Below are 72,089 nucleotides of genomic sequence, written 5' to 3' on the forward strand. Positions count from 1 at the left end.
GAAATTCTCTTGTGGGTGCAACAGCAGTTGATGTTCCCCGATGGGTATGCAGCGAATCTAAAGAGGGGAGCGAATCTTGATAAACTGAAGATATTTGGTCTCAAGAGTCATGATTGGCACATATGGATTGAGCGGGTAATGCCGGTGATGTTGCGTGGCTTCATCCCTGAGGATGAATGGCTAGTACTGGCAGAACTCAGCTATTTCTTCCGTGTTCTTTGTGCGAAAGAACTATCGCCTGGCGTGCTAGAAGAAATGGAAGAGTTGGCGCCGGAGTTGATCTGCAAGTTAGAGAAGATCTTTCCACCAGGCTTCTTTAATCCAATGCAGCATTTGATTTTGCATCTCCCGACCGAGGCAAGATTGGGGGGGCCCGTGCAAAATCGTTGGTGCTACCCAACTGAGAGGATGCAGAAGACGCTTCAAGAAAAATGTAAAAATAAACGTAGAATTGAAGCATCGATGGCTGAGGCATTCATCACAGAGGAGGTGGCAAACTTCGTAACAGCGCACTACGAAGCCAAAAATCGTCATTTGCATAATCCGAAGCCTCAGTACAATGCTGACGAGCCTAAAAAGGGTGGATCCAACCTCAGCCTATTCAAAGGGAATCTCGCACCAGCTAGTGTTTCACATCCAGTATCTTTGGATAACGAAGAATGGCGGACCATTTCGTTGTATATCTTCAACAACCTGATAGAAGTGCGGCCGTACATCGAGTAAGTTCTCGGTACATTGTTTCGCAACTTCTATTTCCTTTGAACTACTCTTATTCCTGGATATGTCATACAGTCGATACGTCGCCATATTCTCGTATGGAGCGGAGATCCAAAAGGATTCCGTCGAAGAGTATGAGCTTCTCGCAAAGCAAGGAGGTGGCTATCCCGGTTTCATCTCTTGGTTCAAACAAACGGTAATTTCTATTAGACAATTTCATTTCATTCGCTAATTTGTGCATAATGCAACAATCCTTTCATATTAAACTTGTAGGCTAATTCAGAGTCTATGGACGCCGAATTGAGACAAGTCGCTAATGGTTTTGACTATAAGGTCCGTTCATTTGACAAGTACGACATCAACGGGTATCGCTTTCGTACCTATGGCAAAGAGCTATCTATGGCCGACCGAAAGTCTATAAATTGTTGTGTATCTGCTATCGGCGAAGGAGGTACCGAGTATTATGGGAGAGTTGAAGCAATTTATGAACTTCTGTTCTATGGTGAAAACCCACCGAATGTCGTAGTCTTCAAATGTTATTGGTTTCAGCCGAAGGAGACTAGAAGGATATAGGGCTAGTTGAAATCAACCAAAGCACTCATTTAGATGTTCCTGATGTCTATATTATGGCTCAACAGGCGACCCAAGTATTCTATCTACCGTGGGCCTGCCAAACTAATCCAAATCTGAAAGGTTGGGATGTCGTTTATGAAGTGCCGCCACGTGCTAGACTTTCTCCCCCAAAGGAAGAGGATTATGAACCTCACATTAACCCAGACACATATGAAGGAGAATTCTTCCAAGAGACACGTCTTTCCAAAAAGGGTGGACTCATGACTGCTAGGGTGGACTCGTCTAAGGAGGAGGCTGCATGGACTCGGTCCACGAGCCTCCGGTCCACGAGTCTTCGGCCCACGAGCCTCGGGGCGACGGGCCTTCGGCCCACGAGACTAGGGCCCACGAGACCCCGGAGGAGCACACGTCTGGATGGGGTACCTGGCCGGGTCAGCCTGATGATGGCGGGGAGCCGACTGATGAGGAGGGGGAGGAGGGGGGCAACGTCTACCAGCGTGGTGCTACACGGCTCCCGTCCGTGCCGGTGACCCGCGAGCAGAGGTGGTTGATTTTCCCTGATGGGGAGAGGTACGTAAGTGCATTTAATATTTTTGTACCTTCTGCATTCACGTTTCTTCAAATAACTAATGCGTTGGCCTTGTCATGCTGTAGGGGTTGGGACCACCATCATAGTGTCCGCCGGCCCAACTCCGTCCTTGGAGTTCTTTGCCGGCAAAACTTCCCGGGGTTTGTCACATTGCCTGGTGAGGGTCGGCTTCCAGAGCTTGGATTGAGCTGGGAGCACTACGTGGCTGCCCCGGCCCCGCCGGATGAGATTATCGACGGTGTCGTGTGCGACACGAGGGCAGACATGGTGATCAGAAAGTTCTGGGTAATTTCTCCTTTACACATTTAAAAATCTTCAACTAGCTAGTTATTAATTGTACTAATCAATATTGTATCATTTGATTGCAGACATTCTACAGGTGTGAGGAGGGATACGAGGAGGACGCGGCACATGTCATCGAGAACGTCTGCAAGCGCCTACTCCAGAACTTACGGCACGAGGCTCGGGTGCAGGCTGTTCGAGACTACCACGCCTTGCGTGGTATCAAGAAGACCAAGCCGGCGTGCCGCGATAAGTTCCTGAGTAAGGAGCAGTACATGAAGGTAATTCTTAAGGCCTTCTCTACTTAACTTCCTTCATTTAGTAATTCTTAGCCGTAGCGCTCAAGTTTCTCTTTGCTAACTTAGGCGCCTCCGAGATGGTGTGCGGATCGGATGGATTGTTGGGAGGTGTTGGTCGATGAGTGGTGCTCAAAACAATGGCTAGCCCTCCACAACGAGGCCAAGGACAAACGTTCCCAAATGGAAGGTGTGCCACACCATAAAGGTAGCTCCAACTTATATCAGTTCGGGCGCAACTGGGTATGTGGTTTGCTTCATGATTCATGCAATTCATTCATCATGCTAGCTTGAGCCCTTTAATTACTAATTTTCATTGTTTCTCTCTTTCAGGCACGCTACAATAAAGCGGATAAGGTGCCAGAGGTGTACGACCTGTATGCCATGGCCCACACTGCCTCTTTCAAGAAAGCCAAGGCTTTCTCTCAGTCTGACCTCGATGATGCAAACAACTTCACCAACATCTCCTCCCACAACAAGCTCGTGAGATATGGAGATGAGGGGAAGGCGAGGAAAGGGGAGGACTTTAACCCGAGCCAGCGCCCCATTGATCCAGAGCTGGTGATGATATCTGGTGGCGGGAGGTCCCATGGCTCCATAGCCATTGGAGATGGACTTATCCGTTGTCCTAGCACTCTCCCGGAGATCAAGGCGCACCAGTCGAGCTCCTCTCCTGAGATAAGGCCTCGTGAACGGCCAGTGCAACTCGCCATCAAGGTTAGTGATACGTACTCAGTTATCTTTCTCCATTAATTACATTGTGTGCGCTTCCATCAATGATTACAAATGGTCATGTGAGTGGTGTTGCAGGCTGCTATACAGAGTGAGAGAGATAGAACGGAGAAACTTCTGGCGGAGGCGGCGGAGAGGCAGCGGGAGTTGGAGGAGAGGACGACAAAGATGATGGAGGAGGAGAGGGCACGGAATGACATGCAGGCAAGGGCCATGTACGAGCTCCTTGTGGTAAGTTTCTTTTGCAGATTAGCCAAAACATTCATGTAGTGTTTGTCTCATTACTAACTAGTATGACTGAGTCGTCAAAACCAAATGTGCAGTCTGTGTGCGAGAAGACAGGTCAGACCGCTCCGCCGATGCCAGTGATTGCTCCTGGGACCACCGTGAGTTTTATTTGAATGGACATTACTTGCTAGTCTTAACATTTGAGTGTCATCATGCTAACAAGACATTGGAAATGATCTTTGGTGCAGTGTAACTCCAGACAAGCATCGCACGATCCTTCTCCATCTACCTACACGAGCCACCCCGCTCCTACACCTCCTGGATCTTGGTAAGTTTATCTAGTGTTTTGCTTAACACATGCATAAAGACCTAGACTTAGCTTTATTTCCTCCAATGCTTACCATAATGACCTAGACTTAGCTTCTTGTCCTCCAAAATGACTTAATAAGCTTACTGACCTCCAAAACCATCCATTTTACCTAAGTTAGCTCTAAAACGATCTGTACTTAGCTTAGTTAGCTCATAGACGATCCATTTTACCTAAGTTAGCTCTAAAATGACCCATTTTACCTAGGTTAGCTTATAAATGATCCAGTTCATCCAAGTTAGCTCAAAAATGACCCATTTTACCTAGATTAGCTCCTAAATGATCCATTTTACCTACGTTAGCTTTAAAATGACCCATTTCACCTAGGTTAACTCCAAAATGACCCATCTTACCTAGGTTATCTCATAAACGATCCATTTCAACTAATTTAGCTCATAAACGATCCATTTCACCAAGTTAGCTAAAAAACGATCCATTTCACCTAAATTAGCTCTTAAATGATCCATTTCACCTAAGTTAGCTCAAAAAGATCCATTTCAACTAAATTAGCTCATGAATGATCCATTTCACCTAAGTTAGCTCAAAAACGATCCATTTCAACTAAGTTAGCTCATAAATGATCCATTTCACCTAAGTTAGCTAAAAACGATCCATTTCACCTTAGTTACCTCAAAAACGATCCATTTGACCTTAGTTAGCTCATAAACGACCCATTTCAACTAAGTTAGCTCATAAATGATCCATTTCACCTTAGCTAGCTCATAAACGACCCATTTCAACTTAGTTAGCTCATATATGATCCATTTCACGTAAGTTAGCTCATAAATGACATACTCTTCTTGTTCTAGTCTTCTTCTTGTTCTACTCTTCTTGTTCTACTCTTCTAGTTCTAGTCTTCTTCTTGTTCTACTCTTCTTCCTGTTCTACTCTTCTTGTTCTAACTTTCTTATTTTTCATTTTGCAGATTTCATTCACTTGACGAAAGCTTGCATAGATGGAGTGCTCCTTATCCCTTTCTCTGTTTCTTTTGTATCGTTGAACTATGCATGTATCGTTGGATGAAACTATTGTAATATATATGGTTGGATGCCTCTATGTTGAACTTGTTATGTATGATGGAACTATGCATGTAATATATATGGTTGGATGATGAAGTTATGTCTTGGATATCTTATATGTTTGCTCTGTAATGGCCTTTTGAAATATATCTATATATGTCATATATATTTGTGATGAAAATTGTTGGATTTAATAAAAAATATATAAAAGAGCCAACATGGCAGGCTCTTTGCCGTCTGCCACCGACGGCAACGGGCTCTTTGCCGTTTGCCACGGACGGCAAAGAAGACACGTGGCATCCAGCTGTGCTTCCTGGGAGCTGACCCATTTGGTCAGTTTGCCTACAGTGGCAGACGGCAAAGACTTTGCCATCAGTGGCGGACGGCAAAGAACCTGCCATGTAGTGACGTGTAGATGACATCATACGACGGACGGCAAAGACACTAGAAATTTTGCCATCAGCGGCGGACGGCAAAGGCCTGCCGTTAGCCACTTAACGGACTGACAGCGCAATTATTGCCGTCCGCTCTCTTTGCCGTCCGCCGCAGATGGCAAAGGTCCTTTGCCGTCAGCCGCCAGGAAGCAGATGGCAAAGTAGCTGTTTACCGTAGCCTACTTTGCCGGAGCCTTTTGCCGTCCGCGGCTGACGGCAAAGGCCTTTGCCGTCCGCCGTTCATGCCTTTGCCGTCCGCCGTGGCAGACGGCAAAATAGCTGATTCCTGTAGTGACATGTATAGTGCGCCATTAGTGTCCATATTGGCTATAGCTGTTTTTGTAGTAGTGAATAGAGTGGTGGTTGTGGAGAAGACAAAAAGGGGAAGATAGTCTCACATCAACTAGGCATATCAATGGGCTATGGAGATTCTCATAAATAGATATCAATGTGAGTGAGTAGGGATTGCCATGCAACGGATGCACTAGAGCTATAAGTATATGAAAGCTCAAAAAGAAACTAAGTGGGTGTGCACCCAACTTGCTTGCTCATGAAGACCTAGGGCAATTTGAGGAAGCCCATCATTGGAATATACAAGCCAAGTTCTATAATGAAAAATTCCCACTAGTATATGAAAGTGACAGCATGAGAGACTCTCTACTATGAAGATCATGGTGCTACTTTGAAGCACAAGTGTGGTAAAAGGATAGTAACATTGTCCCTTCTATCTTTTTCTCTCATTTTTTCTTTTTCTCTTTTTTTTCTTTGGGCCTTTTCTCCCTTTTTATGGCCTCTTTTCTTTCTCTTTTTTTATTTTTGTCTGGAGTCTCATCCCGACTTGTGGGGGAATCATAGTCTCCATCATCCTTTCCTCACTTGGGACAATGCTCTAATAATGATGATCATCACACTTTTATTTTTCTTACAACTCAACAATTACAACTCGATACTTAGAACAAGATATGACTCTATATGAATGCCTCCGGCGGTGTACCGGGATATGCAATGATTCATGAGTGACAAGTATGAAAGAATTATGAACGGTTCATTTGCCACAAATACTATGTCAACTACATGATCATGCTAAGCAATATGACAATGATGGAGTGTGTCATGAACGGAACAGTGGAAAGTTGCATGGCAATATATCTCGGAATGGCTATGGAAATGCCATAATAGGTAGGTATGGTGGCTGTTTTGAGGAAGGTATATGGTGGGTGTATGATACCGGCGAAAGGTGTGCGGTATTAAAGAGGCTAGCAAAGGTGGAAGGGTGAGAGTTCGTATAATCCATGGACTCAACATTAGTCATAAAGAACTCATATACTTATTGCAAAAATCTACAAGTTATCGAAGCAAAGTATTACGCGCATGCTCCTAGGGGGATAGATTGGTAGGAAAAGACCATCGCTCGTCCCCGATCTCCACTCATAAGGAAGACAATCTATAAATAAATCATGCTCCGACTTCATCACATAACAGTTCACCATACGTGCATGCTACGAGAATCACAAGCTTCAACACAAGTATTTCTCAAATTCACAACTACTCAACTAGCATGACTTTAATATCACCATCTCCATATCTCAAAACAATTATCAAGTATCAAACTTATCATAGTATTCAACACACTCATAAGAAAGTTTTATTATTAATCTTGCATACCAAGCATATTAGGATTTTAAGCAAATTACCATGCTATTAAGACTCTCAAAATAATCTAAGTGAAGCATGAGAGATCAATAGTTTCTATAAAACAAATCCACCACCGTGCTCTAAAAGATATAAGTGAAACACTAGAGCAAAATTATATAACTCAAAAGATATAAGCGAAGCACATTGAGTATTCTAACAAATTCCAAATCATGTATGCCTCTCTCAAAAGATGTGTACAGTAAGGATGATTGTGGTAAACTAACAAGCAAAGACTCAAATCATACAAGACGCTCCAAGTAAAACACATATCATGTGGTAAATAAAAATATAGCTCCAAGTAAAGTTACCGATAGAAGTAGACGAAAGAGGGGATGCCTTCTGGGGAATCCCCAAGCTTTGGCTTTTAGGTGTCCTTAGATTATCTTGGGATGCCATGGGAATCCCCAAGCTTAGGCTCTTGCCACTCCTTGTTCCATAATCCATCAAATCTTTACCCAAAACTTGAAAACTTCACAACACAAAACTTAAAGTAGAAAATCTCGTGAGCTCCGTTAGCGAAAGAAAACAAAAGACCACTTCAAGGTACTGTAATGAACTCATTATTTATTTATATGGATGTTATACCTACTTTATTCCAACTTCTCTATGGTTTATAAACTAATTTACTAGCCATAGATTCATCAAAATAAGCAAACAACACACGAAAAATGGAATCTGTCAAAAACAGAACTGTCTGTAGTAATCTGTAGCTAGAGCAAGATCTGGAACCCCAAAAATTCTAAAATAAATTGGTGGACGTGCGAAATTTATCTATTAATCATATGCAAAAAGAATTAACTAAATAGCACTTTCCAAATAAAAATGACAGCAGTTCTCATGAGCGGTAAAGTTTCTGTTTTTTACAGCAAGTTCAACAAGACTTTCCCCAAGTCTTCTCAACGGTTCTACTTGGAACAAACACTAATTAAACACAAAAACACAACCAAAACAGAGGCTAAATAATTTATTTATTACTAAGCCGGAGCAAAAATCAAGGAATAAAAATAAAATTGGGTTGCCTCCCAACAAGCGCTATCGTTTAACGCCCTTAGCTAGGCATAACAAGCAAGAATAGATCTAGGTATTGCCATAATAATAAGATAGATTGTTAAAACTCATTTCGTATTCTCTACGTTCAGCAGCAAGTTTTCTTTGAGGCAAGCAAAAGTAATCAAAAGGGCTAAATTTGTTGGGACAAAATTCTCCAAGATGAACCTTGGGAGGTATAGGTTCCTCCTTTGGTCCTTCATATTGCACAACCAATTCATCATTATAAGCATTCTTTTGACAGAACTGTGTGATCCTATATTCAAGAGAATATCCCAATTCATTATCTCGAATAGCGAAATCATCATTAAGTTCAGAAATTCTATCAACTAAAACATTGGCAGGAACCCTTTTTCTAAGATTTTCATTGAAAGCAACATAGTCTAAAGATTGAAAACGCATTATTTCTTCTTGATCAAAGAGTATAGTCTCTATGGGAGGACAGCAAGCATCCACCCTATAATGCGCAAAGATTTCTTTGGCCTCTTCTATTATGAATCGAAACTCATGAGCCAAAAAGATAGTAACGACACGCTTAACAGAAGAATGTTCAATATTAGAAAATTCTAAGAAAATCCTTTGTATAGAAGGATGCATGTGCATGAATTGTCTCTCAAGTTCAACTACAAGCATGGCAATAGCGTCTGCAAGACTACTAGTTCTATGAAGAATAGAACTACCCATAGAAGGTAAAGCACCGGCACAAGTAAAGAATCTTGAATAACTCCTTTTCTAATAATATTACCACTACCAACACGGAATCTTTTTATATGTGAGATAGTGGGTTCTTTAGTAGGAGCATCAAAATTATTATCGACAATAGTATCCCCAACTTCAGACATAGAGGCAGAGGGTAAAGGACTAGCCATAACGACAAGCAAGCAAACTAACACACAAGCAAACAAAAAACAAGCGGACAAAATAGGCAAATAGAGAAAGAGAGGGAGGATAGAGAGAGAGAGAGGTCGAATAAAATGGCAAGGGTGAATTGGGGGGAGAGGAAAACGAGAGGGAAATGGCAAATAATGTAATGCGGGAGATAAGGGTATGTGATGGGTACTTGGTACGTTGACTTTTGCATAGACCTTCCTGACAACAGCGCCAGAAATCCTTCTTGCTACCTCTTTTAGCACTGCGTTGGTTTTCCCCGAAGAGGAAGGGATGATGCAGCAAAGTAGCGTAAGTATTTCCCTCAGTTTTTGAGAACCAAGGTATCAATCCAGTAGGAGGCTATGCACGAGTCCCTCGTACCTGCACAAAACAAATAAATCCTTGCAACCAACGCAAATAGGGGTTGTCAATCCCTATAGGGCCACTTACGAGAGTGTGATCTAATAGATATGATAAATAATATTTTCGGTATTTTATGATAAAGATGCAAAGTAAAATAAAGGCAAAGTAAATAGCAAAGTAAATAACTAAGTAGCAGGAGATTGATATGATAAAGATAGACCCGGGGGCCATAGGTTTCACTAGTGGCTTCTCTCGAGAGCATAAGTATTCTACGATGGGTGAATAAATTACTGTTGAGCAATTGACAGAATTGAGCATAGTTATGAGAATATCTAGGTATGATCATGTATATAGGCATCACATCCGAGACAAGTAGACCGACTCCTACCTGCATCTACTACTATTACTCCACTCATCGACCGCTATGCAGCATGCATTTAGAGTATTAAGTTAAAAACAGAGTAACGCCTTAAGCAAGATGACATGATGTAGAGGGATAGACTCATGCAATATGAAGAAAACCCCATCTTGTTATCCTCGATGGCAACAATAAAATACGTGCCTTGCTGCCCTTACTGTCACCGGGAAAGGACACCGCAAGATTGAACCCAAAGCTAAGCACTTCTCCCATTGCAAGAAAGATCAATCTAGTAGGCCAAACCAAACTGATAATTCGAAGAGACTTGCAAAGATAACCAATCATACATAAAAGAATTCAGAGAAGATTCAAATATTATTCATAGATAGACTTGATCATAAACCCACAATTCATCGGTCTCAACAAACAAACCGAGTATACGATAACTTTCCCGCCTGCTTGTCGATGAATTGCGTCATGGATTACTAGCACTACTGGAAGAGATTGACGAGGAGGGGGAGGGTATCTATCTGTAGCACGGACTCCCAAGAACTTTCTACATGCTTGTTGTGGCCGGCTATTGCGACCTTTGAACGCAGAGCCATCGCGTGCATCGAGAAGCGACACAGGCAATGCTCTCTCGGCCGGCGCGCCGCTTCAATGTCGGCTCCAGTGAGAGGTCGTGTCTCGCTCTAGCTGAGCATGAATGTAGCACTGACCATTTCGGGCGGGAAGCACGCACGGGTGATGAAGAGGGTTCAGGTTGGTTAGGAGCGGGCGTGGCAGCAGTCCGGACGCCTGCAAACAAGAGATGAAGTACGTTAATATTGCTGTGTATACAATTAACAACATAAATAATGTGCCAGTTGGACAAATATGATTGGAGATGGAGATGGAATTTTACGTAAACAAGGATATGCATGTCTATGTCTATGTGTGTGTGCGCAACGACTCTCGCGACCTGGAAGCGGGGATGTGTTTTTGATCGAGTTTCCTTTATTGGTACGTTAAAAAAATTGTCCACCAGTTTTCGTTTCTTTTTTCCAGGAACGCGCGTATTCTATTTAAAACCACTGCTATGGAGAGATTTTTTACTCCATTGTATATATATATAGCCTGTTGTTTGATAGGGTTTCTCATTGTAGGATCTAGAAGTAGATGTGTCTAGAGGGGGGGATTAGACACTTCATGCTAAAATTGCAATTTTTAAGCTTTTTGGTTTAATTGGAGTTTAGGCACAATTTCAACACACACAATACATATCAAGCAAGCATGCAAAGAGTATATGAGCAGCGGAATGTAAAGCATGCAACTTGCAAGAATGTAAAGGGAAGGGTTTGGAGAGATCAAACACAATTTGAGACACGGATGTTTTTCCCGTGGTTCGGATAGGTGGTGCTATCCTACATCCACGTTGATGGAGACTTCAACCCACAAAGGGTAACGGTTGCGCGAGTCCACACAGGGCTCCACCCACAAAGGGTAACGGTTGCGAGAGTCCACACAGGGCTCCACCCACGAAGGGTCCACGAAGAAGCAACCACCCACAAAGGGTCCACGAAGAAGCAACCTTGTCTATCCCACCATGGCCATCGCCCACACAGGACTTGCCTCACTAGCGGTAGATCTTCACGAAGTAGGCGATCTCCTTGCCCTTACAAACTCCTTGGTTCAACTCCACAATCTTGTCGGAGGCTCCCAAGTGACACCTAGCCAATCTAGGAGACACCACTCTCCAAGAAGTAACAAATGGTGTGTAGGTAATGAACTCCTTGCTCTTGTGCTTCAAATGATAGTCTCCCCAACACTCAACTCTCTCTCATAGGATTTGGATTTTGTGGAAAGAAGATTTGAGTGGAAAGCCACTTGGGAAGGCTAGAGATCAAGATTCATATGGTAGGAATGGAATATCTTGGTCTCAACACATGAGTAGGTGGTTCCCTCTCAGAACATATGAGTTGGAATGGTGTATGCGTTCTGATCGCTCTCTCTTCGTATGAAGAGGAGGTGGAGGGGTATATATAGACTCCACACAAAATCCAACCATTACACAGTTTTCCAATCTCGGTGGGACCGAATCAACAAACTCGGTCGGACCGAAAATGTAAACCTAGTGACCGTTAGAGATTTTCGGTGGGACTGACATGCAACTCGGTAGGACCGATATGGTTAGGGTTTGAGCATAACGTAATCTCGGTGAGACCGATTACACAAACTCGGTGAGACCGAATTTGGTAATTAGCTAACCAGAGAGTTGGTCAGGCAAACTCGGTGGGACCGATTTGCTCTTTCGGTGAGACCGAAAAGTTACAAAGGGGAAACACTGAATTTACATTGCAATCTCGGTGGGACCAATTCGCTCTTTCGGTGAGACCGAAAAGTTACGAAAGGGAAACAGAGAGTTTGCAATCCCATCTCGGTGAGACCGAGATCCCTATCGGTAGAACCGAATTGCTAGGGTTTGGCAGTGGCTAATGACAAGTGAAACTCGGTGGCGCCGGATAGGAAGAATCGGTAGGACCAAGTTTGGCTTAGGGTTTAGGTCATATGTGGAAGTGGGAAAGTAGCTGAGGGTTTTGGAGCATATCACTAAGCACATGAAGCAAGAGGCTCATTAAGCAACACCTCATCCCTACTTGATAGTATTGGCTTTTCCTAAAGACTCAATGTGATCTTGGATCACTAAAATGTAAAATGATGAGTCTTGAGCTTGAAGCTTTAGCCAATCCTTTGTCCTTAGCATCTTGAAGGAGTTCCCACAACCTTTAGTCCATGCCACTCCATTGTTGAACTTATCTGAAACATGCTAGATCGAAATGTTAGTCCAACAAGAGATATGTTGTCATCAATTATCAAAACCACCTAGGGAGCAGTTGTGCTTTCAATCTCCCCCTTTTTGGTAATTGATGGCAACATACATCAAAGCTTTAGATAAAGATATAAAGAACAACAAGTAAAGCTTTGGAAGGACATGTAACAAGCATAGGCTCCCCCTACATGTATGCACTCATGTAAATATGAAATATAGAGACATGTGAGAGCATAACCATGACAGAGTAGGCAATGTGTTACATGCATCTTGGCCATATGCGTTAGAGCAAAAGATTATCAAGGAAAATACCTTCATGCTCATGAGTCCTTGCAAACAGTATGTACATAAGCAAGAACTCCTCATACTCATGATTTTGATGCATATACTTACCTTGTGGTCTTGAGTTGGCTTAGGATGGAATGAACCTGCACAAACAAGGTTAGATAACACAGGTACGTCCACTAGCCAGAGCAAACAAAAGAAACCACAAGAATACCAAGACTGGGATGACATGTAGAGAGTGAGTACAAGGTACCACATTGAATTCAACATGTCCCCAAGAATAAAGATATGCAATGAATTTGACTGATTTCTTTCCCTTAGGTGTCTTGCTCCCCCTGAATCTTACATGGAATATTGGGAGAAGATAGGAAACAGAAAATCAGAGCTGAAAGATATGAATAGAACTTAATTCGAATGAGTTCATATGAACATGTCTTTCCCCCAAAAAGACATGTGGCATCTCTCCTCTTGAACATCAAGCATCTGGGATCCTTGAGTATTCTCTCCCCCTTGGAGATTTCTTTCCCCCCCTTAATATATGGGATCCTTGAGTATTCTCTCCCCCTTAGTACTTTCTCTCCTTTATAGGTGATAAGCTTTTGATGTGATCTCTCTTTCCCTAATGATAAGCTTTGATGTGATCTCTCTCTCCCCCTTTGACATCAATTTCCAAGAAGGTTTTTCCTGGAATCCGTCGAATAGGTTTGGTCCTTGAGATTCAGTACAAAGCAGGGAATAAAACTGTGATGCTTGTAGAGGACAAGATTCATTGAGTGGAGCTGGATCAGAAGAAATATAGAATATGTGGCAAACTGTTTTTCCTGTTGCGAAATCGGTGGCACCGAGTGGCATATTTTGGTAGTACCGAAGGGATTCGGTTGGACCGAAAATGGCAATTCGGTGAAACCGAGTTCATCACAGAGAAAAGCACTTGTCACCTCAGCTCACTAGTCAAGTAAGATCTCACAAAGATTTGCGATGAATTAGCTGAAAGATATGCAAGGAATTTTGATGCAGAAATATGCAGAACAAAAATCAAAATGAAAAGAGTGAAAGTTTCTAGATGAAGTTTTTTTTTGTTTGAAAAAGAAGGAAACAAATATGCAAGGGACAAATGCAATAACTTAGAAAAGAACACAAGAGAACTTCATCTAGAATTGGGCGGTGACATAGTCACCTATGTTAGAGTATATTGACTTAGGAGTCAAGTGAGGACACTTGATCGTAGGTCATACTCATCATTTTAAGCTCAAAATGGGGTTACCATTTTTCGTTTAAGCATCTTGATGTATTCTCACCTTGTTAAGTTGCTTTGACTCATGTCTTGGAGTAAAGCTTCTCTAAGATGGAATAACATACCTTGGGTGGTGGTGTGGTTCTTGCTCATGTAGTTGAACTTGTGTGGGTGCTCAAAGTTGATGTAGCTCGTCAAGAGTTGGGAGCACCACTTGGAGTTTGAGTTCATCTACCTAAATGGGTTAGTTCTTTCAAGGAAGAGCACTTGTGTATCCAAAAATGACAATCATGAAGCTTAACATAGAATTTGTCAAAGGATATGTTTGAATGGTTTTGTGCTTCCTTGTCTTCAACCACTATTGTGTAGAGTCTTGGTCTTGTAGAGATTTCTCAAGATGTGAGTGAGTCGCAATCTCATGGAATTAGATTCAACCAAGCACCTACATGGGTTAGGCAACATGCAAGGTGCAAATATATCCAAGACATAAGATAGTTATCATAAGAGATATATCATGGATTAGTCATAAGCTCATGTCTTGCATGTATCCAATGGAGTTTCTAATCCAAGTTCGAAGCATCAATGATGTTCAATTCTCCTCTCAACCTGCAAAACACTTTCTCATCAAGTGGTTTAGTGAATATATCCGCTAATTGCTTGTCGGTGCGAACATGCTTAAGATTGATGTCACCCTTAGCAACATGATCTCGAATGAAATGATGACGAACTTCAATATGCTTAGTTCGAGAATGTTATACAGGATTATGACCAATTTTGATAGCACTTTCATTGTCACAAAGCAGTGGAACATGTTTCACATAAATCCCATAATCTTTAAGAGTTTGGGTCATCCAAAGTAACTGAGCACAACATGAACCAGCGGCAATGTATTCCGCTTCGGCGGTGGATAAGGATACCGAGTTTTGTTTCTTGGAAGACCAAGACACAAGAGATCTACCAAGAAATTGACAAGTACCCGAAGTGGACTTTCTATCAACCTTGTCTCCGGCATAATCCGAGTCAGAATAGCCAACAAGATCAAAAGAAGACCTCTTAGGATACCAAATGCCAAAATTTGGTGTATGGATTAAATATCTCACTATCCTTTTCACAGCCTTAAGATGACAATCTTTAGGAGCAGCTTGATATCGTGCACACATGCACACACTTAGCATAATATCGGGACGTGAAGCACATAGGTATAACAATGAACCAATCATAGAGCGATAAACCTTTCGATCAACCGGTTCGCCATCTTTGGTTAAATCATTATGTCCACTAGTAGGCATGGGTGTAGACATACCTTTGCATTCTTGCATATTGAACTTCTTGAATAAGTCCTTGGTGTACTTTGTTTGAGAGACAAATGTACCTTCCTTAGTTTGCTTGATTTGCAACCCGAGAAAGAATTTGAGTTCACTCATCATAGACATCTCAAACTTCTCTGACATTAGCTTTCCAAACTTTTCACTAAAGAGAGGGTTAGTTGAACCAAATATGATATCATCAACATAAATTTGGCATACAAATAGTTCTCCATTAACCCTTTTAGTAAAAAGAGTATAATCAATTTTACCAATTTCAAAACCACTTGTAGTAAGGAACTTGGTCAAGCATTTATACCATGCTCTAGGAGCTTGTTTATGACCATAAAGAGCTTTGTGAAGTTTGTAAACATGATTTGGTTTCTTAGGATTGATAAAGCCGGGAGGTTGTTTGACATAAACTTCCTCCTCTATTTCACCATTTAGAAAAGCACTTTTAATGTCCATTTGGTACAAGGTGATATTATGGTGATTAGCATAGGCAAGTAAGATGTGAATGGACTCAAGTCTAGCAACGGGAGCATACGTCTCACCATAGTCCATACCTTCGACTTGTGTGTACCCTTGGGCGACGAGACGTGCTTTGTTGCGAACCACTTGTCCATCTTCATCTTGCTTGTTGCGGAACACCCATTTGGTACCAATGATGTTGTGGTTGTTGTCGGGCTTCTCGACCAATGTACAAACTTGGTTTCTCTCAAAATTATGTAGCTCTTCATGCATAGCGTTTATCCAATCCGGATCTTCCAATGCTTCTTCAACCTTCATAGGTTCAATGCTAGAGATGAATGAATAGTTTTCACAAAAGTTAGCTAAACGAGTTTTTGAGCGAGTGATTCTCCCGCTTTGTATATCATTGAGGATTTGCTCGACGGGATGATCTTTGGCAATTCTTGCTCGAACTCGTGAGAGCTTTTGCTTGGGTCTTCGTTGAACATCTTCTTCATCTTGTTCTTCTTCTTGGCCTTCTTCATTGTTGACGTCGTCGTTCTCTTGTCGTGGTGGAGAAGGAGGTTGTTGATGTTCATCTTGACGTACTTCCTCGTTTTCTTCATCTTGGTGTGTCCCACTTGTGGATGCTTCCGTGTCGATTCTTGGTTCACCTTGTCGTGAAGTAGAAGCTTCCACTTGGACGGATGAAGTACTCTCCTTCACCTCCGTTGGACGAATTTTGCCAATGGACAAGTCTTGAATTGCTTCTGAAGGGTCTTTATCTCCTACATCAATTGGCAATTGCTCTACTTGCGAGCCATTAGATTCATCAAACTTCACATCTACCGTCTCTTCAACCTTTCGGGTGAAATTGTTGTAGACACGGTAAGTGTGAGAGTTTGAGCCATAACCAAGTAGAAAACCTTCATGAGATTTAGGAGCAAACTTTGAACGACGATGCTTATCAAGAATGTAGCACTTTGAGCCGAATACTCGAAAGTATCCAACTTGGGGTTTGTTACCGGTGAGAAGCTCGTATGCCGTCTTGCGGAGTAGCTTGTGAAGATATAAGCGATTTGTTGCGTGACAAGCTGTCTCAACCGCTTCTGCCCAAAAGTGCTTTGGCGTCTTGTATTCATCAAGCATCGTTATTGCCATTTCGATGAGCGTCCGGTTCTTCCTCTCAACAACTCCATTTTGTTGAGGTGTGTACGTAGCCGAGAACTCGTGTGAAATCCCTTCTTCGTCAAGAAAGGTGTCCACATTTGCGTTCTTGAACTCCGTTCCGTTGTCACTCCGAACCTTCTTGATCTTCACATCAAACTGATTTTGGGCCTTCCTAGTGAAGTTTCTAAAGATCTTCTGGACCTGCGACTTGTCATTAAGAAAGAACACCCACGTAAATCTTGAAAAATCATCAACTATAACTAGACCAAAGGAATTTCCACCGAGACTCTTGTAGGCATTGGGACCAAAAAGATCCATGTGAAGTAGCTCGAGTGGCCTCCTTGTGGTCATGATGTTCTTCACGGGATGTCTTCCTCCAACCTGTTTACCTGCTTTACAAGCACTGCAAAGTCTATCCTTATCAAATATGACATCGTTGACTCCAAGGATATGATTTCCTTTAATAAGCTTGTCAAGGTTTCTCATGCCAACGTGACCTAGTCGTCTATGCCACAACCAACCTTTTGAGGATTTAGCAACAAAGCAAGTTTTAGGTTGTGCCTTTTTAGAGAAATCGACAATGTAAAGATCACCTCTACGCATACCGGTAAAGACCATTTTATGATTGTCTCGACGAAATACTTGGCAATCTACCTCAGTAAATAGGACATTCAAACCGAAATCAGCAAGTCTAGATACTGAAAGTAAGTTGTAGCCAAGAGATTCAACGAGCATGACATTTTGAATGGAACTATCATGTGAGATGGCCACCTTACCAAGGCCAACCACTTTACCCTTTGAATTATCACCAAAGGTGACATATTTTCGAGGGCCGTCATTTTCAGCAAGCTCACGAAACATCTCTTCATCTCCGGTCATATGATCAGTACATCCACTATCAAGAACCCATTCCTTTCCTCCTGACGCATATCCCCGAAGATTTGTCGTAAGACCAAAATGTCTCATTGCATCATCAAGATCGAAGTCACTATCATCATCATCATAGTATCCATTTTCATCATGATCTTGTGACTCATCATTTCCTAGAGAGGGTAATTCATTAGATAAATGGTCATCAAAGTGGTCACTTTTATGAATTCTTATAGCTTCGAATATAATATCATTAATGATTCCAACATCTCCTTTAGCATGCTTAAGATTGGTAAGTACAAATAGACATTTACCAAAACTAGGATCACTAGAATTCATCTTACTCAAGGCAATAGATTTATGGAAAATTTCATCCAAAGTTTTCAAGGAATGATCGGGAAATCGTTCCTCAAGATTTTTCCATATAGTATAGGCACAATTAAGAGTAGGCAAACTAGCAATCAAATTTTTGGGCAATCCTCTAATGATGAGCTCAATAGTTCTAAGATTGCGAATCATGTCAATATCTTCATCTAGGGTAGGATGCAAAGGATCAATATGAAGAGCACAAGGACTAGCAATATACTTGTTCAAATGATATTGATTGAAGATTACAAGCATTTCATTTTTCCACTCATGAAAATACTCTCCATCAAGAATAGGCACTCTATGTCTAAGACTCCCTAAAGTAGACACATCCATCTTCCTCCAATGGTGATTAAACCAAGGCAATGGAGACCAAGGCTCTGATACCACTTGTAGGATCTAGAAGTAGATGTGTCTAGAGGGGGGGATTAGATACTTCATGCTAAAGTTGCAATTTTTAAGCTTTTTGGTTTAAGTGGAGTTTAGGCACAATTTCAACACACACAATACATATCAAGCAAGCATGCAAAGAGTATATGAGCAGCGGAATGTAAAGCATGCAACTTGCAAGAATGTAAAGGGAAGGGTTTGGAGAGAACAACACAATTTGAGACACGGATGTTTTTCCCGTGGTTCGGATAGGTGGTGCTATCCTACATCCATGTTGATGGAGACTTCAACCCACAAAGGGTAACGGTTGCGTGAGTCCACACAGGGCTCCACCCACAAAGGGTAACGGTTGCGAGAGTCCACACAGGGCTCCACCCACGAAGGGTCCACGAAGAAGCAACCACCCACAAAGGGTCCACAAAGAAGCAACCTTGTCTATCCCACCATGGCCATCGCCCACACAGGACTTGCCTCACTAGCGGTAGATCTTCACGAAGTAGGCGATCTCCTTGCCCTTACAAACTCCTTGGTTCAACTCCACAATCTTGTCGGAGGCTCCCAAGTGACACCTAGCCAATCTAGGAGACACCACTCTCCAAGAAGTAACAAATGGTGTGTAGGTAATGAACTCCTTGCTCTTGTGCTTCAAATGATAGTCTCCCCAACACTCAACTCTCTCTCATAGGATTTGGATTTTGTGGAAAGAAGATTTGAGTGGAAAGCCACTTGGGAAGGCTAGAGATCAAGATTCATATGGTAGGAATGGAATATCTTGGTCTCAACACATGAGTAGGTGGTTCTCTCTCAGAACATATGAGTTGGAATGGTGTATGCATTCTGATCGCTCTCTCTTCGAATGAAGAGGAGGTGGAGGGGTATATATAGCCTCCACACAAAATCCAACCGTTACACAGTTTTCCAATCTTGGTGGGACCGAATCAACAAACTCGGTCGGACCGAAAATGTAAACCTAGTGACCGTTAGAGATTTTCGATGGGACTGACATGCAAATCGGTAGGACCGATATGGTTAGGGTTTGAGCATAACGTAATCTCGGTGAGACCGATTACACAAACTCGGTGAGACCGAATTTGGTAATTAGCTAACCAGAGAGTTGGTCAGGCAAACTCGGTGGGACCGATTTGCTCTTTCGGTGAGACCGAAAAGTTACAAAGGGGAAACACTGAATTTACATTGCAATCTCGGTGGGACCGATTCGCTCTTTCGGTGAGACCGAAAAGTTACAAAAGGGAAACAGAGAGTTTGCAATCCCATCTCGGTGAGACCGAGATCCCTATCGGTAGAACCGAATTGCTAGGGTTTGGCAGTGGCTAATGACAAGTGAAACTCGGTGGCGCCGGATAGGAAGAATCGGTAGGACCGAGTTTGGCTTAGGGTTTAGGTCATATGTGGAAGTGGGAAAGTAGCTGAGGGTTTTGGAGCATATCACTAAGCACATGAAGCAAGAGGCTCATTAAGCAACACCTCATCCCTCCTTGATAGTATTGGCTTTTCCTAAAGACTCAATGTGATCTTGATCACTAAAATGTAAAATGATGAGTCTTGAGCTTGAAGCTTTAGCCAATCCTTTGTCCTTAGCATCTTGAAGGAGTTCCCACAACCTTTAGTCCATGCCACTCCATTGTTGAACTTATCTGAAACATGCTAGATCGAAATGTTAGTCCAACAAGAGATATGTTGTCATCAATTATCAAAACCACCTAGGGAGCACTTGTGCTTTCACTCATGTCTCGCTCTCTCACCCTCTCCATATCTAAACAAGATGGCATTTTCCACTCTATCTATCTCCTCACCAGTGGTCACAGATCCGGCTGAATCCCGTCCGCGGCGGGAGGTGAGGAGGTGCAGCGTTGATGTTGTCGCCATCGGCGATGGAGGAAGTTGATGCGCACCGTCCTCTCAGAGCCGGCGCTGGCACGGACGAAGGTCCTCTACGCCCTTGTTCGCTGCTGTCTTGTGGGCAGATACCGCCCACCTAACCGACATCTCACCCACCTGAGGTATAACTTCTTTTGGATTTCATGCTTCATTGTACTGGTCCAGCTCCCCAGGTCGCTGCATGCGGGTTTTCTTATATGCCACTACTCCGTAGCTCCCCATGTACAATAGCTAGGGTTCGTCGGCTGGTCCAACATCACCTATTTTTTACTATTATAGAGGAAATGCCACTCAAAAATTTGTCCTGGTTTATGCCTCAGTGGAGGTATACATGTTGTTTTGACAAAAAGTACATGGTGGTTGTGAGGTCATTGTCCATATGCTCCTATTGTTGCTGCTAATATAATACTATCACTGGTTAAATGAAGAAATGTTTTTTTTCTCGGGTATCTTGGTTTAGTTCCTGCTACCTCTTGAACACTGCGTTGGTTTTCCCTTGAAGAGGAAAGGGTGATGCAGCAAAGTAGCGTAAGTATTTCCCTCAGTTTTTGAGAACCAAGGTATCAATCTAGTAGGAGGCCACGCACGAGTCCCTCGCACCTACACAAACAAATAAACTCCTCGCAACCAACGCGATAAAGGGGTTGTCAATCCCTTCACGATCACCTACGAGAGTGAGATTTGATAGATATGATAAGATAATATTTTTGGTATTTTTATGATAAAGAGAAATAAAGATGCAAGTAAAATAAATGGCAAAGGAAATAACTAAGTATTGGAAGATTAATATGATGGAAAATAGACTCGGGGCCATAGGTTTCACTAGTGGCTTCTCTCAAGAGCATAAGTATTACGGTGGGTGAACAAATTACTGTTGAGCAATTCACAGAATTGAGCATAGTTATGAGAATATCTAGGTATGATCATGTATATAGGCATCACGTCCAAGACAAGTAGACCGACTCCTGCCTGCATCTACTACTATTACTCCACACATCGACCACTATCCAGCATGCATCTAGAGTATTAAGTTCAAGAGAACAGAGTAACGCTTTAAGCAAGATGACATGATGCAGAGGGATAAACTCATGCAATATGATATAAACCCCATCTTGTTATCCTCGATGGCAACAATACAATGCGTTCCTTTCTGCCCTTACTGTCACTGGGAAAGGACACCGCAAGATTGAACCCAAAGCTAAGCACTTCTCCCATTGCAAGAAAGATCAATCTAGTAGGCCAAACCAAACTGATAATTCGAAGAGACTTGCAAAGATAACCAATCATACATAAAAGAATTCAGAGAAGATTCAAATATTTTTCATAGATAAACTTTTCATAAAACCACAATTCATCGATCTCAACAAACACACCGCAAAAGATTACATGGAATAGATCTCCACAAGAGAGGGGGGGGAACTTTGTATTGAGATCCAAAAAGAGAGAAGAAGCCATCTAGCTAATAACTATGGACCCGTAGGTCTGAAGTAAACTACTCACACTTCATCGGAGGGGCTATGGTGTTGATGTAGAAGCCCTCCATGATCGATACCCCCTCCGGTGGAGCTCCGGAAAAGGCCCCAAGATGGGATCGCGTGGATACAGAAAGTTACAATGGTGGAATTAGGGTTTCGGCTCCGTATCTGGTAGTTTGGGGGTACGTAGGTATATATAGGAGGAAGGAGTACGTCGGTGGAGCAACATGGGCCCCACGAGGGTGGAGGGTGCGCCTGGGGGGTAGGCGCGCCCCCTACCTCGTGCCTTCCTGGTTGATGTCTTGACGTAGGGTCCAAGTCCTCTGGTGTCACAACCCTAGAATAATTGTTTGTAATTAGTGGCATTGCATCCATGCATCATGTCTAAAATTTATTTGAATTTGAAGTGGGGACTTTCGAAACCCTAGCACAGATGAATCCAATTAGGTTCAAATAAAAAATCATTTTCAATGAACCCAAAATTCCTTTGGAAAAGTTCATCATTTTTGAATTGGTCTAGAACCTCTGCCAAAAATGGTGCACATTTTCCTAGGTCACTTTGGATTTTTGAATGAATTCTTAAAGTATTTGAATTTGGGCATTTAATTGCTATAAATAATTAAAATGCCCAAATAATTTTGAAAGTGGTTGAGGGCTATTGGAAATATTTTCTAAAGTGCCCACAATTATTTTCAGGGGTTTTGAAAATGCCTTAGCAGTTTATTTAAGTCAAAACAATTACAGAAAAATAGAAAACATGAACTAAATTAGGAAACAGAGAGAGAGAAGTTACCTGGCCACCTATCTAGCGCCCAACTGGCCCAGCTTCTCTCGGCCCAGCCCACCAGCCCAACCGCCAGGAGCTTCTTCAAGCTCCTGCCAGTAGGAGCTGCTGCGTGCCCGCATCACAGCCGACCGCGGCCACGTCTCCCTGCCACCTCCTGCTTCCTTCCCCGTCCTCGACCGGGCTCCTAGAGACGCCCGAGCCCCCTGGTCCTTCCCCTCTCTCGCAGCTCACTCTCCCCTCCTCTGCTCTCTCACTCGCACGCACCCGAGCGGCCCCGTCGCCGCCGACATGCACCACCGCGGCCACAACCTTCCCCGTGCCTCTCCGACATGACCCCAAGCTCCGCCACAACGTTGTCGTCCTCTCCATCGAGTCATGCGGCGCCAGAAGCTCTGCTGCATCTCTAACGCCATCGTTTCTGACCTCGGGTGCTGGTGATGCCCACCGTCGATTCGCCGGACCCCGTGCCTACCTTGCCTTGCCAGCAGCACCAGCAGACCCGCGGTGAGCCGATGCTTCTTTTCCCCCTTTTTGTGCTGTTCCCCACGCCCTCTAGCCGTCGCCCCACGAGCATCGAACTCCGGCCATCGCCATGGCCGGCGAGCCTCACGCTCCCGAGCTTTTCCGCTCGTCTCCGTAGCACCCGCGTGCTCTCCAGGTCCCTATGAAGCCATAGAAGCCCTTGTTTGGCCTCCCCGTGCACCGCAGCGACGCCTGCCTCGTGCCCGTGGCTTCGGCAGCCGCCCGGCTCAACGCCGTTGTCGGTGTCAAAATCAGCGGATCTCGGGTAGGGGGTCCCAAACTGTGCATCTAGGCGGATGGTAACAGGAGACAAGGACACGATGTTTTTACCCAGGTTCGGGCCCTCTCGATGGAGGTAAAACCCTACTCCTGCTTTATTAATATTGATGATATGGGCAGTACAAGAGTAGATCTACCACGAGATCAAGGAGGCTAAACCCTAGAAGCTAGCCTATGGTATGATTGTCGTCCCTACGGACTAAAACCCTCCGGTTTATATAGACACCGGAGAGGGCTAGGGTTACACAGAGTCGGTTACAACGGTAGGAGATCTACATATCCGTATCGCCAAGCTTGCCTTCCACGCCAAGGAAAGTCCCTTCCGGACACGGGACGAAGTCTTCAATCTTGTATCTTCATAGTCTAGGAGTCTAGCCGAAGGTATAGTCCGGCTATCCGGACACCCCCTAATCCAAGACTCCCTCAGTAGCCCCTGAACCAGGCTTCAATGATGACGAGTCCGGCGCGCAGATTGTCTTCGGCATTGCAAGGCGGGTTCCTCCTGTAAGTACTTCATAGAAGATTTTGAACACAAAGGTAGTGTCCGGCTCTGCAAAATAAGTTTCCACATATTGCCATAGAGAGAATAATATTTACACAAATCTAATTTGATGACGTATTCCGTAGCGTGACATCACACCACAGCCAAGTCTTTATTCGAATTGTTTTACTGTCCCACCTCAGCGCGTTTAGCGAGGCGGTTTCCTTGACACGTCTTATCAAAGCAGAGATTGTGTCCCCTTATTCCGGGATTCTCATCAATACGGGCGTGGATAACCCAACCGCGCCATTGATTATGGTGCTTGGGAGATAAGCGAGTTTTACCACGCTGGTGGGGACGCATAGTCGCATCCGCCCATATAAGGGGATAAGGATCCACCTTTTCATCCACGCCTTCTTCCTCCTTTGCCTATCCATTTCCGCGCACTCGAGCTCCAGCGCCCAAGTCCGCACACTCCACCTCAACCTTCTCCAGCCATGTACAGAGCGGGAGGCAAGTGGATGGTCTCCTCCGTCACGGAGGGACACATCAAAAAAACTGAGGAAGGCCAGATACTTGTCTAACAACATTGTGCACTGGCTTCCCGAAGAGGGGCAGCTCATCCCCACCCCTAGGCCCCATGAGAGGGTGGTGTTCCTCCCCCATTTCCTCCGCGGACTGGGCTACCCTCTCTACCCATTCGTCCGGGGGCTCATGTTCTACTATGGCCTGGATTTCCACGATTTGGCCCCGAACTTTGTCCTCAACATCTCGATGTTTATCGTCGTGTGCGAGGCTTTCCTCTGTATCCGCCCCCATTTTGACCTATGGCTCAAGACTTTCAATGTCAAGCCGAAGGTGGTGCGTGGCACCTAGGCGGAGTGCGGAGGCGCCATGGTGGGCAAGATGCCCAACGTCCTATGGCTCGAGGGCTCCTTCATGGAGTCCCTAAAGGGGTGGCAATCGGGGTGGTTTTACATCACCGAGCCGCGTGACCCTGAATGGGTCGCAGCCCCCGAGGTCCGATCCAGACCCCCTACGCGGCTCACCTCCTGGAAAGAGACGGGCCTATCATGGGGTAAAAAAGGAGAGCTGACCGGGCTCCAAACATGCGTCCCAACACTGGTGGACAAGAAGCTCAAACTTGTCAATGTAGTCCAGGTTATGCTCATCCGTCGGATCCTCCCGTGTTAACAACGGGCTTTCAACCTGTGGGAGTTCGACCCGGCGCAGCACCGAACTCTGAGCAAGCTCTTCGACACGACGTATGAAGATGCCTGGAAGGTGCTTTTCAAGGGCGCCGAGGCCCCCGCATCCGCTACCGAGGATCGCGGATTCAGCTCGCAGCGTCACGCTAGTGCGGTAAGCTGTTTTTACCTTTTATAGGGTATTAGTTTTTCATAGTTTGACTCCATGCGGGATCTAAGCTCCCTTACCTTTGACAGGATTGGCAGGAGACATCCGGACAGATCAACTGTCCGGCTCCTTTGCCTGAAGGCCCAACGGACGCTCGCTTGGCGAAGCTGCTGGTTCCCGCACCCTATGTGGTGCCAGAGAAGAAGGCCAAGAAGAAGGCCACGGGGACTCGAAAGAGTGCCTGGCGCCTGGAGGTGTCGGATTCATCATCCGACGACTCCAAGACGCACTCCTCCCGTGAAGACGAGGAGGAGGAAGAAGAGACCTCTCCCCCTCCAGCGGGGGGAGGGAAGAAAAGGAAGGCCGCCCCAACTAGGGAGGCCAAAGGGTCCAAGAAGGGGAAGACCCCTCCTCCAGACTACTCCACCAACGCCGACGACGGCGAAGAGGAGTGGCCGCACAGGGCCAAGCCCCTGGCGAGATCGTAAGTATCCGGATACCAGAGTGATTCATAGTATTCCCCCATTGCACAGCTTTTCCTTACGTCGAACATGTTTATGCAGTCCACCCAAAGACCGGCTCGACGTGTCGTCGAGCGGTTCCCTGGATTCGTCGGATGTGAATTCGCTTCCGACGGCTACCTCCCCCCATCCTACGGACGATGCCGAGGTGGCATCCCAACAGGTTCCAAGCCAGGAGGAGGTGGTTCTGGAGGCGCCGCAAGGCGACCTCCCGGACTCCAGGCGTAAAGGGGATAGAACCCCCAAGGGCTCCAAGTCCGTCCTTGAGCCGGACACCGCGCCGGAACCTTCAACGGTTCCGGACTCCGGTAGGCAGCCTCCTTCCAAGAGGAGCAAGCCTACCGAGCCGGTGACCTCCGTCCAACCCGAGGCACCGGACAATCTGCTGGAGGTGCTTAACGGCGCCTCCATCGACGAGGAGCACCGCACTATTATGAGTGCGGTGATCCAGAAGGTTTAGTCCGCCAAGAGCGGACTGACTAAAGCCTGTGCCAGCCTTCTAACAGGCTTTGAGGTAAGTAAAGAATATGTAAAAATATTACCGCATAGACAGTAGCCCCTGATGCTCTATTCGGCGTTCGGAAAGAAAAGCCGAATAGAGGATCTAATAACATTCGCAGGAGTCTAACATAATCAAGTCAATATGCGTATGCAGGCTTCACTGCTGGCCTCCATCGCACTAACTGCGGAGGTGGATACGCTGAAGCAAAACCTCGCGCGGTCCGAGAATGAGCTCGGCCATGCCAAGAGGCAACTCGAGGAGAAGGAAGGTAAGTAATACCTTGCGCAAGTATATAGAGAATATGTGGTTGCAAAAAATGACAGGATCAACGTGCTATTATAGGGGCCACGACCGAGGTGGCAACCCTTAAGAAAGCGCTGTCCGAGGCCAAAAACAGAGCGGCCGCGGAGCGCACAGAGAGAGGGAAGCAGGAGGCGCGGGTGGAGGAGGTGGGGAAAGAGCTCCAGGCTCGCGTGAAAAAACACGAGGGTTTGGAGCTTGACTCAAAGACGCAAGCGTCCGAGCTTGCGGCAGCCCTCGAAAGCGCGAAGTTTGCCAAGGCCGAAGCCCAGAAAGCCCTCTAAGAAATTGAAGCGATGAAGAAGATAGCGGCGGGTAAGGCATTCATTATGCAAAGCAAGCACGTGAAAGTGAATTAATTGTTACTTACCCGAGTCCGGAGCTCTCCAGGAGCATTCACAGATTTGCCCCGTAGTGCGTCTGATGCCGCCGCCTACTACCGATCCGAGGAGGGGAGCTCGACGGAGAAGGTGTTCTGGTCTCAGTATGCTGAGGCTGGACACCTGGTGCCTTTGATCGACCAGCTGAAGCAAATGGTCGAGCTCCACAAGGTGGCCGAACAGGCCATAAAGGGCCTCATAGTTCGGCTTTGGCATGGAGAGGCTCTGCCTGGTAGCTACTTCGGGCTGGTGAGGCGGCTGGTGGATGCCTGCCATGGCTTGAAGTAATCAAGCGCTCCGTCTGCATCGAAGGTGCCCGTAGGGCGCTTGCCCGTGCTAAAGTGCACTGGGGCAAGATGGATGCGGAGAAGCTGGTGAAGGACGGGCCACCGCCGGGCAAGGAGCATCGCCTCCCGGAAGCTTATTATGAGGGCTTCTTGAACGGTGCCCGCCTTATAGTGGATGAATGCTCCAAAGATGTATTTTTTGAGTAAACTCGCATTTGTGATCTATACGCTGAAAACTTGTTCATATGCGCTAAGCAACACTTTTGAATTTAAAATATTACCTTATGTGCGGTTGTTTATAAAATTTGAGAGATGGCGAGTCGTCGGCTGCTGCCCCCATGCCACGAGTGCTGGGGTGTTCGGGATAAACATGAGCGCTCTTTTTCCCATTCTTGGGTCCTTCGAGGGAGGCGCTCAACACAACGAACAAGGCAATCAGACTATAATGCTTGAACACTCTCACTTAGCCATAGAATTCTATAATTTTAAATTTCGGCGAAGCCCCTAGTGTTTGGAAGACCGAGTTCAGGGCGCTATCCACGCCTAGGCCGGACAAAGCCGACTCCTCGCTCTAAGCGGCATAAGTCTTTAGGGACTCGAAAACCTCTCGAACAGCGACCAGCTCTCGCCTCATCATGACGGTCAGTTTTAGCTTTCTCTATTGAGGTGCTTAGCCCAGCTCAACTGGGGCACAATCGCAGTAGTTCTCCTACTGCTACCTTAGCCAATATAATGGAGCGTAAGGTACCAAAACATAGGATCCGGGCAAACCCTATTATTGACCCAAGACATGATTCAGAGACGATGCATATAATGCTATAAGTTCGGGGTGCCGCACTTGTAAAAGTGTTCGGACTTCTCACACCGTATTGTGGGGTACTTAAGCCCCTGGCGTATTGGCCGTACCAAAGTGTACGGGTGCAACATGTCATTAATGAACATATATTCGTAAAAAAGAGTAATGCAATAATAGACGGAAGCTATGCATTGTTTATTTAAAAAAGTTGCGATCAAAGCAGAACGATACAAATAGTGCAATAAGCAAAAGATGGGACTATTTAACATGTCCTTTCTAGGGGCGGGCTGTGGAATGGTATGTGAAACAGGTATACTGCTTGTTATAGAGACCACCTTAGAGTTCCATAGTGCGGCGTAGCTTTCTGCTCCCCTGGTTGTTGTATCGTTTGTGCGGCAATTGTACTGCCGGATAGGCCTTCCGAAGAGTGGAGTCCTGAAAGTAAGAGAAAATGAAGAAGTCGGCAGCCCCTAGTGCGGTTTAAGCCGCGTTTCGGGCGTGCCGTGATGGTGCCCCTCCCCCTGTGCCCATGGTATTTCCAGAGCATAGTTATGTACGCGCAACACTGGTTTCGCAAGTTCGCGAGGGCTGGGGTTGGGGCCGCATTGCTACACTTGCTCGGAACATGCCAGGCGGTCTTGTTGTAGGTTACTCCGGGCGCGCTTGACGGTGTCCAGATGTTTAATGGCCGGACTGGAGAATTGCCTTGAGAGGTTGTTTTGTACTTCCGCTGCGGTAGCCACCGTATGCTCCTCCATTCGGAGAGAGGTTCGGTGTTTCCATTGACCGTGATGACTCCTCGAGGGCCTGGCATTTTGAGCTTGAGGTATGCGTAGTGCGGCACCGCATTGAACTTGGCAAATGCGGTTCGCCCGAGCAGTGCGTGATAGCCACTGCGGAACGGGACTATGTCGAAGATTAACTCCTCGCTTCGGAAATTATTCGGAGATCCGAAGACCACTTCAAGTGTAACTGAGCCTGTACAGTTGGCCTCTACACCTGGTATAACGCCTTTAAATGTCGTTTTAGTGGGTTTAATCCTCGAGGGATCGATGCCCATTTTCTGCACTGTATCCTGGTAAAGCAGGTTCAGGCTGCTGCCGCCGTCCATAAGGACTCTAGTGAGGTGAAATCCGTCAATAATTGGGTCTGGAACCAATGCGGTGAATCCGCCATGACGAATGCTAGTGGGGTGGTCCTATCGATCAAAAGTGATCGGGCAGGAAGACCATGGGTTGAACTTTGGGGCGACTGGCTCCATCGCGTATACGTCCCTTAGCGCACGCTTCCGCTCCCTCTTAGGGACGTGGGTTGCATATATCATGTTCACCGTACGCACTTGTGGGGGAAAACCTTTCAGTCCACTGCTGTTCAGCGGCCGGGGCTCCTCCTCGTCATCGCTATGCAGCCCCTTGTCTCTGCTTTCAGCATATAACTTGCCTGCCTGCTTGAACACCCAACAATCCCTGTTGGAGTGATTGGCTGGTTTTTCAGGGGTACCATGTATCTGGCATGAGCGGTCGAGTATTCGGTCCAAACTGGACGGGCCCGGAGTATTTCTTTTGAATGGCTTTTTCCGCTGACCAGGTTTAGAGCCTCTGAATCCGGCATTAACTGCCGTATCCTCGGCATTGTCGCCATTAATGCGGTGCTTTTGCTTGTTGTGACGCGACCTGCCACTGCTGTCCTTGGTATCCGAATTACCAGGGCTCTTGGTCATGTTATTGCGACGAGCTAGCCAGCTGTCTTCTCCCGCGCAAAAGCGGGTCATAAGCGTCATGAGGGCTGCCATATATTTCGGCTTTTCCTGTCCTAGGTGTCGTGCAAGCCACTCGTCGCGGATGTTATGCTTGAAGGCTGCTAGGGCCTCTGCGTCCGGACAGTCGACGATTTGATTTTTCTTGGTTAGGAACCGTGTCCAGAATTGTCTGGCCAATTCCTCTGGCTGCTGAATTATGTGGCTAAGGTCATCCGCGTCTGGTGGTCGCACATAAGTGCCCTGGAAATTGTCGAGAAATGCGGTTTCCAGGTCCTCCCAACAACCAATTGATTCTGCTGGCAAGCTGTTAAGCCAATCCCGAGCTGGTCCTTTAAGCTTGAGTGGGAGGTATTTGATGGCGTGTAGGTCATCACCGCGGGCCATGTGGATATGAAGGAGATAGTCCTCGATCCATACCGCAGGATCTGTTGTGCCATTGTATGATTCGATGTTCACGGGTTTGAAACCCTCGGGGATTTGATGATCCATTACTTCATCTGTGAAGCATAGTGGGTGTGCAGCGCCTCTGTATTGGGCTATATCATGACGCAGCTCAAACGAGCTTTGTCTACTGTGTTCGGCCCGGCCGGATTGACTGTATCCGAAGTGACGATTACCGTCTCGTGCCGTGGGGCGCCCACGCGATCCATATATCGATCTTGTTTGCGTTGCCTTGTCCTCCAATATATCTCGCAGGTCTGGCGCATTTTCCTGTGCCTTGGTATTTTTTGAGCGGCGCCGGGGTGCGGCTTGAGTGGAGGGCCGAGAGGCCTCTCTGTCGTGGCCATGGGGTGGCCGGTCGGCCGCATCATGCGCTGGTGATGTAGGTTTAGGTGCTTCCTCCTCTAATCGGGGTAGCAACCTACGCTTTGGGTAGCTCTTGGAGGGGCGTTCGATTTCATACTCTTCGGCCGCAAGGACTTCAGTCCATCTGTCGGCTAGCAAATCTTGATCAGTTCTAAGCTGTTGTTGTTTTTTCTTGAGGCTGCTCGCTGTGGCCATAAGCCTGCGTTTGAAACGCTCTTGTTCGACGGGATCCTCCGGCATGACAAATTCGTCGTCGTCGAGGCTTGCCTCGTCTTCGGAGGGAGGCATATAATTATCATCCTCGACCTCTCTGTCTGCCGCTCTCTCAAGAGGGCTGGCTTCTCCATCCTCCTGTGCTGAATCTTGCTGGAGGTGGTTGTCTTCGGCACTGTCCGGGGTGTTATTATCTCCCGTGCAGGAATCGCCATTTTTGCTTTGGCGGGATTTAGAGCGGTGCCGCTCACGCTGGCGCTTAGGCTGCTTCTTGGAGGGGTCATCCTCCGCTGTTCCATCGCCATTGCCTTCTTTTGGGGTGTCCACCATGTATATATCATACGACGAGGTGGCTTTCCAGTGCCCTATTGGTGCTGGTTCTTGATCGTCTCCTGCATCGGCGTACATACCGTCGATGTCTTCGGAGTCAAAGTCGAGCATGTCGGTTAAATCATCGACAGTGGCTACGAAGTGGGTGGTGGGTGGGCTTTGAATTTCTTCATCATCCGCATCCCAACCTTGCTGACCATAGTCCGGCCAGGGCTCTCCTAATAAAGAGAGAGACTTTAGTGATTTCAGAATATCGCCGAAGGGAGAGTGCTGAAAGATCTCCGCGGCGGTGAACTCCATGATCGGCGCCCAATCGGGTTCGATTGGTAGGGGATCGGAGTCTGGAGAGGAGTCCGGCTCCTTGGAGTCACGGGCTTCGCAGAGAATAGGGCTGGTGTTCGGCACGATCGCCGTAGAGATTGCAGCCCCTGAGGTGGTGTCCTACCACCCATCCTCGATTGGCACAGTTGGCTCCAAATTAAGGGTCGGAGCTGATGCGGGTGCGGCCTCCAGGGCACTGTTCGGCGGCAGAGCTAGATCATGCCGATCATGACAGTGTGGCAAGCTCGGTTACGGCTCGAATCCGTCGAAGATCAAGTCTCCGCGGAGGTCGACAGTGTAGCTCAAACTTCCAAATCTGACCTGATGGCCAGGGGCGTAGCTTTCGATCTGCTCCAGATGGCCAAGCGAATTGGCCCGCAGTCCAAAGCCGCCAAATACGAAGATCTGTCCGAGGAGAAAAATCTCACCCTGGATCGCATCGTCGAAGATGATCGGAGGAGCCATCGGGCCTAAAAGTGACGACACAGAGGAACTCTCAATGAAAGCACCAATGTCGGTGTCAAAACCGGCGGATCTCGGGTAGGGGGTCCCGAACTGTGCGTCTAGGCGGATGGTAATAGGAGACAAGGGACACGATGTTTTTACCCAGGTTCGGGCCCTCTCGATGGAGGTAAAACCCTACTCCTGCTTGATTAATATTGATGATATGGGCAGTACAAGAGTAGATCTACCACGAGATCAAGGAGGCTAAACCCTAGAAGCTAGCCGATGGTATGATTGTCGTCCCTACAGACTAAAACCCTCTGGTTTATATAGACACCAGAGAGGGCTAGGGTTACACAGAGTCGGTTATAATGGTAGGAGATCTACATATCAGTATCGCCAAGCTTGCCTTCCACGCCAAGGAAAGTGCCTTCCGGACACAGGACGAAGTCTTCAATCTTGTATCTTCATAGTCAAGGAGTCCGGCCGAAGGTATAGTCCGGCTATCCGGACACCCCCTAATCCAGGACTCCCTCAGCCGTCGCCAACTCCGGCGACCCTGCGCCCCCCTGCTGCCTTCGTTGGATGCGCGAGAGGAAGGGCTGCAGACTGGTTCCCTTCGTGCATCGAACCGCTGCCGGAGCAGCGTCTCCGGTGAGCTTCCACCATGGTTTTGGTCGCTGCTGGCCAACTCCGGCGGGCTGACATGGCGCTGGATTAGTTAGGCTAACCGCCAAATTAGCAGTAAATAATTAACCTCCTAGGTCACTGACAGCGGCCCCCCTTGCTAATTTTTCGGTTAGGAATTAAGTAACATCAATTAGTCCTCAGTTACACTGACATGTGGACCCCACACGTCAGGTTTGACCTGGACCCAGCCTGTTGACCTGCTGAGGTCAACATGACGTAGTGCTGATGCAGTAAATACTTTCTGGATTTTAAATGATTTATTTATTTCAGAAAATAGCCAAAACTTCTAAAAATCATAGAAAATCAACCATAACTCCAAATGAAATAATTTATATATGAAAAATTATCAGAAAAATTCAATCTATCCATCTGTACCATTTTCATGCATGTTAGAACAACTTAAGACTACTGTTTAGGACAAATCAAATGAATGGTATTTAAATAACCACATGTGGAGTTTGAATTTGAACTTTGGGTTCAAACCAACTTCATTTAATTGTGTTGCTAGTTGCATTAGGTCAATCAACAACATATTTCCATGTAATTATCATGCATCATGTTGTGCATTGGATTGATTGTGTTCCTTTTCTGTTACCAGTGGTTGTCCCCTCTCGATAGACGTGTTCCGACGATGAGTTCGATGACACCGATGAAGAGCTATACTATCTTCAGAAGTGCAAGGCAAGAAAAACCCCCTTGTTCATTCCGATACAATCCCACTCGCTCGCTCCTGCTCTCTTTTACTGCATTAGGACAACAACGTTTCAACTGTTACATGCTGCGGTAGCTGAACCCCTTTCCTTTGCATGACCTGTCATTGCCACAGTAAATAGATGAAACCCACTAGCATGAGTAGGAGTTGTTTGAGCCCTAATGTGCCTACTCATTCATGCTTGTTTGTCATGCCTGCTACTGCTTAGAGTTGAGTCAGGTCTGAATGAATTGGAACGTGGTGAACATGTCCTACCGTTGAGACCTAAGTGTGTGAACACGATTTGGTAAAGGTAGCGGTGAGAGGCCATGTAGGAGTACATGGTGGGTTGTCTCATTGCAGCAGTTCTTAGGAACTGAGTTCTGTGTTTGTGATCCATGAACAGTTACTACCACACATTGGGTTCCGGTAACTCGGCCCTTCTCGGCTTATTAATCAACTCGATCTCTGTCCAGGAGTTGCAACTAGTTTCTAGTTTTTGTAGGTAGTGTTAGTAGTCTACCAAGTGGCACCCGGTACAGGTGGGCTTGGGACAGAACAGGCACAGTGGCACGGTGTACCAAGTGGTACCCGGATGGTGGGCTTGGGAACCCTGCACACATCGTTTGGGGCCGTGAGCGACACCCCGGCCGGATCTCCTTGCGGATGGAACCCGAATAGGCGATAAACCTGGACATGAGACTTGTGTGGTTAGTCAGGTCATGGCCGACTCCCTCGCCAGGCTTCCGCTTGAAGGTTGCCGAGGTACACGACGTGTACATGGTGGTAAGTGGCGAGAGCGTGTGTGAAGAAGTACACCCTTGCAGGGTTATCATTATCTATTCGAATAGCCGGATTCCTCGGATATGGAAACTTGGACCCCTTGCATAGTTCATAGACAAGTGAAAGTGGATACTCTAAAATGCGCAAGATAAGCGTGAGTGCTATGGATGGCGTTCTCGTAGGGAGACAGGAGCGGATCCATAGTGGTGTATTGATATGGTGAATATGTGGACTCGTGTGCGCCACCTCAAAAGAGCTACTTGCAGTCGTAGTTCAGGATAGCCACCGAGTCAAAGCTGTCTTGCTGCAGTTAAACTCCACCATCCCTTCGTTGATAATGATGCATATGCAGTTAGTTCTGATGTAAGTCTTGCTGAGTACATTTGTACTCATGTTTGCTTAATTTATGTTTTTGCAACGAGACTTCGGTCTCGCTAGTAGTTCCACGTGGACTTCGACGTTTAGCTTGTTACCTCAGCTACGATCTTGTACCCTTGGGAGGTCTGGTAGATAGTCAGGCTCCTCAGCCTTCTTCATTTTTAGTTGTCTGTACTCAGACAAGTTAAGCTTCCGCATGTGCTTTGACTTGTATGCTCTGAATGTTGGGTCATGAGACCCATGTTTGTAATATCTCGCTCCTCGGAGCCTAATGAATAAATACTTGAGTCGTAGAGTTATGTTGTGATGCCATGTTGTATTTACACATATCGAGCATGTTGTGTGTATGATTGAAATGCTTGGTATGTGTGGGATCCGACAACCTAGTTGTTTATCCTTGGTAGCCTCTCTTATGGGGAAATGTAGTCTTGTGCTTCCATGAGCCATAGTAGTCCGCTACAGCCCGGTTCACCGGAGTCCTGCTAGCCCAGCACTACTGCTCCAGAGCACTTGATTGGCTGGCATGTGATTCACTTCGTTCCTGTGTCTGTCCCTTCGGGGAAATGTCACGCGGTGACATCCGGAGTCCTGCCTAGCCTACTACAGCCCGGGTTCCCGGAGTCCTATTAGCCTAGTGCTACAGCCCGGATTCACACGCGGCTGACCGACATGCTCGATGTTGATTCATGTATGCCTGTCCCCGTAAGTTAGTGCCACTTTGGGTTCAGGACTAGTCATGTCGGCCTGGGTTCTCTGTCATATGGATGCTAGCGACACTATCATATACGTGAGCCAAAAGGCGCAAACGGTCCCGGGCCATGGTAAGGCGACACCCGTGGGAATACCGTGTGTGAGGCCGCAAAGTGATATGAGGTGTTACAGGCTAGATCGGTGTGACTTAGAATCGGGGTCCTGACAGCTTTGGTATCAGAGCCTGACTGCCTGGAGGATTACCAAGCCAAACCGATCGAAGTTGAGTCTAGAAATGCTTTAGTTATGTAAGGTAATTGATTGTGGAAGGGAACGTAAGGCTCTTTTTACTCCTTATCCTCATGACCTTCTAATCTGAGTCATCTTATCTTTTTTACGGGGTTAAGAACTAGGCTTCTCTTCTATCTCTCAGGATGACGTGTTACTAAACCGTAGTTGCCTAGGATTGTAGGATTTAAGCCTCAGTCTAGTTTCTACTACTCCAGTGTGTTGTTAGTTGGACTTGGAAACTTGATATTGCGATGTTAAGTGGTTATGCCACCATTTTGTAGGATGTCTCAAATCTTTTTGAGCATTTACAACCGTTATGCTGTCCAAGTCATTCCAGGTTTCTAAATAATCTGATGCAATTGCAAATCCTTCCTCCGTTCCCGATGTCCTTTTGGTTAGAATAAGCACACTAGCCAGTGAGTTGAGGTACTCTGTTGCCTCGACATATATGTTGGAGCTATTACTATGACCCTAAGTGTCTTAGAGAGTCACCTAGTAATCTAGCAATGCTTTGTATTCCCGGTGTGATGATTCTGGCCATTGTTCTCAAAGCATCCCATGATGCCATTTAGTAGTAGGTATTCTACTCTTGGGTTCCTGACCCAAGATTCACTCCACTTACCTTCTATTGATAGTGTTTGCTAGTTCCTTTAGAATATTAGTAACCTTTGCGATAGTCCTCGAGGTACGTGGTATTTTTCTTCTTCCAAGTACCATGAACTGCTTATGGCAGAAGTTCTTTTGAACCAAAAGATCACAATAAGAGTGCTCTTGATGAGTTCTTCATTCTACATTGTGAATCTGCCAGTTCTACCTTTCTACATGGGTTATCCGGAAGAAATGTTGAGCTTTGCTCGACATACTAATCTATGCATCCACAACTCAGAAAGATATATGTTCCTTGAGTTGTCCCTCCTTCGTTGTTTCTGACCTTCGTCTATCAATTGATAGTCGAGGGTATATCATTGCATTCGTTCATCCAAGTCTATTATTCTTGTGGTCCGTCAAGCCATTCTACTCCAGAATGACTAGGAAAAAACAAACTCCAGAACCTCATCCATATCTAGGATTGGGTCAAAGCAATTGTATTCCGCAGATCAAAATGCCAATCTAGATTTTGCTCTGTTCTACCTTGAAGTGTTACCATCTTATTGTCAAGAATGTCATGAGAATTGCACCACCTCTTATGAATTCTTGACAGAGTGATACTTCTCGCCATCATTATTCATTCCTCGGTCCCGTGTTGTTGTAAGATTGCCGATAAGTGAATTGTGATGTGTGAAATCAATACTCCTAGCAACCCTGTTGCTTGGTAGTTAATGGACAATACTCTCATTCTTAGCGTGCTGGTTATTGAATCATCATCCTAAGATTGATCGTGCTGCCTAGTCCATATTTCCGGGTGCACTCATCGACCAATGAGTTAGGATTGTGACAATCCCTTGCTTCTTGATCATATCGTCTTGCCCTGAAAAGCAAGATTGTGCTCGAGCTAAATAACATATCGGTGCTTCGTGATTTTCCGAATATCTTCTCGGAAGTATTACCAGGTTGTTCCCTGATTGCTATGTTGAGTTCGTGATCATGTTGGTTTTTCTCTAAACCATCCATTCTCCAAGAATATGTGTTGGATACCCCCGAGCTAGTTGGTTAAGCTAAACAACAACTTGGAGAGTTGGAAGATGGAAGCTTGTCTGACTTAGTTCATGATAAGGGATATCTTTTTGGTGTGTGTGTGTTGAAGAAAGATGATATCTTCATCGATTGGTCCCTGTGATCAGTTGTTGGACCTATTGCCTTATCAACTTTGATTTGAGTATGGGATATCGTCAAATCAAATCAGAACCAACGATGATCATAATGTTGTCTTACTTGTGGTTGATCCCTCGAGCATACACCATTACATCTTTTGGGTCTGACCAATGCTATCACCGTGTTCACATGATGGTGGAAGTCCAGTGATATGGAAATTCTGATGAGTTGCTGTTGAACCCATCAGCAGCATTTTGTCTCCCCCATGATCCATGTTGAACATCAACCTAGTATTGGAAACTTTGTAAGCAATGCCTTCGTGTTCCATTCATGAAGCTTATGCTTGGATGGAAGAATTGACTTCCTCAAATTCATGTGCATTTGGAGCAAGTTGCCACCATGAGTTTGAGAAAGATTGTTTTGTTTCCTCTAGTACCATCCCAAGTTAGTTATGCATGTGCGTATGTATTATATGGTTTGGTAGATTAATTACCTCCACTCCATATGTATTCCCTAGCACACCAAGCCACTGATTGATTTGTTCAAGGAGAAGAAGTTCCTTCTTAAGAGCATGCCTTATGCAAGGACTTTGTTATCCTTGATGATGGTTCCCCACCTGAACTCGGTAGTGTTTTTATTATAAGACTACCACGTGGTCATGCTTGTCTGGGACAACATGTTCAGATGTGTTAGCAGAACCAGCTCATGTTTTGGAGCTTACTACCATAGTTCATTTCCCCGAGAATCTCGCAACGTCATATCGTCGAATTGTGTTGCACACTTTCATTTTTATTTCTAGACTTGATGAGTCTGGAATATCCTGACACCAACCAGATCTGAATCTCAGGCAGATATGATGGTTGGAACACACTCCAAGAACTATAATATTGGTCTCTCTGTAACCGGTAAAGTGGATGTCGTGGCCAACACACCCAGCCGGAAGACCTATTATTGTAGTATCTTGATCGAGGAAGTTGGCCACCTCCCCATAAGGATTTCGTAGGATTTACTCCAGGAGTTCTTTCTTTTGGATCCTTTGTATTCCGAAGTCCGACCACTACTTGATGACTATGTTGATGCTTTAAAGCATGACCGTGGTAACCAGTACATCAAGGAGAACATTAGAAGCGGAGTGCTAAATGTCTCTCGGTCGATCATCCAGATTTCATTCCCTTGGCCTCGCTAAGGTGAAATATGAGAAAGGGTTGTCTTTCTATGCATCTGCATTGTCCATCACTATTCGTCAAGGTAGTAAGATGTGTTGCCAGGATCCTCGACTCGGATGTTGGTAGAACCTTGATGGATATGGAAATGCTCAAGTTCTTGAGAGCACGCGCAAACAAATTCATCCGTTACATTGTCTTCAACAAGGTAGTCCACATCATCCATCCTAGTCGGAGTATGCCATTCTTTCGAACCCTTCCAATGATCGATTCTGATTACCTCAGGCTGATATAAAGAGTTTCAATGATCTTTGTATCAAAAGTAATTCTTTTTGCCACTTAAGGGAAATGCTCTACGAGTCACCTTTCCCTAAGGTGTCCCGTTATGGAATCATGGCAATTACCTCCTTGCTACTTTGAAACCATGCACCATCCTACTCCAGCGTGGAATTGTTGCCTACCAATTTGAACCCTTGCCATCTATTAGCTCCCATCTCTCTTGATGTGTGTTTTGTGTCTCAGCCCAAGAGATATTTCAATGTCTCACTCCATGAGTTGATGTAGAGTTGCTCGATCTTTGAGAAGATCGTTTCCTGTAGAGTTTCCTTCCGTCGTCATCGTGTTGGATGAAGATCTCGAAGACAAAGACGTCAAGAGCAATGTGAAGCAATATATCGATATCTTCGAGAAGGGCAGTTGAATCGAGAAGATTGTGATAGTTTTGTGACCCCTCTGTCTTCTTACTCCACTTCTTGAATCTTGGGACGAGATTCTTAATTTAGTGGGGGTGAGTTGTCACAGCCCTAGAATAATTGTTTGTAATTAGTGGCATTGCATCCATGCATCATGTCTAAAATTTATTTGAATTTGAAATGGGGACTGTGGAAGCCCTAGCACAGATGAATCCAATTAGGTTCAAATAAAAAAATCATTTTCAATGAACCCAAAATTCCTTTGGAAAACTTCATCATTTTTGAATTGGTCTAGAACCTCTGCCAAAAATGGTGCACATTTTCCTAGGTCACTTTGGATTTTTGAATGAATTCTTAAACTATTTGAATTTGGGCATTTAATTGCTATAAATAATTAAAATGCCCAAATAATTCTGAAAGTGGTTACGGGCTATTGGAAATATTTTCTAAAGTGCCCACAATTATTTTCAGGGCTTTTGAAAATGCCTTAGCATTTTATTTAAGTCAAAACAATTAAAGAAAAATAGAAAACAGAAACTAAATTAGGAAAGAGAGAGAGAGAGAGAGAAGTTACCTGGCCACCTACCTAGCGCCCAACCGGCCCAGCTTCTCTCGGCCCAGCCCACCAGCCCAACCGCGAGTAGCTTCTTCAAGCTCCTGCCAGTAGGAGCTGCTGCGTGCCCGCATCACAGCCGACCGCGGCCACGTCTCCCCACCACCTCCTGCTTCCTTCCCCGTCCTCGACCGGGCGCCTGGAGAAACCCGAGCCCCATGGTCCTTCCCCTCTCTCGCAGCTCACTCTCCCCTCCTCTGCTCTCTCACTCGCACGCACCCGAGCGGCCCCGTCGCCGCCGACATGCACCACCGCGGCCACAGCCTGCCCCGTGCCTCTCCGACATGACCCCGAGCTCCACCACGACGTCGTCGTCCTCTCCATCGAGTCACGCGTTGCCAGAAGCTCTGCTCCATCACCAACGTCGTCGTTTTCGACCTCGGGCGCCGGTGATGCCCGGCATCGATTCGCCGGATCCTGTGCCTCCCCTGCATTGCCAGCAGCACCAGCAGACCCGCGGTGAGCCGCTGCTTCTTTTCCCCTTTTTCCGCTGTTCCCCGCGCCCTCTAGCCGTCGCCCCACGAGCATCGAGCTCCGGCCATCGCCATGGCCGGCGAGCCTCGCGCTCCCGAGCTTTTTCGGTCGTCTCCGTAGCACCCGCGTGCTCTCCAGGTCTCTACGAAGCCGTAGAAGCCCTCGTTTGGCGTCCCCATGCATCGCAGCGACGCCTGCCTCGTCCCTGTGGCTTCGGTAGCCGCCTGGCTCAACGCCGTCGCCAACTCCGGTGACCCTGCGCCCCCCTGCTGCCTTCGTTGGATGCGCGAGAGGAAGGGCTGCAGACTGGTGCCCTTCGCGCGTCGAACCACTGTCGGAGCTGCCTCTCCGGCGAGCTTCCACCATGGTTTTGGTCGCCGCCGGCCAACTCCGGCGGGCTGACGTGGCGCTGGCTTAATTAGGCTAACCACCAGATTAGCACTAACTAATTAATCTCCTAGGTCACTAACAGCGGCCCCCTGCTAATTTTTCGGTTAGGAATTAAGTAACATCAATTAGTCCTCAGTTACACTAACATGTGGACCCCACACGTCAGGTTTGACCTGGATCCAGTCTGTTAACCTGCTGAGGTCAGCATGACGTAGTGCTGATGCAGTAAATACTTTCTGGATTTTAAATAAATCAGAAATGATTTATTTATTTCAAAAAATAGCCAAAACTTCTAAAAATCATAAAAAATCAACCATTACTCCAAATGAAATAATTTATATATGAAAAATTATCAGAAAAATCCAATCTATCCATCTGTACCATTTTCATGCATGTTAGAACAACTTAAGACTACTGTTTAGGACAAATCAAATGAATGGTATTTAAATAACCACATGTGGAGTTTGAATTTGAACTTTGGGTTCAAACCAACTTCATTTAATTGTGTTGCTAGTTGCATTAGCTCAATCAACAACATATTTCCATGTCATTATCATGCATCATGTTGTGCATTGCATTGATTGTGTTCCTTCTCTGTTGCCGGTGGTTGTCCCCTCTCGATAGACGTGTTCCGACGATGAGTTCGATGACACCGATGAAGAGCTATACTATCTTCAGAAGTGCCAGGCAAGCAAAAACGCCTTGTTCATTCCGATACAATCCCACTCTCTCGCTCCTGCTCTCTTTTACTGCATTAGGACAACAACGTTTCAACTGTTACATGCTGCGGTAGCTTGACCCCTTTCCTTTGCATGACCTGTCATTGCCACAGTAAATAGATGAAACCCACTAGCATGAGTAGGAGTTGTTTGAGCCCTGATGTGCCTACTCATTCATGCTTGTTTGTCATGCCTGCTACTGCTTAGAGTTGAGTCAGGTCTGAATGAATTGGAACATGGTGAACATGTCCTACCGTTGAGACCTAAGTGTGTGAACACGATTTGGTAAAGGTAGTGGTGAGAGGCCATGTAGGAGTACATGGTGGGTTGTCTCATTGCAGCTGTTCTCATGAACTAAGTTTTGTGTTTGTGATCCATGAACAGTTACTACCACACATTGCGTTCCGGTAACTCGGCCCCTCTCGGCTTATTAATCAACTCGATCTCTGTCCAGGAGTTGCAACTAGTTTCTGGTGTTTGTAGGTAGTGTTAGTAGTCTACCAAGTGGCACCCGGTACAGGTGGGCTTGGGACAGACTAGGCACAGTGGCACAGTATACCAAGTGGCACCCGGATGGTGGGCTTGGGAACCCTGCACACATCATTTGGGGCCGTGAGCGACACCCCGGCCGGATCTCCTTGCGGATGGAACCCGAATAGGCGATAAACCTGGACGAGAGACTTGTGTGGTTAGTCAGGTCGTGCCCGACTCCCTCGCCAGGGTTTCGCTTGAAGGTTGCCGAGGTACACGACGTGTACATGGTGGTAAGTGGCGAGAGCATGTGCGAAGAAGTACACCCCTGCAGGGTTATCATTATCTATTCGAATAGCCGGATTCCTCGGATATGGAAACTTGGACCCCTTGCATAGTTCATAGACAAGTGAAAGTGGATACTCTAAAATGTGCAAGATAAGCGTGAGTGCTACGGATGGCGTTCTCGTAGGGAGACGGGAGCGGATCCATAATGGTGTATTGATATGGTGAATATGTGGACTCGTGTGCGCCACCTCAAAAGAGTTACTTGCAGTCGTAGTTCAGGACAGCCACCGAGTCAAAGCTGGCTTGCTGCAGTTAAACTCCACCATCTCTTCGTTGATAATGCTGCATATGTAGTTAGTTCTGATGTAAGTCTTGCTGAGTACATTTGTACTCATGTTTGCTTAATTTATGTTTTTGTAGAGAGACTTCAGTCTCGCTAGTAGTTCCACGTGGACTTCGATGTTTAGCTTGTTACCTCAGCTACGATCTTGTACCCTTGGGAGGGTCTGGTAGATAGTCAGGCTCCTTAGCCTTCTTCATTTTTAGTTGTCTGTAATCAGACAAGTTAAGCTTCCGCATGTGCTTTGACTTGTATGCTCTGAATGTTGCGTCATGAGACCCATGTTTGTAATATGTCTCTCCTCGGAGCCTAATGAATAAATACTTGAGTCGTATAGTTATGTTGTGATGCCATGTTGTATTTACACATATCGAGCATGTTGTGTGTATGATTGAAATGCTTGGTATGTGTGGGATCCAACAACCTAGTTGTTTATCCTTGGTAGCCTCTCTTATGGGGAAATGTAGTCTTGTGCTTCCATGAGCCATAGTAGTCTGCTACAGCCCGGTTCACCGGAGTCCTGCTAGCCCAGCACTACTGCTCCGGAGCACTTGACTGGCCGGCATGTGATTCACTTCGTTCATGTGTCTGTCCCTTCGGGGAAATGTCACGCGGTGACATCCGGAGTCCTGCCTAGCCTGCTACAGCCCGGGTTCCCGGAGTCCTATTAGCCTAGTGCTACAGCCCGGATTCACACGCTGCTGACCGACATGCTCGATGTTGATTCATGTATGCCTGTCCCCGTAAGTTAGTGCCACTTTGGGTTCACGACTAGTCATGTCGGCCCGGGTTCTCTATCATATGGATGCTAGCGACAGTATCATATACGTGAGCCAAAAGGCGCAAACGGTCCCGGGCCATGGTAAGGCGACACCCGTGGGAATACCGTGCGTGAGGCCGCAAAGTGATATGAGGTGTTACAGGCTAGATCGGTGTGACTTAGAATCGGGGTCCTGACATCTGGATCATGTTCATTCCGAAAATCATGTTCCCGAAGGTTTCATTTTATTTGGACTCCGTTTGATATTCCTTTTCCGCAAAGCTCTAAAATAGGCAAAAAACAGCAATTCTGGGTTGGGCCTCCGGATAATAGGTTAGTCCCAAAAATAATATATAAGTGTATAATAAATCCCAATAATGTCCAAAATAGGATATAATATAGCATGGAACAATAAAAAATTATAGATACGTTGGAGACGTATCAAGCATCCCCAAGCTTAATTCCTGCGCGTCCTCGAGTAGGTAAATGATAAAAACATAATTTTTGATGTGGAATGCTACTTGGCATAATTTCAATGTAATTCTCTTAATTGTGGTATGAATATTCAGATCTGAAAGATTCAAGACAAAAGTTCAATATTGACATAGAAATAATAATACTTCGAGCATACTAACTAAGCAATTATGTCTCTTCAAAATAACATGGCCAAAGAAAGTTATCCCTACAAAATCATATAGTCTGGCTATGCTCCACCTTCACCATACAAAGTATTTAAATCATGCACAACCCCGATGACAAGCCAAGCAATTGTTTCATACTTTGGTGTTCTCAAACTTTTTCAATCTTCACGCAATACATGAGCGTGAGCCATGGACATAGCAGTACATGTGGAATAGAATCATGGTTGTGGAGAAGACAAAAAAGGGAGAAGATAGTCTCACATCAACTAGGCGTATCAACGGGCTATTGAGATGCCCATTAATAGATATCAATGTGAGTGAGTAGGGATTTCCATGCAACAGATGCACTAGAGATATAAGTATATGAAAGCACAAAAAGAACTAAGTGGGTGTGCATCCAACTTGCTTGCTCACGAAGTCCTAGGGCATTTTGAGGAAGCCCATTGTTGGAATATACAAGCCAACTTCTATAATGAAAAATTCCCACTAGTATATGAAAGTGATAGCATAGGAGACTCTCTATCATGAAGATCATGGTGCTACTTTGAAGCACAAGTGTGGAAAAAAGGATAGTAGTATTGCCCCTTTTTATTTATTTATTCTTTTGGGGGGGGCTTCTTTTTTTTGGCCTTTCTCTCCTGTTTTTATTGGGACAATACTCTATGAATGATGATCATCACACTTCTATTTATTTATAACTCAATGATTACAACTCGATACTAGAACAAAGTATGACTATATGAATGCCTCCGGCGGTATATCGGGATAGCAATGATGCATGAGTGACTTATATGAAAGAATTATGAACGGCGACATTGCCACAACTAAAATGTCAACTACATGATCATGAAAAGCAATATGACAATGATGGAGCATGTCATAGTAAATGGAATGGTGGAAAGTTGCATGGCAATTTATCTCGGAATGGCTATGGAAATGCCATGATAGGTAGGTATGGTGGCTGTTTTGAGGAAGGCATATGGTGGGTGTATGATACCGGCAAAAGGTGCGCGGTATTAGAGAGGCTAGCAATGGTGGAAGGGTGAGAGTGCGTATAATCCATGGACTCAACATTAGTCATAAAGAACTCACATACTTATTGCAAAAATCTATTAGTTATCGAAGCAAAGTACTACGCGCATGCTCCTAGGGGATAGATTGGTAGGAAAAGACCATCGCTCGTCCCTGACCGCCACTCATAAGGAGGACAATCAATAAATACATCATGCTCCGACTTCTTAACATAACGATTCACCATACGTGCATGCTACAGGAATCACAAACTTCAACACAAGCATTTCTCAAATTCACAACTACTCAACTAGCATGACTCTAATATCACCATCTCCATATCTCAAAACAATTATAAAGTTTCAAACTTCTCATAGTATTCAACACACTCATAAGAATTTTTTTTATTAATCTTGAATGCCTAAAATAATTAAAGAAAATTACCATGCTGTTTTGTAGGACTCTCAAAATAATCTAAGTGAAGCATGAGAGAACAAAAGTTTCTATAAAATAAATCGACCATCGTGCTCTAAAAGATATAAGTGAAGCACTAGAGCAAAAACTATATAACTCAAAAGATATAAGTGAAGCACATAGAGTATTCTAACAATTTCCGAATCATGAGTGTCTCTCTCAAAAAGGTGTGTGCAGCAAGGATGATTGTGGACAAATAACAAATAAATACTCAAATAATACAAGACGCTCCAAGCAAAACACATATCATGTGGTAAATAAAAATATAGCTCCAAGTAAAGTTACCGATAGAAGTAGACGAAAGAGGGGATGCCTTCCGGGGCATCCCCAAGCTTTGGATTTTAGGTATCCTTAGATTATCTTGGTGTGCCATGGGCATCCCCAATCTTAGGATCTTTCCACTCCTTGTTCCACAATCCATCAAATCTTTTACCCAAAACTTGAAAACTTCACAACACAAAACTTAAAGTAGAAAATCTCGTGAGCTCCGTTAGCGAAAGAAAACAAAACACCACTTCAAGTTACTGTAATGAACTCATTCTTTATTTATATTGGTGTTAAACCTACTGTATTACAACTTCTCTATGGTTTATAAACTATTTTACTAGCCATAGATTCATCAAAATAAGCAAACAACACACGGAAAACAGAATCTGTCAAAAACAGAACAGTCTGTAGTAATCGGCAACTAACGCAAGTTCTGGAACCCAAAAAATTCTAAAATAAATTTCTGGAAGTGTGGAATTTATCTATTAATCATCTGAAAAAATAATTAACTAAATATAACTTTTCAAATAAAAATGGCAGCAGTTCTCGTGAGCGCTAAAGTTTCTGTTTTTTACAGCAAGATTAAAAAGACTTTCCCCAAGTCTTCCCAACGGTTCTACTTGGCACAAACACTAATTAAACACAAAAAACACAACCAAAACAAAGGCTAGATAAATTATTTATTACTAAACAGGAGCAAAAAGCAAGGAATAAAAATAAAATTGGGTTGCCTCCCAATAAGCGCTATCATTTAACGCCCCTAGCTAGGCATGAAAGCAAGGATAGATCTAGGTATTGCCATCTTTGGTAGGCAATCCATAAGTGGCTCTCACAATAGATTCATAAGGTAATTTAATTTTATTTCTAGGGAAGTGTTACATGCCTTTCCTTAACGGAAATTGGAATCTAATATTCCCTTCCTTCATATCAATAATTGCACCAATCGTTCTAAGGAAAGGTCTACCAAGAATAATAGGACATGAAGGATTGCAATCTATGTCAAGAACAATAAAATCTATGGGCACATAATTCCTATTTGCAACCTTAAGAACATCATTAATTCTTCCCATAGGTTTCTTAATACTGGAATCCGCAAGGTGCAAGTTTAAAGAGCAATCATCAAAATCACGGAAACCTAGCAAATCACACAAAGTCGTTGGAATCGTGGAAACACTAGCACACAAATCACACAAAGAATAGCATTCATGATCTTTAATCTTAATTTTAATAGTAGGTTCCCACTCATCATAAAGTTCTCAAGATATAGAAATTCCCAACTCAAGTTTTTCTTCATAAGAATGCATCAAAGCATCAATGATATGTTCGGTAAAGGCTTTATTTTGACTATAAGCATGAGGAGAATTTAGCACGGATTGCAACAAGGAAATACAATCTATCAAAGAGCAATTATCATAATTAAATTCCTTGAAATCCAAAATAGTGGGTTCAATAATATTTAAAGTTTTGACTTCTTCAATCCCACTTTTAACAATTTTAGCATCAAGATCTAAAGACTCCAAATTTTTGGAACGTCTTCTAGGTAAAGGTGGATCATATTCAGTCCCATCATTATCAGGATTCATATTACAAAACAAAGATTTAATAGGGTACACATCTATAACTTTTAGATCTTCATCTTTATTATCATGGAAACTAGAAGAACACGCTTTTATAAAGCAATCTTTCTTAGCACGCATCCTAGCGGTTCTTTCTTTGCACTCATCAATGGAAATTCTCATGGCTTTGAGAGAATCTTTGATATCATGCTTAGGAGGAATAGATCTAAGTTTCAAAGAATCAACATCAAGAGAAATTCTATCAACGTTCCTAGCCAACTGATCAATCTTAAGCAATTTTTTTTCAATCAAAGCATTGAAATTCTTTTGCGAGGTAATAAATTCTTTACTATTAGATTCAAAATCAGAGGGTATCTTATTAAAATTTCCATAAGAATTGTTGTAGGAATTACCATAATTATTAGAGGAATTACTAGGATACGGCCTAGGACTAAAGTTTCCTCTATACGCGTTGTTACCAAAATTATTCCTACCAACAAAATTCACATCCAAAGATTCATTATTATTCTCAATCAAAGTAGACAAAGGCATATCATTAGGATCAGAAGAAACACTTTTATTAGCAAATAATTTCATATGTTCATCCATCTTACCACTCAAAACATTAATTTCTTCTATCGCATGCACTTTCTTATTAGTAGATCTTTCAGTGTGCCATTGAGAATAATTAACCATAATATTATCTAGGAGTTTAGTAGCTTCTCCTAAAGTGATTTCCATAAAAGTGCCTCCCGCGGCCGAATCTAAAAGATTTCTAGAAGCAAAATTCAATCCAGCATAAAAATTTTGTAGAATCATCCACAAATTCAAACCATGTGTAGGGCAATTACGTATCATTAATTTCATCCTCTCCCAAGCTTGTGCACCATGTTCATGATCAAGTTGCTTAAAATTCATAATATCATTACTAAGAGATAAAAGCATCTTTGCACTTATTCCATGAATCAATACTATTTTTAGAAAAAGGCGAAAACCAAGCTTTAGCACGATCTCTAAGCGAAAAAGGAAATAGCTTCAATTTAACAATATCATTGTCCACATCTTTCTTGTTTTGCATATCGCACAGATCAACAAAGTTGTTTAGATGGGTAGCGGCATCTTGACTAGGAAGGCCGGAAAACGGATCTTTCATGACAAGATTCAACAAAGCAGCATTAATTTCACAAGATTCGGCATCGGTAAGAGGAGTAATCGGAGTGCTAATAAAATCATTGTTGTTGGTATTGGTAAAGTCACACAATTTGGTATTATCTTGAGCCATTGTGACAAGCAAGGAATCCGACACACAAGCAAACAAGAGATGGGAAAAAGAGGCAAATAGAGAAAGAGAGGGAGGATGGAGAGAGAGAGGGCGAATAAAACGGCAAGGGTGAAGTGGGGGAGAGGAAAACAAGAGGCAAATGGAAAATAATGTAATGCGGGAGATAAGGGTTTGTGATGGGTACTTGCTATGTTGACTTTTGCGTAGACTCCCCGGCAACGGCGCCAGAAATCCTTCTTGCTACCTCTTGAGCATTGCGTTAGTTTTCCCTTGAAGAGGAAAGGGTGATGCAGCAAAGTAGCGTAAGTATTTCCCTCAGTTTTTGAGAACCAAGGTATCAATCCAGTAGGAGGCCACGCACGAGTCCCTCGCACCTACACAAACAAATAAACTCCTCGCAACCAACGCGATAAAGGGGTTGTCAATCCCTTCACGGTCACCTACGAGAGTGAGATCTGATAGATATGATAAGATAATATTTCTGGTATTTTTATGATAAAGAGAAATAAAGATGCAAATAAAATAAATGGCAAAGGAAATAACTAAGTATTGGAAGATTAATATGATGGAAAATAGACCCGGGGGCCATAGGTTTCACTAGTGGCTTCTCTCAAGAGCATAAGTTTTACGGTGGGTGAACAAATTACTGTTGAGCAATTGACAGAATTGAGCATAGTTATGAGAATATCTAGGTATGATCATGTATATAGGCATCACGTCCAAGACAAGTAGACCGACTCCTGCCTGCATCTACTACTATTACTCCTCACATCGACCGCTATCCAGCATGCATCTAGAGTATTAAGTTCAAGAGAATAGAGTAACGCTTTAAGAAAGATGACATGATGTAGAGGGATAAACTCATGCAATATGATATAGACCCCATCTTGTTATCCTCGATGGCAACAATACAATACGTGCCTTGCTGCCCTTACTGTCACTGAGAAAGGACACCGCAAGATTGAATCCAAAGCTAAGCACTTCTCCCATTGCAAGAAAGATCAATCTAGTAGGCCAAAACAATCTGATAATTCGTAGAGACTTGCAAAGATAACCAATCATACATAAAATAATTCAGAGAAGATTGAAATATTTTTCATAGATAAACTTGATCATGAACCCACAATTCATCGATCTCAACAAACACACCGCAAAAGAAGATTACATCGAATAGATCTCCACAAGAGAGGGGGAGAACTTTGTATTGAGATCCAAAAAGAGAGAAGAAGCCATCTAGCTAATAACTATGGACCTATAGGTCTGAAGTAAACTACTCACACTTCATCGGAGGGGCTATGGTGTTGATGTAGAAGCCCTCCGTGATCGATACCCCCTCTGGCGGAGCTCCAGAAAAGGCCCCAATATGGGATCTTGTGGATATAGAAAGTTACGGCGGTGGAATTAGGGTTTTGGCTCCGTATCTGGTAGTTTGGGGGTATGTAGGTATATATATAGGAGGAAGGAGTACGACAGTGGAGCAACATGGGCCCCACGAGGGTGGAGGGCGCCCCTGGGGGGTAGGCGCGCCCCCTACCTCGTGCCTTCCTGGTTGATGTCTTGACATAGGGTCCAAGTCCTCTGGATCATGTTCGTTCTGAAAATCACATTCCCGAAGGTTTCAGTCCGTTTGGACTCTGTTTGATATGCTTTTTCTGCGAAACTCTGAAATAGGCAAAAAAAACAACAATTCTGGGCTGGGCCTCCGGTTAATAGGTTAGTCCCAAAAATAATATAAAAGTGTATAATAAAGCCCAATAATGTCCAAAACAGGATATAATATAGCATGGAACAATAAAAAATTATAGATATGTTGGAGACGTATCAGTTCCCATCAAGATAATCATGATGCTTCTTTTTTTTGTGTACTTTTCATTTATTCTTGTTGATAATTTATATGACGCTGTTAATCTTGTACCACTGCCAAAACAAAGTAACAACACTATATCCCTTTTTTATATTTTTGCAAACAGCGATGCGTATCTCCATACTCAGGCATGTCTTCCTCAATTTTAGTGGAACTGCACAAAATTGGATGGCCATTGCTGTTCCGCCTCACTGTCCTCTGCCACGTGGTTCTACCTTCCTCGAGATTGATTACCGAGAAGAAATAGACCACGGTGAGGAATTTTTGAACTCCATTGGAGCCTCACCAAAACTTGATGCCAAATGGATGATGCATTACCACGATGACCTATCGGTGCTCATGGTTGCGCCTCATGGTTGCATTGGCTGGTGAATCTGATCGATTTTCAACGAAAAACAAGCTGTCTTCCATCAGTGCTCTTTGCTTGTTACCCACAAAGATGATATCCTTCATCAGTTCACCTTGGTTGCATTGGAGACGCAGTCGTCTTTCACGTTGGTGCAATTTTATCACACAATTGGCTATGAACCAAATGTTTCCTCAAAGAAGGATCGATGTTGGTACTAAGAGCATAAGTTTGGTATTGATTTCTAGGCCTTCTCACAACTTTGTCTTCAGCTCCTCTGTAATTTTATTTGTCCAGCTATTAACTAAATATGTGGTCAGACTTTCATTAAAAAATGGTGTGGACAAAAACCCGGATGGATGTAGTAGCCCTCCATTTTTATTTACTCTGCATATTACATTTGACTGAAGTCAAACTTTGTAAAGTTTGACCAGGTTTTGGCCGAACACAACAAACCATAATTATTGAGAGAGGGCAAACTGTACATAATCTCAAACCTTTCCGATAATTGAAATTAAAATTCTTCATTTGTACACACTCTCACACATTTCCGATAATTTGGCGCATGTGTGGTTGTTCACTTAACGGAGGGTAGTTTACCGCACGTGAAGGGTAAGGAGTGCGACCAGGACGGTGGATTGTTAGTTCATCGTAAGTAGTTTTCTTCACCGGTACATTAAATAAAGAGTTTCGTTTCTTACTTACACAATTTTAAACAATTGTTATCGAGAGAAAAACAAAACCACTCCACTATATATTAGTAGTGTACACGAGTACTATATAAGTACTCCCTCCGTTCCTAAATGTAAGTCTTTTTGGAGATTCCACTACAAACTACATATGGATGTATATGGACATATTTTAGAGTGTAGATTCACTCATTTTGCTCCGTATGTAGTCCATAGTGGAATCTCTACAAATACTTATATTTAGGAACAGAGGGAGTACTATATAAGCTAGAGCCTCAGCGCTTGTTCGCTAGGGTTTGCACTCTCCACACTCTCGCCGCACTACTATATATATACACGCTGGAGGCTCGGCGTTCCTTTGCTAGGGTTTGCTATATTCAAAGTCTCTCACCCTCTTCACCAGATCTATAAAAGACTACGTTGGCCTCAGTCTCTCTCTCTCCCCCCCTCACAGCTAGTGAAGGAGCCGTCCGGATCCCGTTGCACCGGGAAGGGGAGGAGGTGCAGTGTTCACTCTATCGCCTTTGGCGAGGGAGGCAATCCACTGCCGACTGCACTGTTCTCTTTCACCCAGCGCCTGTGCGGGAGGGCCACGGACCCCTTCTTCCTTGTTTTCGTACATAGTGTGGGCAGATCTGGCCTCTTGCCGCATGCCTAGCCACATCCCGACGACCCTAAGGTATAACTTTCTTTGAAATCATCACTGCTCTAGCTGCATGCAGATCTTTTTTGATTCTATAGTCGAATCTAGGTCTTGGTTCAAAGAGGAAAGAAGGGTGCGGTGGGGTGGAGCATGAATCTAGGAGGTGGTTCAATGAGGAAAGGAGGGAGGGAAAGTAGTATAGACTAGTTATCCAGCCGCTTTGTAGGTTGAAAAGGGAAAAGGGGGTAACCCAGTACACACATCTGTAAGGAACCGATCTCTTTGTTGAAAAAGGAAAGAAACTGGGGGGTCGGATAGTTTGTGCAGGACTAGATTTGCTGCCCTCACATAGGAAAAAGGTTCAAAGAGAACAAATATGGGACCAACGCAGATATTCTGCTTGGCAACATACTCTGCATCACCCATTTATATGTGTGGATGCACATGGTGCTGACATGTCCCATGTCCCATACAACTATTTTGCTGTTGTTAATCTAAGAATGCTGCTAGAAAATTGAAGCAATGCCATTGTTAAAAGTGAATTACATTTTTAACGAATGCTGTTTTAAGAGAATGTCTCTGTTAATATGAATCAATGCAACCGTTTTAGAAATGCTACTTTCCTACTTTGTTTTCCATCAAGATAAGTTAGATGCTTCTTTTTGTCGCCGTATGTTTCATCCTCCTTTATTGGCCAGTAAATGTTTCCCTTTTTGCCTCTGTTAAAACAAGGATATCTATTCAACTTGTTGCTATAGCGAACTTAAATGTCACATCGGCATCTTTGCTTGATTTCAGTGCAACCGCACAAAACGAGATTGGATTTACTATTCGTGTTGGTAGATTCATATTTTATCTTGTTTGTCTCATGAAAGGTCAGTACAAGCCTTCATCCACATGATTGTGTAGTGTGCTTTGAGATGTTGTGCTACTTGTATTCGTATTGTTTTAAATAAATGTTTGATACGTCTCCAACGTATCTATAATTTTTGCTTGTTCCATGCTATTATATTATCTGTTTTGGATGTTTAATGGGCTTATTTATACACTTTTATATTATTTTAGGGACTAACCTACTAACCCAAGGCCCAGTGCAAATTGCTGTTTTTTGCCTATTACAGTGTTTCGTAGAAAAGGAATATCAAACAGAATCCAAACAGAATGAAACCTTCGGGAGAGTTATTTTTGGAACAAACGTGATCCAGGGGACTTAGAGTAGACGTCAAGAAAGAAGCGAGGAAGCCATGAGGCAGGGAGGCGCGCCTGCCCCCCTAGGCGCGACCCCCACCCTCGTGGGCCCCTCGCAGCTCCACCGACCTACTTCTTCCTCCTATATATATATCCATATACCCCGAAAACATCCAGGAGCACCACGAAACCCAATTTCCACTGCCGCAACCTTCTGTACCCAAGAGATCCCATCTTGGGGCCTTTTCCGGAGCTCCACCGTAGGGGCAATTGATCATGGAGGGCTTCTACATCAACACCATAGCCTCTCCGATGATGTGTCAGTAGTTTACCACAGACCTTCGGTTCCATAGTAATTATCTAGATGGCTTCTTATCTCTCTCTTTGGATCTCAATACAAAGTTCTCCTCGATCTTCTTGGAGATCTATTCGATGTAATTCTTTTTGTGGTGTGTTTGTCCAGATCCGATGAATTGTGGGTTTATGATCAAGATTATCTATGAACAATATTTGATTCTTCTCTGAAATCTTTTATGCATGATATGTTATCTTTGCAAGTCTCTTCGAATTATCAGTTTGGTTTGGCCTACTAGATTGATCTTTCTTGCAATGGGAGAAGTGCTTAGCTTTGGGTTCAATCTTGCGGTGTCCTTTCCTAGTGACAGCAGGGGCAGCAGGGCACGTATTGTATTGTTGCCATCGAGGATAAAAAGATGGGGTTTATATCATATTGCTTGAGTTTATCCCTCTACATCATGTCATCTTGCCTAATGTGTTACCCTGTTCTTATGAACTTAATACTCTAGATGCATGCTGGATAGCGGTCAATGTGTGGAGTAATAGTAGTAGATGCAGAATTGTTTCGGTCTACTTGTCGCGGACGTGATGCCTATATACATGATCATGCCTAGATATTCTCATAATTATGCACTTTTCTATCAATTGCTCAACGGTAATTTGTTCACCCACCGTAATACTAATGCTATATGCTATCTTGAGAGAAGCCACTAGTGAAACCTATGGCCCCCGGGTCTATCTATTATCATATAAGTTTCCCATCCATTTTACTTTGCAATCTTTACTTTCAATCTATATCATAAAAATACCAAAAATATTTATCTTATTATCTCTATCAGATCTCACTCTCGTAAGTGACCGTGAAGGGATTGACAACCCCTTTATCGCGTTGGTTGCGAGGTTCTTATTTGTTTGTGCAGGTACGAGGGACTTGCGTGTAGTCTCCTACTAGATTGATACCTTGGTTCTCAAAAACTAAGGTAAATACTTACGCTACTTTGCTGCATCACCCTTTCCTCTTCAAGGGAAAACCAATGCAGTGCTCAAGACGTAGCAAGAAGGATTTCTGGCACCGTTGCTGGGGAGATCTATGCACAAGTCAAGACATACCAAGTACCTATCACAAACTCTTATCCCTCGCATTACATTATTTGCCATTTGCCTCTCATTTTCTTCTCCCCCACTTCACCCTTGCCGTTTTATTCGCCCTCTTTTTCCGTTCGCCTCTTTTTTGCTCGCTTCTTGTGTGCTTGTGTGTTGGATTGTTTGTCACGATGGCTCAAGATAATACTAAATTGTGTGATTTTTCCAATACCAACAATAATTATTTTATTAGCACAACGATTGCTCCTCTTACCGATGCTGAATATTTTGAAATTAATACTGCTTTGCTAAATCTTGTCATGAAAGATCCATTTTCTGGCCTTCCTAGTGAAGATGCCACTACCCATCTAAACAGCTTTGTTGATTTGTGTGATATGCAAAAGAAAAAAGATGTGGATAATGATATCGTTAAATTGAAGCTATTTCCGTTTTCGCTTAGAGATCGTGCTAAAACTTGGTTTTCGTCTTTGCCTAAAAATAGTATTGATTCTTGGAACAAGTGCAAAGATGCTTTTATCTCTAAGTATTTTCCTCCCGCTAAGATCATCTCTCTTAGAAACGATATTATGAACTTTAAGCAACTAGATCATGAGCATGTTGCACAATCTTGGGAGAGGATGAAATTAATGATTCGCGATTTCCCTACTCATGGTTTGAATTTATGGATGATCATACAAAAATTTTATGCTGGATTGAATTATGCTTCTATAAATCTTTTAGATTCGGCCACAGGAGACACTTTTATGGAAATCACTTTAGGAGAAGCTACCAAATTCCTAGATAATATTATGGTTAATTATTCTCAATGGGACACCGAAAGATCCACTAGTAAAAAGGTTCATGCTATAGAAGAAATTAATGTTTTGAGTGGAAAGATGGATGAACTTATGAAATTGTTTGCTAATAATAGTGTTTCTTCTGATCCTAATGATATGCCTTTGTCTACTTTGATTGAGAATAAAAATGAATCTATGGATGTGAATTTTGTTGGTAGGAACAATTTTGGTAACAACGCGTATAGAGGAAACTTTAATCCTAGGCCGTTTCCTAGTAATTCCTCTAATAATTATGGTAATTCCAACAACAATTCTTATGGAAATTCTAATAAGATGCCCTCTGATTTTGAATCTAATATTCAAGAATTTATTAGTTCGCAAAAGAGTTTCAATGCTTTGATTGAAGAAAAATTGTCTAAGATTGATGAGTTGGCTAGAAACATGGATAAGATTTCTCTTGATGTTGATTCTTTGAAACATAGATCTATTCCACCTAAGCATGATATCAATGAGTCTCACAAAGCCATGAGAATTTCCATTGATGAGTGCAAAGAAAGAACCGCTAGGATGCGTGCTTAAAAGATTGCTTTATAAAAGCGTGTTCTTCTAGTTTTGATAATAATAAGGATGAAGATCTAAAAGTGATTGATGTGTCTCCTATTAAATCTTTGTTTTACAATATGAATCTTGATAATGATGGGGCTCGAGATGAGTCAACTTTAGTTAAAAGGCATCCCAATGATTCGGAGTTTTTAGATCTTGATGCAAAAATTGGTACAAGTGGGATTGGAGAGGTCAAAACGTTACATAGCAATGAACCCACTATTTTGGATTTCAAGGAATTTAATTATGATAATTGCTCTTCGATATATTGTATGTCCTTGTTGCAATCCGTGCTAAATTCTCCGCATGCTTATAGTCAAAATAAAGCTTTTACCAAACATATCGTTGATGCTTTAATGCAATCTTATGAAGAAAAGCTTAAATTAGAAGTTTCTATCCCTAGAAAACTTCATGATGAGTGGGAACCTACTATTAAAATTAAAATTATATATCATTAACGCTATGCTTTATGTGATTTGGGTGCTAGTGTTTCCATGATTCCAAAAACTTTGTGTGGTGTTGTAACACCCTCGATGCGACTATAGCTCCCACGTGTCGAGGCACGACTTAGAGACATAATCGCATTGAAGGCATATGTCGCAAGTTAGGCAATCTTCATAACATCCCATGTAATATGATAATGAAGGGGAGATAACATAGTTGGCTTACACTTGCCACGTCAACCAAGTACATAAATAACATTACATCATACAAACACTCATGGCCCGTCTACGGCGCCAAAATAAAATAGAACCCAACATGCGACACGGTCCCAATCACCCCCAACTAGGCACCACTACTGATCATCGGGAAAGGAGACGTAGTATCGTTGAGAGTCTTCGTCGAACTCCCACCTGAGCTCGTACGCGTCTCCTGGAGTGGAATCATCAGGCCCTGCATCTGGTGTAATAGTAATCTGTGAGCCACAGGGACTCAGCAATCTCACACCCTCGCGATCAAGACTATATAAGCTTAGGAATGGCAAGGTATAATATGAGTGGGGCTGCAGCAAGCGACTAGCAAATATGATGGCTAACCTATCCGCAAAAGAGAGCGAGAAGAGGAGGCAAAGCACGAGCGAGAAGCTAGAGGCCAACCTGCGCAACCATTACTCCAACATCGTGTCCACTTCCCGGACTCCGCCGAGAAGAGGCCATCACGGTAACACACTCGGTTGATTCATTTTAATTACGTTAAGGTTCAAGTTATCTACAACCGGACATTAACAAATTCCCATCTGCCCATAACCGCGGGCACGGCTTTCGAAAGTTCAATCCCTGTAGGGGAGTCCCAACTTAGCCCATGACAAGCTCTCATGGTCAACGAAGGAATATACCTCCTCCCAAGACGTTCCGATCAGACTCGGTATCTCGGTAATTCAAGACACTTCGACAGGTTAAAACAAGACCAGCAACACCGCCTGAATGTGCCGACAAATCCCGATTGGAGCTGCACATATCTCTTTCTCAGGGCACACTCAGATTGTCCAAACTCCCGATAGGACAGCCTAGAGTTGCCCCTGGTAGCCACCGGCGGCTGACAGTTTGGACCAACACTCAGAGGAGCACTGGCCCGGGGGGGTTAAAATAAGATGACCCTTGAGTCTGCAGAACCCAAGGGAAAAAAAGGGCTAGGTGGAAAATGGTAAAACCAAGGTTGGGCATTGCTGGAAAAGCTTTAATCAAGGCGAAATATCAAGGGGTTCCCATTATAACCCAACCGCGTAAGGAACGCAAAATCCGGGAACATAACACCGATATGACGGAAACTAGGACGGCAAGAGTGGAACAAAACACTAGGCGAGAGGCCGAGCCTTCCACCCTTTACCAAGTATATAGATGCATTAAGATAACATGGCAATATAATGATATCCCAACAAGTAAATAAATGTTCCAACAAGGAACGGCCTCCAATCTTCACCTGCAACTAGCAACGCTATAAGAGGGGCTGAGCAAAGCGGTAACATAGCCAATCAACGGTTTGCTATGATAAAGGTGGGTTAGAGGTTTGACATGGCAATTTGGGAGGCTTGCAAGCAAGTGGTAGGCATTGTAGCATTGGCATAGTAAAAGAGCGAGCAAACTAGCATAGCAAAGATAGTAGTGATTTCGAGGGTAGGATCATCTTGCCTGCACAGTTGTCAGAGTTGACTGGATCCTCAAAAGCAAACTCAACGGGCTCCTCGTTAGTGAACTCATCTCCCGGCTCTACCCAAAAAAGACAAACAAGCAACAAGGATACAATCAACCACGTGCAAGACCAAGCAATATGATGAAATGATGATATGCTATGCGGGATGCGATGCGGGATGCAAAATGCAAGATATGATAGGAAATGCATGATCCTGGTCTCAACTTGGAAAACCAAGTGATCCACTGGAAATATGAGATGAAATCGCTTGAAAACAATATGAAGAACGTCGGAAACGGAGTTACGGTTTGCAATTGGCAAGCGATTCAAATATGACACCGGTCTGCGATTTACAGCAAGTAGGCACCTAAATGCAATGAGATGAACATGCTAAAACACCCAAACATGACAATAAAATACATGGCTGGGATGCACACAAGATGCATAACAAAAGTCTAGCACTGAGCTATGGCCAATTCATCCATTAGGAGGTTCAAACGAGCATGACAAAAATGCAAATGACAAACAGATCTCAGACTTGGTGAAATTAACACTTGTCTAGAATTTCAGATTATATAGCCCTCTTCGGAGCAATAAAACAACATGCTACAGGACCTGAACATGACAAAGAAATACATGGCATGGAGCTACTCAACAAGCTTAACAAAAGTCCCTTAGTGACCTTGAGCCAAAAGGTATCAGAAAATATACTAACAAGCACACGAACATAGCAAAAACATAATCAGTTTTCAGACTTAGTGAAAACTGGGACATGCCGAAACATAACTCACGAAGGCAGGTTTACGAGCTCGATGCACTCACCACGTTGCAAGTCATGGCAAGACAAGCATACATCCCTTGAGAAGGCACAAAATATAAGCTAGACACGGCAAGAACAATGGCATAGCATGCACGGATCAACTACAATAACATCGGCAAAATCGCAAACAAGTTGACGATCTGCCCAGATTCGCAACGAAGCAAAAGTAGAGCTCGATTGACTCAAGCTAGGGTGCTCCATAATTGCAAACAAAGACATGGATGGATAGATCACTATAATATTAACAAAACTCTCTTACTGATCATCCTCAAAAGAGGCACGGATCACTAGGAAACAACAAGAACATATGGCATCATGAGCTAAACAATCCCAGGACTTGCACCACTTTGCAAGCTTGCACAAGTCACCACACACATCCTAAAAATACATGGGTTCACCTTTGGAGAGATGACAAAACCCTTAACAAAACATATGTAGAACTCACGGGCATAGCATGCACACATTAATCATGGCAAAAATGACAAAAGTGCTAAATGGAGTAGCAGATCTGACAATTAACTCAAGTAGCCCTCTTCTAACAGCATTTCGGGTATCAAGATGAGCTCAAATGAAAATGAAGCAGTGGAATGAAATGATGTACTCTCTGAGATGAACATTTTGATATGCTATATGCATGAATCGGAGCTACAGATGCAAAGTTATGGGGCATCGAACAGGAGCATATGGATGAAGAATTTCTGGACTTAGTGAAAAAAAACGACCTAGGGTTAGGATTTCAGATCTGAGATCCGGGCACGGAATCCGAAGTTCGCGGGGATCCCACCGGAGCTCGTCGCCGGAGTAGGAGGGACGGGCCGGTGGAGCTCACCGGGAGCGGCGGCGTGGCGGCGCGCGGCCGGCCGGCGGAGTGGCGGCGAGCGGCGAAGGCGGCGGCGCGTCGGGGCGGCTCGGGCGGCGGCCGGGCCGGCCGGCGGAGTGGCGGCGAGCGGCGAAGGCGGCGGCCGGCAAGGGCGGCGCGGTGGATGGCGGCGGCGGCGCATGGTGCGGGAGGAGGGAGGAGGCGGCGAGCCAGGCAGCTGGGCCCGGAGGGCCGGCGATGGGCCTCAGCGGGCCGGCTGGGGCGGCGAAGCGGGCGCAGGCGGCGGCGAGTGGCACGATGCCACGTGGCAGAGGCGGGGCAGGGTGGACGTGTCCGGCGCCGTCCGGACGTGTCTGGCGGCGGCAGATCTGAGATTTTAGGGTTTCGGGGGAGGAGACCCGGGATTTGAAATGGTGGGGGGGTCTATTTATAGGCATAGAGGGAGCTAGGAGTGTCCAAATGAGGTGCGGTTTTCGGCCACGCGATCGTGATCGAACGCTCTAGGACATGGAGCAGAGTTTGGTGGGTTTTGGGCCAAATTGGAGGGGTGTTGGGCTGCAACACACACGAGGCCTTTTCGGTCCCTCGGTTAACCGTTGGGGTACCAAACGAAGTCCAAATGATACGAAACTTGACAGGCGGTCTACCGGTAGTAAACCAAGGCCGCTTGGCAAGTCTCGGTCCAATCCGGAAATGTTTAAACCCCACACATGAAAGAAAGCTAGAAATGACCACCGGAGGAGAACGAAGCGCCGGAATGCAAAACGGACAACGGGGAAAATGCTCGAATGCCTGATACGAACACGTATGCAAATGCAATGCACATGATGACATGATATGAGATGCATGACAACAACAACAACACTCGGAGACAAAACCCGAACCCGAGGAAATAAATTAACTTAACACCGGAAACGGCAAGAGTTGGAGTACAAATAGGGAAAGTTACATCCGGAGTGTTACAACACTCCACCACTACGAAAGGATCTCGTCCCGAGATCTTGGACTGAAAGAATGTCGGGTACTCAGAACGGAGGTGATCCTCGCGTTCCCAGGTAGCTTCACGGTCGGAATGTTGTGACCACTTGACTTTGAGAAATTTGATTGACTTGTTGCGAGTCTTGCGTTCAGTCTCTTCAAGAATAGCAACTGGGTGCTCAGGATAAGAGAGATCTTCTTGGAGCTCAATGTCCTCGAAGTTGACGGTGCGGTCAGGAGTCTTGAAGCACTTTCGAAGCTGAGAGACATGGAACACGTCATGAACATTTGCAAAGTTTGAAGGAAGCTCGAGTTGATAGGCAAGGTCGCCTCTCTTGCTGACAACCTTGAAAGGTCCCACGTATCTAGGGGCAAGCTTCCCTTTGATACCGAAGCGATGAGTACCTTTCCTAGGAGAGACGCGGAGGTAAACATGATCTCCGATCTCGAAACCCAAATCGCGGTGCTTACTATCATAGTAGCTCTTCTGACGGGATTGGGCTGCTTTGAGGTTATCTCTAATGACTTTGCACATTTCTTCTGCTTCTGTGATTAAGTCATTACCCAAAAGCTGACGTTCACCGGTTTCAGACCAGTTGAGAGGGGTACGGCACTTCCTACCATACAGAATTTCAAAAGGGGCCTTGCCTGAACTTGCTTGAAAACTGTTGTTGTAGGAGAATTCAGCATAAGGAAGACAATCCTCCCACTTCATGCCGAAGGAGATCACACAAGCCCTGAGCATATCTTCAAGAATCTGGTTGACACGCTCGACTTGACCGCTTGTTTGAGGATGGAAAGCTGTGCTGAAGCGGATGTTAGTGCCCATGGCCTTCTGAAAAGAATCCCAAAACTTCGAGGTAAAGATGCCGCCATGGTCTGAAGAGATCACTTGAGGAATACCGTGCAGAGAGACAATGCGAGAGGTATAGAGTTCCGCCAATTGAGCTGCAGTGATCGACTCTTTGATAGGCAGAAAATGAGCCACTTTGGTGAGTTTGTCGATGACAACGAATATAGCATTATTGCCACGCTTGGACTTAGGAAACCCAGTCACGAAGTCCATTTCAATGTGGTCAAACTTCCATTCTGGAATGGCAAGAGGTTGGAGGAGACCAGCTGGCCTTTGGTGTTCTGCCTTCACTCTTCTGCAGACATCACATTCATTCACGAATTGAGCGATCTCGCGCTTCATTTGAGTCCACCAATAAGCTTGCTTAAGGTCCTGATACATCTTCGTGCTCCCAGGGTGGATGGAGAGGAGAGAATTGTGAGCCTCGTTCATGATCACTTTACGAAGGTCACCTTTGGGCACAACAATACGATCCTCGAAGAAGAGAGTGTCCTTGTCATCAAGGCGGTAGCACTTGTACTTGGACTGACTCTTGGCAATCCCAATCTTCACCTTTTTCACCATAGCATCAAGAAGCTGGGCTTGGCGAATCTGGTCTTCCAAGGTAGGAGAGACTTGAAGGTTGGTGAGGAAACCTTGAGGAACAACTTGCAGATTAAGTTTGCGGAAAGCTTCACAAAGCTCGGGTTGATAAGGCTTGAGAATCAGACTGTTGCAGTAAGCTTTCCTGCTCAAAGCGTCAGCAATCACATTAGCCTTGCCTGGAGTGTACTCAATACTCGGATTATACTCTTGAATCATTTCGACCCATCGAGTTTGCCTGAGGTTGAGATTAGGCTGAGTGAAGATGTACTTGAGACTCTTGTGATCAGTGAAAATGTCCACTTTTCTTCCCAATAGAAGATGTCTCCAAGTCAAAAGAGCATGCACAACTGCCGCCAACTCGAGATCATGAGTGGGGTAGTTCTTCTCATTAGGCTTCAACTGGCGAAAAGTATAAGCAACAACTTTCTTTTCTTGCATCAATACCGCGCCAAAACCTTGGAGAGAGGCATCACAAAAGACCTCGTACGGCTTGGATTCATCAGGCGGAGTCAGAACTGGAGCAGTGATCAATTTCTCTTTCAAAGTGTTGAAAGCAATATCGCACTCCGAAGACCAAACGTACTTGACGTGCTTCTGAAGAAGATTTGAGAGAGGCTTCGCGATCTTAGAAAAGTTTTCAACGAATCTTCGGCAATAGCTTGCGAGACCGAGAAAACTGGGGAGTTGCTTCACGTTCTGAGGAGGTTCCCAATTCACAATTGCAGGCAATGGTCTTGGCAGAGATGATATGACCAAGATAAAGAACCTCATCGAGCCAAAATTCACACTTGGAGAACTTGGCGTAGAACTGATGTTCCCTGAGCTTATCAAGAACCAAACGCAAGTGTTTGGCATGATCTTCCTTGTTCTTCGAGAAAACCAGAATGTCGTCGAGATAGACCAAAACGAAGTCATTGGTGTAGGCGTTGAAGATGAAGTTCATCATGCGAGAGAACGTCGGAGGAGCGTTGGCAAGGCCAAAAGACATGACAGTGTATTCATATGAACCAAAGCTTGTTCTGAATGCTGTCTTGGGAATATCTTCTTCACGAATGCGAATCTGGTGATAACCCATGCGGAGATCAAGCTTGGAGAATACTTGAGCACCTTTGAGTTGTTCGAACAGCTCATTGATGTTGGGAAGTGGGTATTTCATCTTGATGGTCTTCTTGTTCACCGGACGGTAATCAACACAAAGTCGGTCCGTTCCATCCTTCTTCTTCACAAAAAGAACACCACAACCCCACGGAGAAGAAATAGGCCGGATAAGACCCATTTTCTCTTGCATATCGAGTTGCTTTTCAGCTCTTTCAACTCTTCAGGTCCGAGCTTGTAAGGACGTTTGCACACAGGTTCCGTGCCAGGCTCAAGATCAATAAGGAATTCAACTGGCCGGTGCGGAGGCATTCCTGGGAGCTCTTCTGGAAAGACGTCTTGGTATTCGCAAATGACTGGAATTTGAGAGATGGCATCCAATTCACCCTTCTCATTGAGAGAAAACAGACGGATGGTATTATCCCGAGCGGCAAAGACAATTACATCCTCAGACGAATGAGTCAATTGAATCTGCCTAGCTAGGCAATAAAGCTGAGCCTTGTGCTTAGAAAGCCAATCCATCCCGAGAATAAGATCAATATCCGAGTTACCAAGAACCATTGGAGAAGCCAGAAACTTTAAATCACCCATCATGATAGAAATATCCGGAATCTTGTGATTAGCAAGCAAACATTTACCCGGAGAGACAACTGCTAACGGTTTATGCATAACTTGGGAAGTCAACTCATGCTTAGATGCAAAAGGTTTCGAGATGAAGCAATGCGATGCACCAGTGTCAAAAAGAACTTTTGCAGGTATATCATTAACAGGAAGGTTACCTATGATCACATCTGACGAGTCCTCTTCCTGAGCTGCATTCATCAAATTGACCTTGGCATGCTTGGGGTTATGCTTGACCACAGCTGTACTTGCCGATCTGACCGGAGGAGGAGGAGGAAGACACCTCTGGTTGAAACACTTGTTGGCATAGTGACCCTTCTGTTGGCACTTGTTGCACGTGACCTCTGAAAGCGGACGGTGATACGGAGCACTCGATCTTGAAGGTTGAGACGAAGTCTTGTTCTGAAAGCTAGGGTTGGGTGGGTGGGAAGAACCACTGCCACCTTTGCTCTTCTGCTGATACGGCTGACGGAACGGAGGAGGAGGAAGCCAAAACTTCTGCTGCTTGGCCACTTGTGTAGAGGAAGAAGGAGTAACATCTCTGACTCGCTTCTTGGAAGCATCACACCTCAACTGAGCAGCCTCTTGCTTCAGTGCCATGTTGTAGAACTCATCGTATCTCAAGGGTTCGAAGAGAACAAGAGCTAGCTGAATTTCTTCTCTGAGACCACCCCTAAACTGATATATCATGCTCTTCTCATCAGGCACATCCTGCTTGGCAAAGCGGGCAAGCTTCTGGAACAACTTGTTGTAGTCATAGACAGACAAAGAGCCTTGCTTTAGATTGCGGAATTCCTCACGCTTGCTTTCAACCACGCTATGGGGAATATGATGAGCTCGGAAATCTCGACGGAAATCATCCCAGGTGATAACATGTCACACCCTCGATGCGACTATAGCTCCCACATGTCGAGGCACGACTTAGAGATATAATCGCATTGAAGGCATATGTCGCAAGTTAGGCAATCTTCACAACATCCCATGTAATATGATAACAAAAGGGAGATAACATAGTTGGCTTACACTCGCCACGTCAATCAAGAACATAATAACATTACATCATCCAAACACTCATGGCCCGACTACGGCGCCAAAATAAAAGAGAACCCAACATGCGACACGGTCCCAATCACCCCCAACTGGGCACCACTACTGATCATCGGGAAAGGAAACATAGTAACGCTGAGAGTCTTCGTCGAACTCCCACTTGAGCTCATACGCGTCTCCTGGAGCGGAATCATCAGGCCCTGCATCTGGTGTAATAGTAATCTGTGAGCCACAGGGACTCAGCAATCTCGCACCCTCGCGATCAAGACTATTTGAGCTTATAGGTAGGACAAGGTAAAATATGAGTGGAGCTGCAGCAAGCGACTAGCAAGTATGGTGGCTAACTTATTCGCAAAAGAGAGCGAGAAGAGGAGGCAAAGCACGAGCGAGAAACTAGAGAGCAACCTGCGCAAACATTACTCCAACACCGTGTCCACTTCCCGGACTCCGCCGAGAAGAGGCCATCACGGCAACACACTCAGTTGATTCATTTTAATTAATTAAGGTTTAAGTTATCTACAACTGGACATTAACAAATTCCCATCTGCCCATAACCGTGGGCACGGCTTTCGAAAGTTCAATCCCTGCAGGGGGGGTCCCAACTTAGCCCATGACAAGCTCTCACGGTCAACGAAGGAATAGACCTCCTCCCAAGACGTTCCGATCAGACTCGGTATCTCGGTAACTCAAGACACTTCGACAGGTTAAAACAAGACCAGCAACACCGCCCGAATGTGCCGACAAATCCCGATAGGAGCTGCACATATCTCTTTCTCAGGGCACACTCAGATTGTCTTAGGTACGGGTAGGCCAGCCCAGAGTTTCCCCTGGTGGCCACCAGTAGCTGACAGGTGGACCAACACTCAGAGGAGCACTGGCCCGGGGGGGTTAAAATAAGATGACCCTTGAGTCTGCAGAACCCAAGGGAAAGAAAAGGCTGGGTGGCAAATGGTAAAACCAAGGTTGGGCATTGCTAGAAAAGCTTTAATCAAGGCAAAATATCAAGGGGTTCCCATTATAACCCAACCGCGTAAGGAACGCAAAATCCGGGAACATAACACCGATATGACGGGAACTAGGGCGGCAAGACTGGAATAAAACACTAGGCGAGAGGCCGAGCCTTCCACCCTTTACCAAGTATATAGATGCATTAAGATAACATGGCAATATAATGATATCCCAACAAGTAAATAAAAGATGTTCCAACAAGGAAAGGCCTCCAATCTTCACCTGCAACTAGCAACGCTATAAGAGGGGTTGAGCAAAGCGGTAACATAGCCAATCAACGGTTTGCTAGGACAATGGTGGGTTAGAGGTTTGACATGGCAATTTAGGAGGCTGGAAAGCAAGTGGTAGGCATCGTAGCATTGGCATAGTAAAAGAGCGAGCAAACTAGCATAGCAAAGATAGTAGTGATTTCGAGGGTAGGATCATCTTGCCTGCACAGTTGTCAGAGTTGACTGGATCCTCAAAAGCAAACTCAACGGGCTCCTCGTTAGTGAACTCGTCTCCCGGCTCTACCCAAACAAGACAAACAAGCAACAAGGATACAATCAACCACGTGCAAGACCAAGCAATATGATGAAATGATGATATGCTATGCGGGATGCGATGCGGGATGCAAAATGCAAGATATGATAGGAAATGCATGATCCTGGTCTCAACTTGGAAAACCAAGTGAGCCACTGTAAATATGAGATGAAATCGCTTGAAAACGATATATAGAACGTCGGAAACGGAGTTACGGTTTGCAATTGGCAAGCGATTCAAATATGACACCGGTCTGCGATTTACAGCAAGTAGGCACCTAATTGCAATGAGATGAACATGCTACAGCACCCAAACATGACAACAAAATACATGGCAGGGATGCACACAAGATTCTTAACAAAAGTCTAGCACTGAGCTACGGCCAATTCATCCATTAGGAGGTTCAAACGAGCATGGAAAAAATGCAAATGACAAACAGATCTCAGACTTTGTGAAATTAACACTTGTCTGGAATTTCAGATTATATAGCCCTCTTCGGAGCAACAAAACAACATGCTACAGGACCTGAACATGACAAAGAAAGACATGGCATGGAGCTACTCAACAAGCTTAACAAAAGTCCCTTAGTGACCTTGAGCCAAAAGGTATCAGAAAATATACTAACAAGCACATGAACATAGCAAAAACATAATCAGTTTTCAGACTTAGTGAAAACTGGGACATGCCGAAACATAACTCACGAAGGCAGGTTTACGAGCTCGATGCACTCGCCACGGTGCAAGTCATGGCAAGACAAGCATACATCCCTTGAGAAGGCACAAAATATAAGCTAGAAACGGCAAGAACAATGGCATAGCATGCACGGATCAACTACAATAACATCGGCAAAATCGCAAACAAGTTGACGATCTGCCCAGATTCGCAACGAAGCAAAAGTAGAGCTTGATTGACTCAAGCTAGGTTGCTCCATAATTGCAAGCAAAGACATGGATGGATAGAGAACTAAAATATTAACAAAACTCCCTTACTGATCATCCTCAAAAGAGGCACGGATCACTAGGAAGCAACATGAACATATGGCATCATGAGATAAACAATCCCAGGACTTAGTGAAATTACTAAGTCCCTGAAAACAGAATTAGCAAGTGCACCACTTTGCAAGCTTGCACAAGTCACCACACACATCCTAAAAATACATGGGTTGCACCTCTGGAGAGATTACAAAACCCTTAACAAAACATATGTAGAACTCACGGGCATAGCATGCACACATTAATCATGGCAAAAATGACAAAAGTGCTAAATGGAGTAGCAGATCTGACAATTAACTCAAGTAGCCCTCTTCTAACAGCATTTCGGGCATCAAGATGAGCTCAAATGAAAATCATGCAATGGAACGAAATGATGTACTCTCTGAGATGAACATTTTGATATGCTATATACATGAATCAGAACTACGGAGGCAAAGTTACGGAGCCTCGAACAGGAGCATATGGATCAAGAATTTTGGGACTTTGTGAAAAAAACGACCTAGGGTTAGGATTTCAGATCTGAGATCCGGGCACGGAATCCGAAGTTCTCCGGGGATCCCATCGGAGCTCATCGCCGGAGTAGGAGGGACGGGCCGGTGGAGCTCACCGGGAGCGGCGGCGTGGCGGCGCGCGGCCGGCCGGCGGAGTGGCGGCGAGCGGCGAAGGTGGCGGCTCGTCGGGGCGGCTCAGGCGGCGGCCGGGACGGGCGGCGGAGTGGCGGCGGAGATCTATTTTTTTAGGGTTTCGAGAGGGGATCCGCGAATTTTTAGAGGGGGGGTGTATATATAGGCATAGGGGGAGCTAGCAGAGTCCAAATGAGGTGCGGTTTTCGGCCACGCGATCGTGATCGAACGCTCTAGGACATGGAGCAGAGTTTGGTGGGTTTTGGGCCAAATTGGAGGGGTGTTGGGCTGCAACACACACGAGGCCTTTTCGGTCCCTCGGTTAACCGTTGGGGTACCAAACGAAGTCCAAATGATACGAAACTTGACAGGCGGTCTACCGGTATTAAACCAAGGCCGCTTGGCAAGTGTCGGTCCAATCCGGAAATGTTTAAACCCCACACACGAAAGAAAGCTAGAAATGACCACCGGAGGAGAACGAAGCGCCGGAATGCAAAACGGACAACGGGGAAAATGCTCGAATGCCTGAGACGAACACATATGCAAATGCAATGCACATGATGACATGATATGAGATGCATGACAACGACAACAACACTCGGAGACAAAACCCGAACCCGAGGAAATAAATTAACTTAACGCCGGAAACGGCAAGAGTTGGAGTACAAATAGGGAAAGTTACATCCGGGGTGTTACAGGTGTGTTAGGTTTCCATGAATTTGATGATTGTTCTTTAAATTTGCACCTCACGGATTCCACTATTAAGAAACATATGGGGAGGATTAATGATGTTCTTATTGTTGCAAATAGGAATTATGTGCCCGTAGATTTCATTGTTCTTGATATTGATTGCAATCCTACATGTCCCATTATTCTTGGTAGACCTTTCCTTAGAACGATTAGTGCAATTATTAATATGGAAGAAGAGAATATTAGATTGCAATTTTCGTTAAGGAAAGGCATGGAACACTTTCCTAGAAAGAAAATTAAATTACCTTAGGAATCTATTATGAGAGAAACTTTTGGATTGTATATCAAAGATGATAATACCTAGATCTATTCTTGCTTTTATGCCTAGCTAGGGGCGTTAAACGATAGCTCTTGTTGGGAGGCTGTCGGTGTCAAAACCGGCGGATCACGGGTAGGGGGTCCCGAACTATGCATCTAAGGCGGATGGTAACAAGAGGCAGGGGACACGATGTTTTACCCAGGTTCGGGCCCTCTTGATGGAGGTAAAACCCTACGTCCTGCTTGATTATTCTTGATAATATGAGTAGTACAAGAGTTGATCTACCACGAGATCGGAGAGGCTAAACCCTAGAAGCTAGCCTATGGTATGATTGTATGTTGTCCTACGGACTAAAACCCTCCGATTTATATAGACACCGGAGGGGGCTAGGGTTACACAAGGTCGGTTACAAAGGAGGAGATATACATATCCGTATTGCCTAGCTTGCCTTCCATGCCAAGTAGAGTCCCACCCAGACACAAGACGAAGTCTTCAATCTTGTATCTTCATAATCCAACAGTCCGGCCAAAGGATATAATCCGGCTGTCCGGATACCCCCTAATCCAAGACTCCCTCAGTAGCCCCCGAACCAGGCTTCAATGACAATGAGTCCGGCGCACAGTGTTGTCTTCAGCATTGCAAGGCGGGTTCTTCTCCAAATTTTGAATGTTAGTTAAGCAGTGTCCGGTTCCATAAATGCTGAACCTCTTGGCTTCCGCACCCAATAAGGGCTATCTCCCACGCGTCGAATGAATACGAGGCACCAGGGCGTTTTTACATTCGACCCCCTAGCCAGATAAATAAATTGTCTATTAAAGGGATGGGGATTCTTAGATCCAATCCATACCATCCTCCCCCAGCAGAATCCATCGGAGCGTGCTTCGGAAAAATGCACTCCAGCATGGCCGACCTCCGCAGCTCCTCCTCCCGCCCCCGTAGCCCTAAGCCTGTTGATTGGGAGAGGTGTTCAGTCCCACACATTAGATTAGTTGAACTGCAGACCAAGGGATTTCTCCCTCCGGCGTATATGGTGCCCGTCCGAGCCGGGCTCGCCATCTATAATGGCGGGGAGCAAGCGGAGAGCTTCCCAAGCCCCTCTACGGGGGAGCGGGTATGCCTTGTCCCTTGTTTATTGAGGGGACTCGGATTTCCGATTCATCCGTTCCTCCGCAGGCTCCTGGAGTTTTACGGCCTCCAACTTCATAATTTCACCCCTGGTTCCATTTTACATATCGTCGGCTATGTTGCCCTCTGCGAGTTATTCCTGGGCTGCGAGGCTCATTTCGAGCTGTGGAAAAGGTTATTTTGCCTCGTCCCTCGCACACAGAAGGGGTCACTTTATCAAGTGGGCGGAGCCAAAATATGGTGCATCGCCGAAACCGGATACCTGTCCGGTACTCCGAAGAAGACGTCCGAAGACTGGCCTTCGGAATGGTTTTATATGGAGGACGTCCCTCTTCCGAATCCTGTTCGGCGGGGTCTTCCTGAGTTCAGCAATGCTCCTCTGAAGAAACGCCAAAGTTGGCGCCCACGGAGCTCCCAGGAGGAAGACAACGGAGAAGTCCTTTACCTGATGAACCGGGTTAAAGCGCTGGCCCAATCAGGATTGACAATAACCGAGGTCATGTCAATATGCATAATGCGGGGAGTGCAACCACTTCAATATCGAGGGCACCCCTTGTGGTGTTTTAATGGGGAAGATGACGCCACCCATTGCGGGCGTAAGGGTCCGAACAACGCCGCCGCTTTAGCAAAAATTATGTCCGAATTGTTCAAGGGAGAGGAAGAGGAGTTCATCTGCATCAAGCCACGGGATGGATTCTCCATGTACAACCCCCCAAGCTGCGTGAGTTATATCTCCTTACTCCCTTTCTTCCCGCATTCTTTGTTGTAGGTACTCACCTTGCCATTCTGCGGTAGGAACTGCGAAAAGCCATAAGGGAGGTCAGCAACTCATCTCCACAACCAGAGGACCCTGACCGGGCTCTCGATGCCGGACTCGAAGAAGATCCGGTCATATTCGTGGAGCTGATAGACCGACAGTTCTATCAATTAAGCTGTGATGACGCCATGGTGGCCATTACGGCCGACTATCCCGGACTGCTTCCTGTGTCACATGTAAGAAAAACCGAAAATCCCAACTCCAAAAACTAGGATCCCCTTTTAGACACTTCACCTACCATATACATATGGTGTTTTACAGGGAAGGCATTCGGGACGCCATGCCGAACCCGCAGCAACTCGCCAACAAGAGGCACCGAGGCTGGGCAGGCCAAAAAGGAAGGCGGTTAGGACGGAGATGCCGACGCAGAGGTATGACAGAAACCCCGCTCCGTGGTTTTCGTCTTTCTCGAAATGTAAGGACGTCCATGTTTCTTTAACAGAAAAAACGCTCGCCGGAATATGTCCGGCGAGGCTGCCGATCATGCTTCCACCAGTTGGGCTCCAGGACCGGACATAGAGGCGGAAGCTGACATGGGGCGGACGCCGGATAGTCCCCCTACAGAGGATGTGGATAGGCTATCCGCTACACATTCAGAAGTGGAGAGCGCCATGAATCATAGGCGTCGCCGGGCCTACTCCGTGATACTTGCTTCTCACCAAAGGCATTTGATGCCTTCAATTCTAGAGAGGCGTACCTCCGGGCTGCTCAAAGTGGTCTAGCCAGAGCCATGGACCAGTATGTAAAGGATGTACGGGTAAAAGAATCTGACGATTATATGTATCAGTAGCCCCTGAGACTTGAAACAGTTAGCAGAACTGATTTAAGGATCGTCTTATTGCGCAGGTTCTTACAGAGAAGAATAGTCGACTGTCACAGGAGCTAGAGGAATGCAAGGCCCAACTTCGGGCCGCTATTGCCGCATTGAAGGAACCTAAAAAGTCCCTAGTTGGTAAAATTTCTTTCAAAGAATGATAGGTACCATATAGCATGCGGCATGGTTGCAGATCTAATAATAGATGTTGCAGATAAATCCAGAGAGAATCCGGACGAGCAGCACACCATACGACAGCTAAAGGTTGGCAAACGCGTGCTGACTGAGGTCAGGCGGGAGAAAAACAATCTCCAAGGCGCCAATACCAAGCTGAGCGTGGAACTGAAAGATGTTCGAGCCCAGCTGGCGGACTCCGAGAAGGAGAATAAGCGGCTTC

At 44.9% G+C, this 72,089-nt stretch overlaps 1 protein-coding gene across 1 annotated transcript; it reads left to right on the top strand.

The window, feature by feature from the left end:
- Window positions 1-1,588: 1,588 nt before the first annotated feature.
- Window positions 1,589-38,909, top strand: LOC147979000 (uncharacterized). Its single transcript, XM_087514981.1, has 5 exons — window positions 1,589-1,612; window positions 1,727-1,860; window positions 1,945-2,164; window positions 2,248-2,346; window positions 38,868-38,909. The coding sequence occupies exons 1-5, from the start codon at window positions 1,589-1,591 to the stop codon at window positions 38,907-38,909; spliced, it is 519 nt and encodes a 172-aa protein (XP_087371107.1).
- Window positions 38,910-72,089: the final 33,180 nt, after the last annotated feature.

This window comes from Triticum urartu, chromosome 3A (assembly GCF_056163025.1).
Source record: "Triticum urartu cultivar PI428250 chromosome 3A, HENAU_Tu73, whole genome shotgun sequence".
Classification (NCBI taxonomy): domain Eukaryota; kingdom Viridiplantae; phylum Streptophyta; class Magnoliopsida; order Poales; family Poaceae; genus Triticum; species Triticum urartu.

Bases quoted from the DNA above. Each gene is read 5' to 3' on its own strand.
- LOC147979000 (XM_087514981.1), top strand. From the start codon at position 1,589: ATGGACTCGGTCCACGAGCCTCCG. The intron at 1,613-1,726 runs GTCCACGAGTCT...TGGCCGGGTCAG, and splicing joins ACTCGGTCCACGAGCCTCCG to CCTGATGATGGCGGGGAGCC. The intron at 2,165-2,247 runs GTAATTTCTCCT...ATTTGATTGCAG, and splicing joins TGGTGATCAGAAAGTTCTGG to ACATTCTACAGGTGTGAGGA.